Here is a 72089-nt window from a genome sequence, read left to right as displayed (position 1 = left end):
CCAAATTAAATATTGATGCTTTCATCCTGGCCATAGGCTTTGTTTTCTAGGGAGTATAGACTAAAACAGTTGGCACTGATATTCCCATTTTACAGATGGGGATCAGGTTAGTGAAACTCAGAGAAGTTGAGTCACATAAATAGCAAGAGCAGGCCAAGTCCAGCCTAAATCCTAGGTCTGTCTGGCTTTCCTCACCATCCCATACTATATCTGTACCCGAGACAAAAAAGTTATGTCTTTCTTAAGGTCATAAAGTAACAAAGACAAGATTAATATGGTAATGTGCTGAAGCCTTTCCATTATTTTAGAAAGCACAGTTACATATACAATGGACAAACTTTAAAATGGTAATGTCATTAATACATTCAAAAAGCACATAAAATCCACTAATATATTTCAGGAGGAAAAAAAAGGCTTTGATTAGGCAGAGATCCAAAACCAAACGCAAGAATCTATAATGTTCCCGAGGATTTTAATCTTGTCACATTCTCCTCCTCGGTCCCAATCTTCTATATGCCAAGTACTCCATTACCAAAATTAGATTAGCCATGCATAGAAGCATTTTCCATGAATATAGATACAAGTGGAATCCAGAAATATCATGTGGTATTGGTTATAAATTGCAGGCATCTACTTTATTACTTTTGTTAATTATAGTTATGTAATCATTTTAAAATAAGTAATTCACTTACATGGCCCAAAAAAATATTCAGTTTAAAATCTCCATCTTATCCTGATCTCAGCTCTCCTGCATCCCTAAAATGCTGCTGTGCATCCTTCTAGAAGGAAGCATTAAGTTGGCTACTTGAAATCCACTCACTTTTTTTTTTTCCTTCAGGGAACATGTCCCCAGGAGAAAGGCAGGGAATCTGGTCTAACTTCCCAGTCATCTGGACCTCAACATAAACAGATTTAACGAATATTTATGGGAGGAAGAGGCATTATTTCTGAAGGGGCATTAGAAGGCATTCCTGGCTTAGGATAGCCCATAGTAAATAGAACCCAGAATCTCTGAGGAGGGGGAGCTCCTAGGAGTTCAAGTAGCCTGGGCCTGGGCAGTATCCAGGTCTATAAAGGAAATGCTTCACAGTTCTGTAATTTCACCAAAAGAAAAGCTTTCTAGGTGACAGCACCTGTGGAGCCACCATGACTCCCCAGGCCTCTCTGCTGCATCTGAGCGTTTTGATTGTGTAGGCCGTTGCCATTCTGAAATAAAGCATGCTGTAGGGAAGTATGTCTCTGATTCGTGACAGTCTGTGTGTTACCTGGACTCCGAAAGGATGTCTACGCATATACATACATACATACATACTTCTATTCTTTTCCTAACCCTTTTTACACCAGTGGTGGTATAGTATAAATACTGTTCTATAATTTGATTTTTTCCTATTAATTTGAAAATCTTAAAAAAGCTAAAAAGAAAAGACAAAAGGAGAGTGAATCACTTATAATACTGCCAAAATATTATTTCTTGTGCTTTTTACATATTCTGCTTTAAGTTTCAGAGACAAATGAGGTGACTACAAACTTCATTAGCAAAGATGCATGGAAACAGGTACTTTCATACATTGCTTACAGGGGCATAAACTGAGATAAACTCCATGGAGCACCATTGCTATGGAGCACCTGGCTGTCAAAATTAAGATGCATATTTCCTTGAAGTCAGCAATTCTACTTCTAGAAAACTATTCTACAGATGTACTTACAAATATGCAATACAGTATATGTACAAGATTTTCCTTCCAACATTGTTTACAGGAGTAAAAGCTTAGAAACTACCTCAATGCTAGCAATGGAAAATTGATTCAATTAGTCATAAATACATAGAGGCCATTAAAAAATGAAGAAGCTCTTTGTGTCCTGATGTAGAAATGTCTACAAACTGAGCTGGGTGTGACGGCTTACTCCTGTAATCCCAGTATTTTGGGAGACTGAAGTGGGTGGATCATCTGAGGTCAGGAGTTTGAGACCAGCCTGGCCAACATGGTGAAACCATCTCTGCTAAAAATACAAAAAACTATCCTGGCATGGTGGCACATGCCTGTAGTCCCAGCTACTCAGGAAGCTGAGGCAGGAGAATCGTTTGACCTCAGGAGAGAGAGGTTGCAGTGAGCTGAGATCGTGCCACAGCACTCCAGCCTGGACTACAGAGATCCTATCTCAAAAAAAAAGAAAAAAAAAAAAACGAAATTACTACAAACTGTATTAGCTACAGCACACACTACAATGCTTTTTGTTAACCACAAGGAAACCTTTTACTTTCATTAACCACTAGCAAACTGTTGGTGTATACCCTTCAACTATTTTTTCTTTCTGATTAAACATATATTTTTCCAACATGATATCACACTAAATGTGCTATTTTATAACCTATTTATTTTAATTTCCTAAATGATCAACATTATATGTTAATAAACTTCAACAACACGAATTTCAAATACTTTAATTAAAGTAAAATACAAATATTGGAACATATACAAACCACAAGCATGTAGCTCGATAAATTATCAAAGAGTGAACAATCCACTTCAGAACATCCATGAAAACCCTACATTCTCTCTCTTAACTTGTTCATGAATTCACAGTGTTTGAAATAGAATCCCATATTAACAAGTGGAAATGTTTGATATATATTCTAAATCTTGTATTTTGTTTTTTTTTTTTTTTTTTTTTTTGAGACAGAGTCTCACGCTGTCGCCCAGGTTGGAGTGCAGTGGCGCGATCTCGGCTCACTGCAAGCTCTGCCTCCTGGGTTCACGCCATTCTCCTGCCTCAGCCTCCTGAGTAGCTGGGACTACAGGCGCCCGCCACCGCGCCCGGCTAATTTTTTGTATTTTTAGTAGAGACGGGGTTTCACTGTGGTCTCGATCTCCTGACCTTGTGATCCGCCCGCCTCGGCCTCCCAAAGTGCTGGGATTACAGGCGTGAGCCACCACGCCCGGCTTAAATCTTGTATTTTGGAGACTACAAAATAGTTTTCATTAGCAATAGAGGGTGAGCTATGACTTTAATTTCTGTCAATAAATTAACTGCAACTTATTTTACTATGCTCTTCTTACTAAAACTTCAGCTGATCATTTGCAAATATGAACTTATGAGATACCTATGACATATGTGAAGCTGAAGTTATTCATATAAACTCACATGACTAAAAGTCATAAAGGCCCGAGATGAATTAAAGCTACAAACAATATTCAAATATTTTTTATATGGTTGACACTGGGCTATATGCTGCACCTACAAACTTTATTTTTTAGTACATCTTCAACAAGGACATTTCTAAGTCACCTAAAAGATAGTGATTTGAAGGAAGTAATTTAAAAAGATGTCCAAATACTAAATGATGCTTTAAAAAACAGTACATATTGTGGAAAGCATGTTTCTTGGAAACCTACTAGTCCATAGAAAATTGATAGGTATATTATCAAAGACAAAATTAATCAAGAGGAAAAAATAATCCAGAAAATCTTCAGAAATACAAGCAAAATTTGCCAAACTGGTACTCACAATTGCTCTTGTTAGCGTGTCATAATTCACCTTTGTAAATGGTGTGGTCTATCCATACATAATAGGAAGCCCACGAGGCTCATGTTTATCAGTGTTTCCAGCCTTCAACTTGGCTGCCAAAGTGAAGTCTGTTTTGTCTTCTTCAGTCTCTTCTCTCCCATCCTTGAGTGAGTGTGTAACTTCAGGGGCTCTTGTTGAAGGAACAGAGGAACAAGAGGCCAAGGTCTAAGAAAAGTGTTATGTTTTTTAGGGGTGTGTGTGTGTATGTGTGCATGTATTAGAGAAAGACTTAAGAAGAGCTTTGTTGTAGAAGATATTGGGTAGGAAAAGAAACCGAATTTTATTTTTATTTTTATTTATTTATTTATTTTAAGAAGCACTATGTGGCTTAAGTGTCCCTTTCAAAGGACTTGAGAAATGCAATTATTTTGAGATTACTTTTGAGTGTGGCATTGTATTTTTCTTGCATCAGGATACTATATAAACATAGTTTATAATTCTTTATGCATCATGAATGCAAAATCTGAGCTTTAATACATAAGCAGCACTCATTAACAAACTGATGTATGCTGATTAAATATTTAAATTCAGCATGCATTTGTCATATTCAGGATTTCATGTTTATAAAATGCTAGACTAAACAAATTCTTTGTCTTGGATCTTTGAATGAAAGAAGAAAGTTTTAAATCAACAAAATACACTTTATTTTACAAACTAAAATTGAAGAAGCGTTTGATAGTGAAATATGTTCAGGAAACACTAATTTATAGTCTCATCCCATTTCGGCAGATATGTTTCTACAAAAGTGGTTAATTGATTAAACAACTTTAGCTTGCTATATTTGAGTGTTGCTGAGTGTTTCTAAGTGTTAGCATACTTAGCATATTTTTCTTTACAACTTGAAGAAACCATATTCAATTCTTCAGTAGTCCTCCATTTTCAGATATTTTACCACTCATTTCTATAACACATGTAAGGAAAAAAAATGCAATCTTACCCAAATCTTCCATAGAATTTATTGCATGAGGCTTGCATATTCTTGATATCAAAACACAAAGAAGCCAGAAAAATAAAGGAAAATTAAGACTCATTTCTAGTCGTTAACATAATGCAAAAATCTTAGACCAAATATTGGCAAACTGAATCCAAGAACTTATAAATGGGATACAGCATTATAACTAAACTGCTATTCTCATCTCCTTTTCTCTGGAATGAAAGGTTACTTTAACATTAGAATGTCTGCTAATATAATTCAATACAGTAACCATTTGAAGGAAAAAATATGGTATTTTTAAAAGGTGCAGAAACAGTGTTTCATAAAAGTCAACATTTATTCCTGACAATAATTCTAGGGATAGACAAGAATTGCTTAATCTGATTAAAGAGTATCTATGAAAAACCTACAGTAAATGTCATACTTAACATCAAAACATTGAAAATCTTCCCTTTGATATACAGAACTAAACAATGTCACTACCACCTTTTCTAGTCAACTTTGTACTAGAGGTCTTAAAGCAATAAAGGAAGAATCATAAGTAAATGGTATAAAGATAGAAAAGGAAGACTCTATTCATTTCTAATATATTTGTGTATGTAAAGAATCTAAAAGAGGTTTGTGTAACAAGTTACCACAAACCTAATGGCTTAAAAACCACACATTTATAATCTCATTGCTTATGGGCCCCAAGCCAAGGAGAATATAACAGGGTTCTCTGCTCATGACCTGAGTTGACCTGGGTGTTTTCAACTGGAGCTCAGGCACCTTTTCCAACCTCATTCATGTTGCTGGCAGAAATAATTTTCTTGTGGTTGTAGGACTGAGGTCCTCAGTTCTCTCCATAGCAGTTCCCAGGGTGGCTGCTTGCTTTTTCAAGGTTAGCAGAAGCTCTTTTTTCAGGAAGAGCCCATTCACTCCTTAAGAGCTCTCAACTGATTAGACCAGGCCTGTCCAGAATAAGCCCGTGTTGATTAGCTCAAAGGCAGCTGATTGGAGACCTTAATCACTTCTGCAAAATCCTTTTATCTTTGCCACACAGCTAAACCTATTCATGCAGTGATATCCCATATACTCACAGGCCCTGTCCACATGAAAAGGGAGTATCCACCAGAGGGCGGAAATCTTAGGGATCATCTTAGAACTCTTCTGGTCACAAAGTTTCAGACAATTTTTTAAAAGTCAGTAAGAGTTTAGCAAGTTTGGTGTTTACAAAATGTACATACATACATACATACACAAAAACATTTGTATTTCTATGTACCAGAAATAGAGTTTGAAAAAAAGATAAAAAAATACCCTTTAAAATATAATTAAAAATTGAATAGTAGTTAATGTGACAAATAATTGTATAAGTTATATAGAGAAAATATAAAACTTTAATGAAAGACATTAAATAAGGTGTATTAAAAGGAATACTCTACCTTAATTTATATAACCGATGTAACCCCAATAAAATTAATAAGCAATTTTTGTTTGTTTGATTTTAGGATTAGCTAAAATGAAATAATTCTAGGATATATATGAAAAAATAGAAAAACAAGAACACTCAAGGAACTAATAAAAAAAAGATAGACAAAGGGGCACAATTTTATCTATCAGATATCAAGATGTGCCATGAAATATACGAATTAAAACACTATGGTGTTAGTACAGGAAAGACAAATAGTTCAGTGAAACAGAAAAGACAACTCAGAAATTGAATTACATGTGTACCAATAGACTATGACAGAGTGGTAGATCACCAGAGAAAGTTAATACAGTTCTTTAAGTATTTCTGGGATAACTGGGGACCCATTTGAGAAAAGATGAAATTACACTCCTACTTCACAGTATTAAAAAATTAAAGAGTGTAAAGGCCTAAAAAAATAAAGGCACAAGTGGAAAACTTTTAAGGATAATATAGGAAAAGTAGCTTTGTAGCCTTACATTAAGAAAAAAAATTCTTAAATAGAACACAAAAGGTACTAACCAAAAGAAAAGAGTAGATAAACACATTAAAAACTTTAAGAAATTTATCAATCAAAATGACACCATAAAATTATTGAAAGGAAATCTACATGTAACTGGCAAAGAATTTCCAAGATATACAAAGAAATGCCATGAAACAATTAAAAAAGGGCAACCCAGTAGAAAAAAATGAGAATAACAATTACCTAGCCCTTTATTAAAGACAAGAAATTGGCCAATAAACATTTATAAAGATTATCAATCTTGTTAGTGATCAGACAACTAGATTAAAATCCCAATAAGATATAGACCCACTGGATTGGTAGATATAGTATCTGACAATAGCAAATATTGGCGATGTCATTTAACAGGGATTCTCATAGAATGCTCATAAGAGTATAAATCAGTACAATTTTGGAAAATAATTCAACACTATCTCGTAAAGCTGAAAATACACACACCTCAGAATTTAGTATTTCTATCCTATGTAAATAATGCAGAATAGCTGGTCCACGTCTGTCCCAAGGTTCATGTACAGCAATGGTCATAGTGGCATTGTCTTTGGTAGACTCAACCTAGAAACAACCTAAACATCTATCTGCATTAAATTGGACACATGTCATGTTTTGTTCATACAATGCAACAGTACACAGCAATTTAAAAGAAGAGACCACAGCTACATTCAATCAAATGCATAAGCCTCACAGACATAATGTTGAATGAGAGAAGCAGTATGTTAAAGAAGATCTGATGAAAGTATACCATTCATCTAAAAATTATATTCATATAAAATGAGAGACTGACAATACTCATCTCTGATATTTAGTGATACATGCAGAGACAGAAAAACTATAAACGTGGGTAGGAAAACAATTGCCACATAAGTTGGGACAGAGATCGCCTCCAGAGGGAATGGAGGGTGTTGTGACTGGGGAGGGCCATGTGAGGGGCTTCAGTGTGCTAGTGGTGCTCCGTTTCTTCACCTGTGTGATTTTACATGTGTGCAAATATTTGGGTACAGTACAAGGTTTCTATTGAAATTTTAGCTTTTTATTGTGGGATGCTGTCCTGTGCATTACAGGGTATTTCGCAGCATCTTTGGTCTCTACCCACTAGATGCCAGTAACATTTCATCCACCTCAAGTTCTGACAACCAAAATATCTGTAGACATTGTCAAATGTCCCCTGGGGAACAAGGTCACCTCCCACCCTTCCTTGAGAACCACTGGTTTTTTCTGATGAAAATCTCCACTAATATAATCCAAGAATGGCTGTTACTCATTCACAATAGCCAATATGATTTTTACTTGAACCAACCACATTTTAGCATAAGTGAGAAATGGTAGGACATTTCTGTACTTTGTCACAGGAGCTTTGGCTGCTGCTTATGCAAATCCTAGCTTTGAGACTGCTATCATTCCCCAGTTTCTTTATTCAGAGATAGTTTTACAGGCCACTAGTTAATGGGAGAAGAATTTTTAATCACCTTCAAAGATTTGATGAAAATTTTAGTTTAGTTTGGTCTACTGGGGCCTAGGGCATGAGCTCAGTCCAAAACAATGACCTCCCATAATTTTGTTTTAAAACAATTCCCTCTTTTTGGCCAGGTTGTCACTTAGGTGAGAGTGTGACCAAAACGTAGGGCCTTAGCGCCACTCTCAGTTACATCATTTTGGGTTTCCGGTCTCAGCATATCATTCATAGGTTACATACGGTGTCCTCTTTCAGCTTTTGTCATTCCAGTTGAAGAGAGACCATTTGATGTTCTAGAGATGGCTGCATGCAAACATTTAAAACCTTTGAAAGAATACAGCATACTAGGAAGACTATTATTAGGACTATCAGGAGGATAATACCAACAGTTTGGAGTATGCTCCTTATCCAGGGTCCCTATAAACGAAACCACCTAAAATTAAATAGATTAAATAACAGGCTAGATGAAGAGTCTACTCACATGATTACGTGGTCTTTTCATTAATCCCTAGAACTGAAGTCTTATAATCTACATTTGATGTGTTTCTCCATAGGCCACAAGTCCCAGCAGCTGTACAGGTACTTTTCTGTTTAGCTAATTCTATTACTTAACATAACTTCCACAAGAGAATGTAAACTCTATTGTGTAACCATAGCCTTTACAGTAGAATCTGCTGTAGAGCATATCATGAAGGATACATTTCGAATGATTGCCTCTTTTATTCCAAACCATCGAAAAAGGACCTAATAAATGATGGCCTGCTAGAAAAGTGAAGGCCTCCTGATGACAATGTTCTCTTTAACCCATGATGTGGGTTAACTGGAGTTTTGACTGATTATGGGGCAATATATGTACCAGTAAAGTTTCTCATCTACATTGAGTCTTCATTTATTAGCTACCAAAGTATAAGGTTATTGATGTATGAGGCTGGCTGCAAAATCCTTCACAAATAAAAGTATACCCTATAATTGCACATAATGGACACCCTTTTCACTTTTATTGTTCATAGAGGCATAAGCAAAAAAAAAAAAAAAAATTCAAAGTTAAGGGTTTCATGATAGTAGAGAAGTATTGATCCATGATTTCGGAAAAAGCTGTTCACATTAAGGATGCCATCTTCTTCTGGAGATAAAAATGTCCTGGTTAGCTTTATCTTAAGGGTTCCAATGGGTATACAGTTCCAAGAATGTGGAGGAACTCTTTCCAGTTGTGACATTCTAAACCCAAAGTTCAAGGTCCCGAAGTTTTGCTGTAGTGTGGCAAGGACAGTTTTTCTCTGATGTTTTCAGAAGATCGAGTCTTTGGGCTCTAGATTGCAAAGGGGTTGTCCTCAGTGAACCACAAAAAGCTTTCTTTACCTGGTAAAAATACATTATAGCATAATAATCTACCATTATAACATCAGCCCTCTTGCATGGGAAAGCTTTTGTACAACCAGAAAACATGCATTAAAAATGACAATTGAATGAAATCCCTTTATAAATGTTTAAATGGACCATCTGGTAGCCAAATGGTGAAACCCTGTCTCTACTAAAATACAAAAAAAAATAAAATTAGCTGGGCTTGGTGGCACATGCCTCCCAGCTACTCGGGAGGCTGAGGTATGAGAATCACTTGAGCTTGGCAGGTGGAGGTTGCAGTGGGCTGAGATTGTACCACTGCATTCCAGCTTGGGTTACAGAGTGAGACTCCATCTCAAATAATAATAATAATATATAATGAAATTTTTTAACCTTTTAAATATACTACCAAAAAAAAAAAAAAGGGAAAGACAAAAGACAGATTGTTTGGAAAGCTGTCTTCTCTCTATCAGTGAGTAAAGGTTTTCGCCTTTAAAAAATTTTTTGAGTCATGATTTTGGCTAAATGAATGATTTTTGGTGACCTGGAATTTTAGTTCATAATACCAAGTCTTTTAAACTTTTAGCATATTTAATAGGCTTCCCAAAATCAAATTTCAGCTTCAAAATAGTCTTTTCTGACCTCTATCTTTGGAATGCTACAGAGAGCTCCTGAAGCATCCAAAAGAGAGGTGAACAGAATTATTTAACATGTTAAGTGACATACGAAGCATTGTAAAAATAAAAATAATAGTTAATCTTTAGGTTATATTTTAGTAAATAATATTAATACGTTCCAAAATTGTATAAGATTTCTAAAATTTTAATATGTCTCAGTATATGATATCAATCATAATTAAAGTTAAGTTATTGTAGACCACAGAGATAACTAAATTTCCTTGCCAATTGTGTTTTTAACTATCGCTATTTAAAGTCATTTCCAGTTAACTGCTTAATGATGATGCAGTTTCTGAAAACTTCACTAGCACACAAAATCCTAGAATATGGTGTCTTTTTTTATTGTTTTTGTTTTTGTTTTTTTGAGCAGAGTCTCACACTGACCCAAAGACTGGAGTGCAGTGGTGCAATCTCAGCTCACTGCAACCTCTGCCTCCCGGGTTCAAGATGATTCTCCTGCGTCAGCCTCCCGAGTAGCTGGGATTACAGGCACATGCCACCATACCTGGCTGATACACCTGGCTGATTTTTTGTATTTTTAGTAGAAATGGGGTTTTACCATGTCGGCCAGGCTAGTCTCGAACTCCCGACCTCAAGTGATCTGGCCACTTTGGCCTCCCAAAGTGCTGGGATTACAGGTGTGAGCCACTATGCCCAGCCAATATGGTGTCTTTTAAGAGGCTCATGAAAGGATGGAAACTAAAAAGCACTCTTGAATACAGGTTTCTAATAACTTTAAAATCATATCTTGTGTAAGAATAAATACAGGTTTCTAAAAACTTTAAAATCATATCATGTGTAAGAATTTTCCATGAATTCCCCAAGAATTGGACTCAGTAAGAATTCCTGAAACTTTAATAAAGAGACAGATTGGTTTATAAAACTGCTAACCTAAGAACAAAAATTAATTAAACATCAAGAAAATACTTTGCGAGATTATCATGCTAAATCAGCTAATACAACATTTTTTTAGCGATACAATTTGAATGAACTCCTGGTCTAAGTCAAATTACCTAAGAAAACCCATTAATTATCAGTGCTATGCACCTAAATTGGAAAAACCAAACAACACCTCTTTAAATTTAGTCCACAACTTGTTTAAAACTTTAACCTTATTTAAAACAATCCTGTAACCCTCTAAACTAGGCAAAAATTTGCATTCCCATACCTTCTTATAATATCTTTACCAAAAACACATTTTATTCTCCTTACATACCTTGCATGTAAATCTATTTTTCCAGTAGTCTCAATTGTATGTTATAATGGTAATTTTTAGCAACTTTCACTCTTGTTGCATAAATTTTCTTTTACAAAGCCCTTCCCAACTTACACAGACCATCTAAGAGATGCTTGGATTTTCTTACTTGTCCTAAATAGCCCTCTTTTAAACAACCAATCGTTTTACTTTAGGAGAAGAACTTATCATACAAGATCCTTTCTTATATAAAATCTCTTTTCTTTACAAACTTGTTTGCATAGCTAGGGGCATGGCTAATTCCACATATCCCCAGACCTTATTTAGAATGTAATGTCTCTAAAATAAATTGAACAATTTTAAAATGTCAAAGCAGTTTATGACCTTAAAGCATTTAGCAAACCTCATATCTGACCTACATAATTTAGACCAAATGTTTTGATTTTGTCAATAATCTTTAAAGTTGTTTTTATTTCCCCCAAATTACTAAAGTTACGTGAACTCAAAGTCATTACAGCTTTTATTTTTCTTTCAAAATATTTGATTTAAGCATTTATTTTTGTTTAAGGTAATTAATTAGTGCTCTTTTATATAAACATTCACAAACAACACATATGCAACCTCACAGACAGACAAACAGAAGAAGATTACTACATTAGTTGTAAGATTTTTCATTTGCCAGTTTTTAAGTTTCTTAATTGGTTATTGGCTTTATTGGAAGAACAGGGCCAGGAAAGGGTCTCTGGTGCCTCCTGTTTTTCCCAAGCAGTTCAGACTGATAGAGTTTGAATAACCGCTTTTAATTAAGCTCACTTTTAGCCACAGCACTCTTGAATAAAGTCCTTTTTACAATTTCTTATTACCTGACTTTAGGCAGGCCAAACAGCCAATATTTCTGGCTTTTGAACTTTACCAAAGTAACCTCCGAGGTGCTAAGAGAAGGGAAAATTTAAGAGAGTCCGTGGAGAAGAAGAGAATCAATAAGGTCATGCAGATACCAAACCCAAAAGGACTAATTTTCTAACCAGGGAATCAAACCCAGACCACCATGGTGAAAGGGAAATACCTTAACTACTGAACTACTTAGCTACTGCATGGGGCAGTCTCCATTCCCTTTGCTAGAAGGAGTCTAGAGTAGTTAATTTTGAGTTTGTAAAGGCTTTTAACTACTCAAGATAATTTTTAGAGCTATGACATGAACCCTAAAATTCCTATTCCCTGGAAGGTGGAGACCAACAGAAAGTACCACCACTTGGTTACAAAGTCAAGCTCCTAAGGACATAAAACAAGATGGAGACCCCATCCAGATTTTGTTTGCTTCAGGAACCTGCAGCAAAGTTTGTTACTGACCAGCTTGCTGGGCCATCTTGAGCAGTGAGCTTATAGGGTCCCATACCCATGTTTTATCCAAAGGTATCCCTCAACACAGAAAAATTAATTCAAAGCACAAACTACACCAGATTCACTACAGCTTAAGACTAGCCTCAGAATTATTTTTCACATTAATCAAAACTTTGCAGGAGAAATAGTGAAATTTACCGTTCGTTCAACTGGTTTGCAGAGAGAGAGAGAAGTCAGAAATCTGACTGGTAAGAAATTTGTACCCTTTGGCTGGCATGCCAGGCTTCTGGGTTCCTTTTCCCTGAGCTGCCCTGGAGACACAGCTCACTGTCCGATAGCCCTGGGGTTTCCAAGCCACAACACAAAAGAAATCTTTTTTTTAGCCGGGCGCGGTGGCTCAAGCCTGTAATCCCAGCACTTTGGGAGGCCGAGACGGGCGGATCACGAGGTCAGGAGATCGAGACCATCCTGGCTAACACGGTGAAACCCCGTCTCTACTAAAAATACAAAAAACTAGCCGGGCGAGGTGGCGGGCGCCTGTAGTCCCAGCTACTCAGGAGGCTGAGGCAGGAGAATGGCGCAAACCTGGGAGGCGGAGCTTGCAGTGAGCTGAGATCCGGCCACTGCACTCCAGCCCGGGCTACAGAGCAAGACTCCGTCTCAAAAAAAAAAAAAAAAAAAAGAAATCTTTTTTTTAAAAAATGCACTCCAGTGTGGTGTTGTTCATTTGAAATGTTCCACTGTAAGTTATCTTTAGTAAGATTTTGCCATTTTTTTTTCTTTTTTTTTTTTCTTTTTTGAGACAGAGTTTTGCTCTGTCACCCAGGCTGGAGTGTAGTGGCCCGATCTCCACTCACTGCAAGCTCCGCCTCCCGGGTTCACGCCATTCTCCTGCCTCAGCCTCCTGAGTCACTGGGACTACAGGTGCCCGCCACCACACCGGGCTAATTTTTTTTTTTTTTTTCTATTTTTAGTAGAGACAGGGTTTCACTGTGTTAGCCAGGATGGTCTTGATCTCCTGACCTTGTGATCTGTCCACCTCGGCCTCCCAAAGTGCTGGGGTTACAGGTGTGAGCCACTGCGCCCAGCCAGATTTTGCCATTTCTGTAAGACTTTGCTGCCTCCTGGGCCTAATGTATAATCCGGAAGGAGCTCAGTTTTTCAGAAATTAAGGATACCATTTTTACTTAAAATGTTGGCTTTACTCTCAGGTTCTCTTGATTAACTTAGCCAATGATTTTTTTTTCCTACCTAAGTGGGCAAGAAAAATGAAACAAAGGGGAAGAACACAAAAATCCCCGTGAATTTTCAAAAGCCAAATTTTATAACCCCTGCATATTACTGCTTACTACCAGTTCAATTCTGACCAAGTCAGACGTAAGAGGCCTCTAACTAGATCCAAGCCAGTTAATTCCCATATCAAATACCATCCTGGACCCAGTCCAGTTTCTTTTTCGTTTTCCAAAGAAACTTGGAGAGCTCAAAACACAAATCTGTGGAGCTCTGAAATCCAAGAGAGAGCTTACCCACAATCCCCAGCTGCTCCAAGGGTTAAATGGACACCGGTGGGTCCTGCAGGTGCCTTGCATGTTCACTCAGTGCTCCTGGAGGTTGCTAGTAGCTCTACTTTGGATCCCACTTCTGACACTATCTGATAGAAGAAAAAACTTCAGCTGAATTAAATTTAAAGGAGTTTAATTGAGCAATGAACAATTCGCAAATCAGGAAGTCCCCAGAATCACAGCAGATACACAGACTCCAGCATAGCCATGTGGTGGAAGAAGACTTATAGCTAAAAAAAAAAAAGGGAAATTACATACAAAAATCAGCAGTGAGGTACAGAAACAGCTTGACTGGTTACAGGTTGGCGTTTGCCTTATTTCAACACAGTTTGCTTACCATCTATGAGTGGTTCAAGTATGGCCGCTGAGATTGGCCAAGACTCAGTTATTGTTATAGGCACATACTCCTAAGTTATTTTCAGGCCATATTTACTTTGGTTTAACACTACTTACATATCAGAGTAGTTCTAGAGTTTAATATCTTCGATAGAATATTTGCTTTTCTCTTCTGACATACTGTAAATCACTAGACACTTAGTATATGAAGAAATTCCTTTAGTAATTTCTCATATATCCTGCATAGCATCTCCTGTGTTACAATTTTCCCTACATTCTTTAACTTGCTTATTTAATGTTTTATTAGTTAATGCTTTGCCTCATTAAGATCCTAGATTCATGCCTTTCCTCATCTCACAGTAAAGCACAAGACCTGTGCACATGATGTGCTTGATGAAATTTGCTGAATGAAATGAAGACACCAGCTGATATGCTACAATATCCAGGGACTGGTGATTATTAGACAGCAGCAAATATTATTGTAGCAAATTTTTCTACACTGAAGTTGTTTTTCTTGTTTCCTTAATGTACAATTTGAGGCACATAATTGGTATAGAATATTATACCAATACTTTGTTTCCATTTAGTCTTACTTTAAAATTGACACACACATGCCAGGCTCCCAATATCATGTAATCAGAGAGTATAATAAAAAAAAAAATGAAGAGGGGAAATAGTTACAAAAGATAAGCTGTTGTGATTTGAGTCCACTGAAGATTTTACATCAGAGTGGCTAGTCCTAATCACAATTGGTTTTACCCCAAAAGGAATCATCCAACAAACTGTATTGGTATAAAATGTATATTTCTGATCAGCAATATGTATGAGCTGCTTTTCATATTCATATGTAATTTGTTTTTATTCTTCTATAATATTCTTCATTTTCCAGCTGGCTTGAATATCCTTTTCTTAATTATTTGTAGAACTCTTTGAATTCAATAATACTAAACCTTTGTGTGCAGTCTATAGTTCAGATCATTTCACCTGGTTTGACTTTGCTTGATGTTTTCTTAATTGTGTGACAAATTTCCTAAAGCCCTTTTATAGCTTCTGTGTTTCATATGTTACGTTGGAAGGCTTTGCCCACTAGAAGATTATATAATTATTTTCCAAACAGTTTTCCAAGAGCATTTTAAAGTTTGTGCTCTTTCATTAGTGGATGTAGAACTTTTTTTTTTTTTTTTTTTTTTAATTTTTTTTTGAGACGGAGTCTCGCTCTGTCACCCAGGCTGGAGTGCGGTGGCCGGATCTCAGCTCACTGCAAGCTCCGCCTCCTGGGTTCACGCCATTCTCCTGCCTCAGCCTCCCGAGTAGCTGGGACTATAGGCGCCCGCCACCTCGCCCGGCTAGTTTTTTGTATTTTTTAGTAGAGACGGGATTTCACCGTGTTAGCCAGGATGGTCTCGATCTCCTGACCTCGTGATCTGCCCGTCTCGGCCTCCCAAAGTGCTGGGATTACAGGCGTGAGCCACCGCGCCCGGCCGGATGTAGAACTTATTTTGGATATAGATTGAGGTAGAGATATACTTTTTTTCTTAATGAAGAGGAAATTGTTCTAATACTATTGTATATTAGACTAATTTCTCCCACTGGTTTGAAATATCATGTGTGAACATTATTATGTTCATCAATATTTAGTTCCCATGGTAGACCATCTTTTCTTTCTTTTAGGCAAGGTCTTTTTTTTTTTTTTTTTTTGAGACGGGGTCTCGCTCTGTCACCCAGGCTGGAGTGCAGTGGCCGGATCTCAGCTCACTGCAAGCTCCGCCTCCCGGGTTCACGCCATTCTCCTGTTAGGCAAGGTCTTATGATTAGTTCTGGCCAATGGCTTGCAAACTGGATTGGTAGGTGTTACTTGTGGACTAAGAAAGCAAAAAGCTTCTTGCAGCCTGTCATATTTCTGTGATCATGGAAAAGGTTTCATGTTGAGATAGCACAGATACAAGATTTAAGCAATGTGTATTGTGTAGACCCTCCCCAAGTTATAGCTTCCCTAGAGAGCCTCCTAGTCCCAAGGTCAATTTTGCACAAGAGAACTTGGCTTTTTGAGTTAAGCCTCTGAAATTTTAGGGGTTGTTTTTTAACTGCTGCCTAAGTCTGTCTTATCCTGACTAATATATGACCCTTAACATATATAAATACCCATAAGCATATGGTTTTGTTTTTTGAGTCTTCATTCTGAACCATTTATTTATTTGCTTCTTCTCATGCCAACACCTCCCTCTTTAATTGTAACTTTATAGCAGATTTTAATACCTAAGAGGGCCAAGACCTACATCATTATTCATTTTCAAAATCCTGTTGGTTAGTTTTAAGCATTATTTTTAAGGTAGATTTTAAAAATTCTATAGAAGGGAACTTGGTGAGATTTGCAATGGTATTGCATTAGATTTGTAGATTAATTTATGATAATTGTCATATAAGGTCCTGTAGTTTTTTTCTTATGTCTTTTATATTTCCATTAGTTTTTTGAAACATAAGGGTTTTTTTGCTATTGAATGAGATCTTTGTCTACATTACATTTTAAAACTAATTCTAAGCAGTGTACAGGAAAATAATTGATTTGTATGTTTCTCTTGCATGCAACTGCTGTTTTCCTCAGCTCATTCATTTGTTCTGATAATAATTAGATGATTTTCTTGCACCACGACATTGTCCTGGGGTTGTTTCTTAGAGGCTTATCAAGTCTTCTGGATTTGTCTCTAGGCACAAGCCTGGGTGCAATTCAGTGTATTTTCATCGTTCATGGTTTCTTCTACCATCTGTTCTAGTGAAGGGTGGCCTACCCCTCCACACCTGTGGGTGTTTCTCGTTAGGTGGAACGAGGGACTTGAGAAAAGAAATGAGACGCAGAGACAAAGTATAGAGAAAGAAAAGGTGGGCCCAGGGGACCGGCGCTCAGCATACAGAGGACCTGCGCCGGCACGTTCTCTGAGTTCCCTCAGTATTTATTGATCATTATCTTTACCATCTTAGAAAAGGGAAGTAGCAGGATAATAGGATCATAGTAGGGAGAAGGTCAGCAGTAAGACATATGAATAAAGATCTCTGTGACATGAATAAGTTTAAGGAAAAGTGCTGTGCATTGATATGCATATGTAAGCGTCTCCATAAACCTTTTCAGTGCATAAAGAGCAGCATTGCAGCTAGCACGTCCCACCTTCAGCCCTAAGGCAGTTTTCTCCTTTCTCAGTAAACAGAACACACAATCGGGTTTTACACCGAGATGTTCCATTGCCCAGGGACGGGCAGGAGACAGATGCTTTTCTCTACCTCAACTGCCAAGAGGCCTTCTTTCCTCTTATACTAGTCCTCCTCAGCACAGACCCTTCACGGGTGTCAGGCTGGGGGGCGATCAGGTCTTTCCCTTCCCACAAGGCCATATTTCAGTCTATCACATGGGGAGAAACCTTGGACAATACCTAGCTTTCCTAGGCAGAGCTCCCTGCGACCTTCCACAGTATATGTGTCCCTGGTTACTTGAGATTAAGAGAATGGTGATGACTTTTCACAAGCATACTGCCTTCAGGCACTTGTTTAACAAAGCACACCCTGCACGGCCACAAATCCATTAAACCTTGAGTCACCACAGCACATGTCTCTTGCAAGGACAGGGTTGGGGGTAGGGTCACAGATTAACAGCATCTCAAATACAGAACAAAATGGAGTCTCATATGTCTACTTCTTTCTATACAGACACAGTCTGATCTCTCTTCTTCCCACATTCTAGGAAATATTACTGTGTCCTATTTAAATTCTCCATTCTACCTCTTGTTCCTATAAGGCATTCAGCAAATCTGTTTGTGTAATTAAATTTTTGTACTATTATTACTTTGTGGACTAATTTTACATCACGGCTTAACTTATTTAATATTTCCATACTGGTTTTACCATCTTCATTAGGAAAACCATCGGGTAACTGTCATGTGCATCCGAGTGAAGAGACCACCAAACAGGCTTTGTGTGAGCAATAAAGCTTTTTTAATCACCTGGGTGCAGGTGGGCTGAGTCCGAAAAGAGAGTCAGCGAAGGGAGATAAGGGTGGGGCCATTTTATAGGATTTGGGTAAGTAAAGGAAAATTACAGTCAAAGGGGGTTTGTTCTCTGGCGGGCAGGAGTGGGAGTCACAAGGTGCTCAGTGGGGGAGATTTTTGAGCCAGAATGAGCCAGGAAAAGGAATTTCACAAGATAATATCATCGCTTAAGGCAAGGACCAGCCATTTTCACTTCTTTTGTGGTGGAATGTCATCGGTTAAGGCGAGGCAGGGCATTTGCACTTCCTTTGTGATTCTTCAGTTACTTCAGGCCATCTGGGTGTATACGTGCAAGTCACACGGGATGCGATGGCTTGGCTTGGGCTCAGAGGCCTGACAGTAACTATATCCTATAGAGTTTGTAATCTGAATACCATCTCCTTATCTTTCATTGATTATCCTCTTAATATCAAGTCCTGACCTACTTTTATCAAAGGCATTGTCTATAGCTATGTATTAAAAATTTCTACCATTAGAATATAAGTTTTATCCTTCTTTGTAAATCGTTTTTCTACTTCATTATTCAAGGATAAAATAGGTGTGTTTACACAAATCTCAGCATATGCTTTTGAATGTTTTTGGAATAATCTTAACAAAAATTCTATAACATTTAACGAACACTTAAATACCAAGGCATCAATCCATCTACCTGCCCACAGGCTTGAAAATCATTTTCTCCAATACCTTTTGCATAAGATGCATCTTACAGGACCTACTCACAGAAGGTAAAAAGGGAGAGGAAGTTCTTACTCTGCTCTCTGAAAATATCACCTCCCCTCCAAAATAAAGAACTCTCAGTTGCTCATAAATAAGTATTCAGAGGAACACAGCGAGTTAGTCAAAATAGGCTAGACTATTATTCAGTGATAATTCCAAATTTTCAGAGTGGCGTTTTGACGGATTAAGTATGGCTGCAATTTGTTTTGCTGCTTCTTATTAAAGGATAGTCTAATTCCTCTCCCCTTTAGTCTAGGGTGTCTTCAGTGCCTTGACTAATAGAATGAGGCTGAAATGACACTCTTAGACTCCTGAAGCAATGCAGTTTCCACCTTTTGGGAACTCTTGCTCTAGAGAAATTAAGTATGACAGCCCTCACACTGCCATGCTGAAGGAAGCCGAAGCTAGCCACATGGAGAGACTGCATGGATAACAGCAATGCCTGTGCAGTCCCCAGCTGGTCTAGCCAGCCTACACTAAGTGCCAGATGTGGGTGCAAGGGACTTCAACTAATTCTGACCTCGGTCTCCAGGGGTCTGTCACCATATAAAAGAGTATAAGCAAATATAGCCCAGCTGAACTCTTTAACCCCCCAAACCATGAGAGGTGAGTTTTGGGATGGTTGATCAGGCAGCAATAGTTAACCTGAATAGTCTCTCATATTGAAAATGTATTTCTTGCCTATGTGAGTCCTTTTAAGAAACCAGGGAACCACCTAGTGCTGCTATTCTCCATTAGGCAGCTCAGCAATTCAGGCTACTCTTGTCTTGTAGACTCTTAGATCATCATCTTTTCTCTAAAATTTCCCAGCAGGAGAACAGAACACTGGGACATTTTGTGCCGGTGATTAAACACTTCGGCCTGGAAATGATACACGCCCACCCCTTCCATTTGTAGCCCATTGCAGGAGCATCCTCCTCTGTGGGGTAGGGAAAGAGAGGGGGACTAGGTAGGATCTACCTCACTCTTCCCCTCTCTCCTGCTAATGATGTTACCTCATCAGAGTCCTGGGAATTCCTTTGCCTATTAGGAACCAAATATTTTTGTGTAACCATAGCTGCCCTGCAGTGCCACCATTACTCTGGGGAAAAAGCCCTTTCTCCTAGTACCAGGAACCAATCTTCTTAAAACTGTAAATCCATGTTTTAAGCATAAACATGGATCACATACTGACCGAGGATACCATTACAGCGTAACAAATTACCCCAAATCTTAGTAGCTTGATATTATATAACAACATTGATTACCTCACAGTTTCTGTGGGTGGAGGTCCCAGCTAAGCTAAGCTTTGCTGCCTGGTTCTGGGTCATTTATAAGGCTTACCCATCTCAAGAGCACTGCTGACAGATTTGCTTCTAGGTCACTCATGTGGTTGTTTGAAGATCCAGCTCTTTGAGGGCTGTTGGGCTGAGGTCTCAGTTGCTTAGGCTGGAGACCTCCCTTGGTTCCTTGTCACATGGAGCTCTCTACACAGAGTCGCAGAGTGAGTGTGTGAGAGGAAAAGAAGATTCCAGCAAAATGGAAGTCTTAGGTTTTTGTAACCTTATCACAGAAGTGATAACCCATCAGTTTTCCCATCTCCTGTTAGAAGTGAGTCACCAGGCCCAACCCCCACTCAGGAGGAAAGGATCACACAAGGGGCCTGAATACCAGGAGGGAGAGATCTCGGGAGCAGTGTCAGAAGCTGCCTATCCCAAGTACACCTATGGGATGGGTATTCTGCAATATAGGGGACACAAAGATATATAAGGTAAAGCCCTTGACCTTGAACAGTTTTTAGTAGTGGTTGGAGGAGAGAGGATAGAGGGTGATAACTACATACAATTGCATTATACTATAAAAGGTATGTGATGAAGTTATTGTATTAGTCCATTTTCACACTGCTGATAAAGACACACCCGAGACCGTGTAATTTATACAGGAAAAAGCGTTTATTGGACTCACAGTTCCACATGGCTGGGGAAGCCTCACAATCAGGGTGGAAGGCAAGGAGGAGCAAGTCATGTCTTACATGGATGGCAGCAGGCCAAGAGAGAGAGAGCTTGTGTAGGGAAATTCCCATTTTTAAAACCATCAGATCTCATGAGACTTATTCACTATCACGAGAACAGCATGGGAAAGACCCGCCCCCATGATTCAATTGTCTCCCATGGGGTCCCTCCCACAACACGTGGGAATTAGGGTAGCTACAAGATGAGATTTGGATGGGGACACAGAGCCAAACCATATCAGTTATACAGAAGAGCAATTGGATCTGAGAAGAGACAGCAGCTCATTCTGCATGAGCTATCATAGGTACAATGTGGGCTACATGACAGAGACTGAATGATTCACTGGACAACTGGAGAAAAGTGTTCTAAGCAGAATGAAGGAGCAAGGAGACACTGAAGTACACAATGTGCTTTGGGAATGGGGAGTAGCTTTGTGTTATTAGGACACAGGGAATTGTGGGAATAGTGGAATGTAAAGTGGGCAAAGCTGAAGCTGGGCTGTGAAAGGCATTGTGTATCACGCTAAGTGAAGTTGACTTTAGCATAGGAAAAATAGACATTACAGCATATCGTTGCCTCCAAATATTAATGTTAGTGTTGGCAATATTGCTGTGGCAAAAACCCCAATTATGTTTGCACCAACCTAATTTATAAGCTTTTTGAGTCAGACTATGTGCTAGGCATTATTCTTATCTCATATAATCTTCACAGCCACCTTTTGGAGCAGGTTCTATTACTACTTGCATTTTAACAGAACTTTGGTGTTAACTAGTTTTAGCCCCAAATCACATGGCTAGGAAGTGTCAGGGCTGAGATGCCAATCATGGTCTGACAGCAACAGCTCCCTTAACCTCGGTCCGTGACTCCTCACCGCAAGGTCAGTCCCACACTTTCTTGCTACTTTCTTCCTACCATCCTTCGTCTGAAGGCCAAAAAATGAAATCTTTGAACCCACAGTTTTTGTTAAAGATAGGAAGTGCTTCGGTAATGACTGTCTTTTATGCTGCAGATGCTCTCTCTTTCCTTTTAGCTTTTCATTTTGTAAATTTTCCAACAAATGCACGAGTAGGTAAAATAGCAAAATGAACTTAGTTAGCTTCAACACTGACTGATGTTGCACCACTTTGCTTTCACCTATCTTCTTTCCATTCCCTACATTTTATTTCTGGGGTATTGTAAAACAAATTCTAGACATCATGTTACTTCATCCATAAATATCTCATTATCTATAACCAATAAAGCCTTTTAAAAATATAGTTATCACATCTTTATCACCTTCAGCAAAATTAATAGTAATTCCTTAATATCAGATGCTATTTTTAAGAATGTTTTGAAACCAATTACATATTCTATACAAAAAAGTTGCACTGAAAATGATAGAATGATAGAATTCCTGTTTATGAGTCACTTCTTTTTGCAAGCACAGTAAAATGTTTTCCACCGAGTTTATGGGATTGATGTGTATGTACTTCATAACAGTGAGTCTTAGTAGCATTCACTGCAAAGACATTTTCTTAAATTCCAGTAGTTTGTAAACCCTTGAGTGTTTTATTTTAATGATAAGGGTTGGGTCCACATAGTTTTCAGCTAATACTAATTAATGCATAATCCAGGCCAGATCTTCTCTTCAGGCAAAATTAATTTCCCTCTCCTATAAGTACTGATTGAAATTTGCTCTCATGTGCCCTGAAGTACTTTTAGTCTTATTTTTAAAATTTATTTTAGTCTTTGTTTTAAGCCGAGGGCAGAAACCACATCCTTTTCATGATCTATTAACCACATTACCCAGGTTCGTAGTTTGCACAACTAGTAAACACATACAAAGCACCCTTTGAGAAAGAGTCCTCATCCTTTAATTGTAATCCAGTCTTACATACTAACGGTGTGGTGGTCCCAAGGTACAGATTCATCTAATGTGATCTGCAAAGAAATTTGGAAATCATTTAGGCTACCCTCATTTTAGATCTGACAAAACTGTAGTCAAGAGAAATGTCAGGTCCATTTTACTGCAGGTGGCAATAGTCTTAACTGACTCATTTTATCGGTTAGTACCCATGTTTTTAAGAGTTTCTATGAAATTAACATTTTTTTGTAAAAACAAAATGCAATTGCATAGCCTAGTTTCATCAATATCCTCAATTAGTGATGCTTCAATATACACATGCAGAGAGTACTTAAATTTTCCTCTCTCTTCAGCAAGAGATACCACGTCCCTCCATTTTTCATTAAACGTAAGTGTACTTTGCATCCCGTTGCTTTCATGTTTGCTATTATTGAAGAGGGGATGGATTTTAAAATTATTGGCCATGTTTCCCTTTAGAGAAGGACACACGCGCCAACCCTGCCCTTTCTGGAGCCTGGGCAGCAGCGGTGCGTGTTCTAACTTAGGCAACATTGGGTCATCTGTTTATTGTCAGCTTGGCGGTCAGGAAGAAAGGGCGGCGGTTGCTGAGGTAACCGACACCCCAGGCAACTGCAAGTGGAGGCGGGAGGGGGCGTGGCCTCGACGGGCAAGCGACGATAAGAGGTGGCGTCCGCCGCGGCGTTGCGAGCACCGCCTGTCTGCGCTGCCGGGCGTAGGCGGGGTGGCCCCTACGTCTCCCGCCTCCTTGAAAAACCCGGGCGGGCGGGCGAGCGAGGCTGTGGGCCCGGCCGCTGCCTTTCCCCACACTCCCGGCCGAAGAGCCTCGCTCGGCGCCCAACATGGCGGGTGGGCGCTGTGGCCCGCAGCTAACGGCGCTGCTGGCTGCCTGGGTCGCGGCTGTGGCGGCGACGGCAGGCCCCGAGCAGGCCGCGCTGCCGGCGGAGCAGAGCTGGGTCCAGCCCATGACCGCCTCCAACTGGACGCTGGTGATGGAGGGCGAGTGGATGCTGAAATTGTGAGTGAGCCCGCCCGCCCCGCACGCCGCAGTGTCCTCGCGGGCGTCACCCTCCCAAGCCCGCGCGGCCCGCTCGCGATCCCGCATTGCCGCCTGGGCTCAACCTAAAACCCCGGACCCGCCCTGCGAACAACCTGCAGCGCCGGTGCCGGGCCGCTCGCGATCCTGCACTGCCGCTGGGCTCGACCTGGGGTCCCCGGACCCGCCTTGCCTACGACCTGCGGCGCTGGGGCCGGGCCGCTCGCGCCGCGCATGCGCGTCCAGTCCTCGCGGTGACAGCCGAGGGTGCAGCGCATCCCCTCGCTTTGGGGGACAGTGTTTTCGGGGTGGACTGGGCGGCTTCCCAAAGGGAGGAGAAGGGAAGGGAGAAAATCTGCAAGCAAACCGTGTGCTTTTAGATATAGGTATGTATTGGAAGAGAAAGGACATTCAGTGACATCCATGAGCAATATGAATATTTAGCACAGGCTAAGCAAGTTACCTGTTGAAGGAATCGCAGCACGGTGAGGGCAGGCCATTTGTATCGTAGTCTTCCTTTTGAAGACCTTGAGATGTCATTGTGAAAATAAAACATAAATACAGATACCTTTTAAGTTTTACAATAAGATTTCAAATAAATGTTGATATTTATTATAACTTTTAAACGTCGGGCTTTCTGGGTAATATTAATAATTGTGCTAAGGCCGGGCGCGGTGGCTCAAGCCTGTAATCCCAGCACTTTGGGAGGCCGAGGCGGGCGGATCACAAGGTCAGGAGATCGAGACCACAGTGAAACCCCGTCTCTACTAAAAATACAAAAAATTAGCCGGGCGCGGTGGCGGGCGCCTGTAGTCCTAGCTACTCAGGAGGCTGAGGCAGGAGAATGGCGTGAACCCAGGAGGCGGAGCTTGCAGTGAGCCGAGATCGCGCCACTACACTCCAGCCTGGGCGACACAGCGAGACTCCGTCTCAAAAAAAAAAAAAAAAAAAAAAAAAAAAATAATTGTGCTTGTGTCATAAAAGAACATACACATTGCCCCTTTTAACAGTAGAAGGTAAATGGTGGATAGTGCCTTTTCTTTAAGGAGATGGGAAACTACAGTTTTGAGTTAGGAGAAAGAAAGGGATTTGTTGATTATAGTTTAAACTTAAAATAGGAAGTGGCCATTTGAAAGAGGCTTGCAGTGGACGGTGGGCAGATGTCTGAATGGGCTTGAGAGACCGTCATGGTGGGCTTGCAGGGAAAATGAAGAACGTCCAGGGAAATGATTGCTGAGACTCTCTCTCTCTCTCTATCTCTCATCTCTCTCCCCTCTCTCCCCTCCCCGCCCAACATAAAATCTTTCAGGAAATTGCCACATCTCTTTAGCCTGTAGTTTCTGGCAATCTGTATACTACTATTTAATATTTGTTTTACGTTGAGGACACAGACAGAAAATTGGATCTTTCCTTTATCCAAGACCAAGTTTTGATTCTTTCAATTTAGATTGCAAGCAGGTGCCTATGGAGTGAAAACCTCAGTGTGAGATCAGAGCCAAAAGTTATGTCACACAGCAGATTATATTACTCAAAGAACATAAGGTATATCACCCCTTCAAATGTGCATTTACCTCTTAGTCACAAAGAAGGGGATGTTTTAGACCTCAAAATGAAATACCCTTGGTATCATAATAAATCAATGAAATTATTATTATTATTATTTTTATTTTTTTATTTATTTATTTTTTTTGAGACGGAGTCTCGCTCTGTCGCCCAGGCTGGAGTGCAGTGGCGTGATCTCGGCTCACTGCAAGCTCCGCCTCCCGGGTTCACGCCATTCTCCTGCCTCAGCCTCCCGAGTAGCTGGGACTACAGGCGCCCACAACCGCGCCCGGCTAATTTTTTGTATTTTTAGTAGAGACGGGGTTTCACCGTGGTCTCGATCTCCTGACCTTGTGATCCGCCCGCCTCGGCCTCCCAAAGTGCTGGGATTACAGGCGTGAGCCACCGCGCCCGGCAAATCAATGAAATTATTAAAGGGAGCTGTAGACATGAATTATTAAAATATTCCACTTAACTATTTTTGGAAGGAGGGGAGGGGGTCATACTCTATTTGAGAAACTTTAAAAATAAGTGGAGCTGTATTAAGACTTCCATGTTTGTAATAATTTTAAGACTTTGAGATAAACTGCATTTTGTCAGCCAATACTACAGAAAGTTCTCTTTTCAGTAGGTGCTTACAAAATGTACTTTTTCCCAGATGTCATGTTTCAAGGTAATACTGAGTTTGCATATGTATGTAAGGAAAGTTAAAACAGAAAGGCCTCAATTTTAATGACATCAACTCCTTTATGGTTCCTTTTGGAATTGCTTTTTTTTTTTTTTGGTAATAGAATTAAAAACAATAAAGCCTCGATAAGTTTTTAAATGAGTGAGAGCCAACAACGTCTGTGCTTGGCCATGTTGATGGTTCAAATTTTACTTTTTTATGAATGTGTAAACCTAAACATAGTAATCAATTGCTCTGAGTTTGTCATGTGTCCAGTTGTGTGGAATATGCTTGGGCCGTGATGCAAGATGAGTCATGTAATCTGGAAGTAAGCTGTGTAGACACAAGGTCATTTTAGTAGACGTTCTCTTTTTATTGAGTGCACTTCAGAATAGGTGGCTAGGAAGCAAGGCTGTAAAGGAAAGTTGATCCAAACGATTCTATCCAACTTCTTTATACATGCTAAAACCCAAGTGCTCATCCTAAAGAAATATTTTGGTTCTTATCTATTTGTGATCTATTTTTTCTGTATTATTAGGTGATACTCTTCCTCCTTGCTGTGAAAAAAAATCCAATACTTAAAAAAATATGAAATTCATTATATCCTCAGTACCACTATAGGCCTGCTGTGAATTTCTAAGAATTCATTTAAATAGCCTATACGTTACCAGATTTTTTTTTCGATGTATATAACAGAGAAAAACAAAATGCGTTAAAATTAACTTCATCTTAATACTTAGTTCAGATGAACTGGTCATACATAAATGGAAATTGTTAGTAGTTCAAAGATGTTGTAGTTAACTTCTTTAAAGAAACAGATTGAGAAGCTTTTGTTGTAGTTAACTTCTTTAAAGAAACAGATTGAGAAACTTTCCGCTAGTATCAAAATGTATTCATTACTTTGAATGACAGTTCTTATTTGTTCATTTGCTTATATGCTCTCTTTCATCTGCGAATTTTTTCTTTTATACCCTGTGTCATACAGATCCCCTCTAATGCAGTTTCTGGTTATGTTGGTATAGATAATTTATTCTTAAGAATCTAGCAGTATTTGGCAGCCCTGAGACGTGAAAAGCTTCTATTATGAAATTTAATTTGGTTATTTTTTCTTAGTCTTTCGAACAATTTTTTGGATTCTTGCAATTGAATTTCCAGTGTTTTAAAAATATATCTGTTAAAAGTGTATTTGCAGTAATTCACCATTTCTATTCTGACGTTTTTAGAAATCTGAAAAGTTCTCCCATTGCTATATACATTTTCTTTAATGCTATGGGCTTATTGTTATTATTATCATTTTTTAGATGGAGTCTCACTTTGTCGCCCAGGCTGGAGTGCAGTGGTGCGATCTCAGCTTAGTGCACCCTCTGCCTCCCGGGCTCAAGTGATTCTCCTGCCTCAGCCTCCCAAGTAGCTGGGATTACAGGCACCCAGCTATGGGCTTACTGTATACTCGTTTGCCCTTTTTCTGAATTAGGAAAAATGATCTAATCTTTAAAAGACTTTCTGATGCATGCTTTTCTCTATTTCCATTGTTTTATACTACTCTTCATTCAGTTCCTTTGCAACCTTTTGCTACTTTCAACACTTGCTTGGCTCTCATTATGTCAGTCCTGGAGAAAATGACTTTTGTTCTTTTGAAACACAGAAGTATGTAACATGATACATTCTGGTGGCCTTTTCCCCCAGAAGAAATAGATAACCAAGTGGCTTAATTTTCATATTCAAGCTGATACTCAGAGGAAAAGTATGTCTTTGGGTTAATTTTCCTCTGTAAAGCATAGAAATCTTTACAAATTATTGCTTTTTCTTATTTTTGTTCTTGGGGTGATCACGTTTCAAAATTTAAATTAAACACCTGGTGATGGAGCAAAGCTTTGTTTATTTCCATAGGACATCTAGGTTTTAGTATTAGCTTTGCAGCCTTCCTTCATACCTGGAGAGAACGTGTTGAACATCACTACCTTAACTTGCCCATGTCAAAGAGTTAGAATTTCTTGCAGTTTAATAGATTGTCTGGATGTCTTGATGGAATGTTTGAGAGATAGTCATTAAATGCTTGCTTGTGTGTCAGGTTCAGTGTTGGGGAGCTGGGAAGGTGAAGAAGAATGAGCCTTCCAAGAGATTGGCCTACTGTGCTCTGAAGGAAATATGTAGTATGAGTTATGGTCATTGATTTAGTAAATGTTTACGGAATGCTTCCTCTGTGTTGGACATTCATCAGTGCTTCCCAACAGGGCACTATTGGCATTTTGGGTGGACAGTTCTTTGGTGTGCGGGAATGGCCCACATGTTGCAGAACCTTTGGCATCCTTGCCCATTATATTCTAGTAGTAGTCTCAGTCATGCGACATCAAAATATTATAACTCCCATCCCCTGTGCACACTTCCAAATGCTTCTAATTGAAAACCACTGCTCTAAGTACTGTTATGGGTATTTAAAAACATGCAAATGTTTGATTTTAGATAGTTTCCACAAAGGGTTTAAAGTCAGGAGAAAAGAGAGTGTAGAGAAGCACTGGTGAAATTAGAGTCAAAACAGAAGAAGAGTTGTTTATTATTGGTACATAAAAATATATTGTTATTAAAATTTCCTTTCTAGGAAATATATTTAAGTAAGTCCGTCTCTGAAATATTTAGCACACCTAATGAAATCTTACACCAAATTCAGTAAGTTCATGGAATAAAAGATTCAAGGTCCTTCAACCACGTTACATCAAGCAGAACCTCAGGTCACTTTGTACATGAATACTAACATGGACAACGAAAGCATGCTGTTGAATTTTGTTTCCCAGAAATGGTTAAAAACATTACACTGACATATAAGTTGGTGTAATTTACCAGAGCTTTTTGGCTATCTGGAATATATTTCAAATATCTTTATGAAGTTTACTAATTTTACATACCACTGTGACCTGCAAACAAGTCAACAAAAGTTCAGTAGAAAAGATAACAATGGACAGTTTATATGACTATAATGGAGCTAATTGCTCTTGGAGCCTCTTAAGGATTATGTGTAAGAGGCAAAGTTATGGCAGGTCGTATCTTTTATAGTTCTTAGGAGAAGATTGCCAATGCAAATTAGTATGAAATAAATATTAATGAAGATCATGTTCATTTCTTTCTGATATGTTTAATTTATGCATATATACTTAAATTATGTGTGTGTGTATATATATATGTATCTGTGTGTGCACAGAGCAAGAGACGAGCATGAAGGTCACATGACTGATCCTTGCATTCATTTTGTCCCTGGAAATATTTTACTTAGTTTCTAAATTCTTGTACAAATTACTGTTCTTTAGATACAAAAGAATATTAAAAACTTTAAAAACTGCAGCAACAATGGACTAGTTCCCATGCTAAGGACTCAGAGCTGGCTTATCTCTACCACTGAAAGAACATCTGGGTGCATTCCAACACAAATCAGCTGTGATTAAATCTTTGAAATAGTGGCATTAACAATGCCACAGACCAGTGGATAGCAGCTATATAGAAATGGCATATTTAAAATTACCTTAATGGCATATATGAGGACGTATTATAATTGTGTATCTGAAGGTCAGTTTCACCAAAAAATAACTTAGTAATAGCCTATCTAGAGATTAAGGCCTGTATTTTTTAAATTATGAAACATGCATGATTTAATAATTACTGATGTAGCAAATGTGCCTGTGACTTATATACAAAGAGAGTCCTTGGGAAATAAAGAGGATCTGAAGTTCATTATATTATATTTTACTTCAAGATAACTTCCTTATTCATGTTACTTTCTTATAACTTCTGTCTTTCTCTCTCAGCGTGTTGGTGTTGAGTTTTATATTCCTTGATGATTTTTATCAAAGAAATACTTCCATCTGGGTTCTTGCTCTGAGTGGTCTTAAGCACATCTCTATACCTGCTTTGTCTGTTTGGCAGTGAGGCTGTAAGGTCAGATGAGCTAATGCATCATAAAAGTGTCTTGAACCCCAAACAATATTACAGATGACATTGTATTACAGATGACATTTGCTCCTATTAAAGAAATATGTGCCTGCTATATTTCATCTAATCTCTCAGTAACCTTCTAAGGTAGCTACTGTTATCCCATTTTACAGTTGAGGAAACTGAGGCAGGGAGATATTATTAACCTGCCCAGAATATCATGGTTAATTCCTGGTTGATCTTTCTGATTGTTCTGGCAGAGCTCTTATCCAATATCACGGAATGCCTGTTGAAATGTACTTAATAATTCAGACTTCCTTTTTTTTCCTACAGTTTGCCAACTGCCTGAGTCTCATCTGTTACTTGGATATTTAGAAACTACGTAGAAAATAACTATTTTCTCAGATGAAGAATATGATTTACATTAAAGTTGATACACTTGTTTATTCAGCAAACATTTATTGAACACCTACTGTATATTAAGAATGTACTTTGCCCTGGAAATACAGAGACACGAATGTTTTAAAAAGTCTACATTCAAAGATGTCAGCAGATTATTTTGTTGTTCCTGTCTTCTGGATCTCAGGATTTGGACAGTGAGCTATAATGGGAAGATTAATGACGTTTTAGCATGATCTTGGAATTAGCTATATAGTAGTCTTTTCTAGAGATGGTAAACAACTGTGCTTGCTGAGTCTTGCTGCTTCTGGGGCTTGTCTGGAGAAAGTAGTGAATGCTTTGCCTTTGGGTAGCCCGTTCTTTTCTGGGTTCTGCCGAATTATCAGTACTTTTTGTGAAATAAACGCTTTCCTTCCCCTAGTCTTGGCTTTTTAACCCCTGACTCATCTTTTATAATGTGAAAGATCAAAATCCTGTACAATTTCAGTTTTTTGTTTTTGTTTTGTTATTCAGGAAAGTTGGTTTATATGTGTCATTGCATTGAGTTTTTTTGCATGGTACTTACCAGCATGCTTTTGCACAGTTTAAAATTTTTTTAAATTTATTATTTATTTATTTATTTATTATTATTATTATACTTTAAGTTCTAGGGTACATGTGCACAACGTGCAGGTTTGTTACATAGGTATACTTGTGCCATGTTGGTGTGCTGCACCCATCAGCTCGTCAGCACCCATCAACTCGTCATTTACATCCGGTATAACTGCCAATGCAATTCCTCCCCCCTCCTCCCTCCCCATGATAGGCCCCGGTGTGTGATGTTCCCCTTCCCGAGTCCAAGTGATCTCGTTGTTCAGTTCCCGCCTGTGAGTGAGAACATGCGGTGTTTGGTTTTCTGTTCTTGCGATAGTTTGCTGAGAATGATGGTTTCCAGCTGCATCCACGTCCCTACAAAGGACACAAACTCATCCTTTTTTATGGCTGCATAGTATTCCATGGTGTATATGTGCCACATTTTCTTAATCCAGTCTGTCACTGATGGACATTTAGGTTGATTCCAAGTCTTTGCTATTGTGAATAGTGCCACAATAAACATACGTGTGCATGTGTCTTTATAGCAGCATGATTTATAATCCTTTGGGTATATACCCAGTAATGGGATGGCTGGATCATATGGTACTTCTAGTTCTAGATCCTTGAGGAATTGCCATACTGTTTTCCATAATGGTTGAACTAGTTTACAGTCCCACCAACAGTGTAAAAGTGTTCCTATTTCTCCACATCCTCTCCAGCACCTGTTGTTTTCTGACTTTTTAATGATTGCCATTCTAACAGTTCAAAATTTTGAAGGGATTTGTAAATGATGACCTGACAGGCACCTATGAGCCTAAATATTGTTACAGGATTTGATCAGTTTTGTACTTTTCCCCTTGCTTTGTTTCCCTTCCTAAGGCATTATGAGTGTGTGAGTGTTATATTCTATTGGCAGGTATTCTTTTCTACTTCTCTTTCTTTCCCCTGGCCCCTTTCCTCCCTTAATACAGAAATAATAGGTGCCACATTTTGTAAAAACAATTCAGGAATGGAACAAATGATAATAAATTGGAGGGAACTGACATTTTAAAAATGCTCAGCCTGCTTACCCACAAGTTGGTGTATTTCTCTATTTATTCAAGACTTTATTATGAAAAATTTTAAGCAGACACAAAAATAAGAGTAGTATAGTTTTTGCCCCCATGCTTATCTCTGTTCATCTCTGGATTGTACCATCCACAAGGAGAGGAGGCACCAAATCTCCTTCACAATTGTACTCTCAGTTTCTACCATAGTGCTTTCTTAGTACTTATTGAATGAAAAATAACTGTAAAAAGTAGGGTTCTGACTTGAAAGCCAAGGTATTTTTAACTCCTGCTAAATTTAAGAAAGTGTTGGATAGAGCTGGTTTGGCCGATAGCTTCTACTTTCCTTTTCAGAATGTTTCAAAATTACCATAGATTTTGGAAACATTCTTGAGGATGCTCAAGCAACAGATCTGGTCTCTGCCTATCAGATCTGTAGCTCTGATGGATTTGAAACTGGTTTGGCTAGTTTAGGGGCACCCTGTGAAAATTGTTCTCCTTTAGTGGGACACTAAAAAGAGTGCTTACCCTCAAAGATCAAAAGCTGTCTGGAGAGAAAAAAAATTGTACGAATAGCATTGAAATAAAATGTTTATGGATAATAATTATTGGAAATATTCTCAAACTTTGGCCAAATTTTTTCCTATAGAATTGACATTCATACATTAAATCCTAGTGGGGACAGTGTACTTCTGTTTTTCTATGTCAAATGACTTTGGAAAAGCCTCCTTTTATAATTCCCCTTTTTAGAATTTATTTTTTAATTTAAATACTTGATTTCTCTATTTTGTTTTGCAGATTTCTTCTGTATGTTTATCGATATAATTCTTGTTCTTCTCTTATAGTTATGCCCCATGGTGTCCATCCTGCCAGCAGACTGATTCAGAATGGGAGACTTTTGCAAAGAATGGTGAAATGCTTCAGATCAGTGTGGGGAAGGTAGATGTCATTCAAGAACCAGGTAATGTAAATGTTGAACATAAAATGCAAAAGTTTAACGACTTTTTATTTTGAATTTTTTTGAAGCGTATAGAAAAGTTGAGAGTCTGGGATATTGATTATCCATGAACTGGCCACCTTTAATTAGCAGGTGGCCTACTTGGATCTGTCTCTGCATGTGTGTGTTTGCACATACATATTTGCATATATAATTCTATTTTTATTTTGCTGAATCATTTGAAAGTAAGTTATCGACATCATGATAATTTACCCTTCAATTTTTTAGCACGTTGAAGCCTTCTTAATTATTTCCCATGTGTCTTTTTTTTTGTATAGTTTTTTGACTGAGGACCCAATCATGGTTCATAAATTACATTTCGTTGTTATATCTTTTTAGCCTCTCGCAATCGACAATTATCCCCCATCTTTTAAAATGACATTGATATTTTGAAAAGAAAAGGCTAGGATTTTCCTTTTTCCTTATGGTGACATGTAACTTATAAGAATATTAACTTATACGAGTATGTTCTGCAAACTGAGAGTTTAGGTGCATGATTTAGGTTAGACATTTATGGCAAGAGTACTTCTAAGATGATGCTGTGACTTCATATTACATCTCGTTAGAAGGGATATGCTATCACCATTAGTAATGTTAAGTTTGAGCACTTAGATATGGTGGTGACACTAAGTATCTCAGTTATGAAGAAAGGATCTCACATTGTGATTAGCAGGTAACCTCTGGGATGATTCTTTGGGGTTTTAAGATCCACAATTGCCTGAATCAGATATTATATTTCACTGTGGTTCCAGAGAGTGAATTTCTCATTCTCTCATTCTGTCTGCACCGATTAGCTATGAATGATATAATTTTTCACAAGAATGAATCCTTTTTACCCGAAAGAGTGGAGCGATATAGAGACTTTTATTTATTTATTTTTTTTTTTGAGACGGAGTCTCGCTCTGCTGCCCAGGCTGGAGTGCAGTGGCCAGATCTCGGCTCACTGCAAGCTCCACATCCCGGGTTCACGCCATTCTCCTGCCTCAGCCTCCCGAGTATCTGGGACTACAGGCGCCCGCCACCTCGCCCGGCTAGTTTTTTGTATTTTTTAGTAGAGACGGGGTTTCACCGTGTCAGCCAGGATGGTCTCGATCTCCTGACCTCATGATCCGCCCGTCTCGGCCTCCCAAAGTGCTGGGATTACAGGCTTGAGCCACCGCGCCCGGCCAGAGACTTTTAAATTCTGAAAAGATATATACAATAAATTTGTGTTTGCAGTTTTAAAATAACTGTATATTATGTGTAAAATGAGAAGAAAAGTTGGCCTTTTATAATCTAAATCTCTAAAATATGGCTATTTTCAAATTTTAACAGTCATCTTTTTCAATGACATTCAATTTATACCTACTGTATCCTTTCATCCTTTTACAAGGGCAACAAGAAGATGGGCACAGAAGTGTAGACATTCATTTTCTATAATAAACTATGAGTTCAAAAAACACTAAGTAATGAAGTACCAGTTACTTTGACAACAGAATAGATGGTACATGTTAAAATTGATGTGTCAACAAACCCATGGAGCGCGATTTCTGTTAAAAGCCATGAATCCTCATGCCTCTATCTTTGTAAGCATTTGAAACAAATCCACCTGCCTGTCCTCTATCTAGAGATGGACAAGATTTTGGCTGTTATAATAAGTTAATTCTGTTTGGAGGCTAAATCATTGCAGATTACATTTTTGCCGGAAACTTGTTTTCATCCTTAGAGTTTAAGTAAAATAAAATCAGGTATAAGACTTGTTAATTACTGGACACCATCCACATTTTATGATGGGTTTCTTAAAAATGCAGCTGGTCAATTTGCATTTCAATAATTTGGCACACCTGCTCGGAATTTATAGCATAATTTGAATTAAAAGAATTAAACAGGCTTGTGATGGGTTCACAAATCTTATGTTTAATTATAGTCTTTCCTTCTAAAAATGTAGACTTGCAGCTATTTTTAACATTATGAATTGATTAGGTTTTCTTGATGATGAAATAAGAGATAGATTGATTTTAAGAAATATTTTTAATGCATTCAGTGTTGACTCAGTTTTATATATATCTGAGATATATATACTTGAAATACTCATTAAAGAAGAAGGAAAAAACTCTGGAATTCTGTAGGAATACTGAAAAAACGAAGTCTAATCAAAGATTATTATTTTGTATGTTTGAACAATTTTTTTATAGGCAGAGGCTCTAGAATTCTTTTAAATGATAAAAATTTAAAAAGTGCAACTCATAAATAAAAAATAGGAGATAAACTTCTACGTCATGATTATTTGAAAGACCTAGAATATATTTCATTTTATATTATATGGTTTTAAATTTATAATTTTACTTTGAATTACAAATTTAATGCTTTCAGTTAATCTTTTAATAGTGATTAGAAGTAATGTGTTTATTCAACAAGTATTTGAATTTCTACCATAAACAGGCCCTGTAATAGATACCAGTGATACAAAGGTGAATAAGGACAGAGGCCTTGCTCCTCATGGAGCTACATTCTAGTGGAGGAGATAAATAGTAATGAAAGAAAACTGGCAAATAATGTAGATGGTGGTAAGGGATATGAAGAAAAAGTAGGATAAAAATGTACAAAATGATTGGAGCTACCTCTTAAACTAGGATGGCCGGGGAAGGAGCAGAGATAAATAGGTTTCGATTTATCAAGACCTATTTAGCCAGAGGTCTTGATAAATTGAGGAAGTAAATTTCAAAAAGCTTTGTGAGAGGAGCATTCCAGGCAGAGCAAACACCATGTGCAGGTAGGAGTGTACCTGGCTTATCTGGAGAACAATAGGACCACCAGTGGAGTACTTGAGATAAATGGGGATGGAGAAGTAACTAGGGACCACACCCTGTGAGGTCTTGTTGCTGTAGCAAGGAGTTTAGATTTTCTACAAAGTATGATAGGGAGCTACTGGAAGATTGGAGCAGGAGAGATATATGATATGATGTATGTTTTAAAATAATTCCTTTGGTAGCTATGTGAAAAAATTGACTACAGGGGATCAGAAGGAAGCAGGGAGAATGGTTAGGAGGTCAATCAGTAGTCCAGAGTTGAGAAGATGGTGGCTTGGACTAGTAACAGCAGTGTTAAGTGGTGGGATTCTTGGAGATACTAGGATTTTCTGATGGACTGGTTCCCAGCTGGGGTAGAAAAGGAGAAAATGGAGAAGACTAAGGAGAAGTAGGTTTGGGACAGGGGCTAAGTTTGGGATGTTAAATAGACATCCAAATAGAGATGAAATAGAGATTAAGTTTGAGGACCATCAATATACTTGGCATTGGAGCTAGAAGAACAATTCAGATTATCTAGGATATGTGTGTGCCAGAGTAGTGAGAGCTGACCACTGCAACATTTAGAAAAAAAGAAGTTGCAGCCAGGTGCAGTGGCTCACGCCTGTGATCCCAGCACTTTGGGAGGCCGAGGCGAGCGGATCAACTGAGGTCAGGAGTTCAAGACCAGCCTGGCCAATATGGTGAAATAATAATTTTTGAATTTTTGAAATAATTTTCCCGGCCCCGGAAATAATAATTTTTGAAGTGTCATGCACACTCTTTAGTTATTCTTGTAACTCTTCCATCAATTTATCTATTAAGATATTCTTTTTGGCCGGGCGCAGTGGCTCAAGCCTGTAATCCCAGCACTTTGGGAGGCCGAGACGGGCGGATCACGAGGTCAGGAGATCGAGTCCATCCTGGCTAACACGGTGAAACCCCGTCTCTATTAAGAAATACAAAAAAAACTAGCCGGGCGAGGTGGCGGGCGCCTGTAGTCCCAGCTACTCGGGAGGCTGAGGCCGGAGAATGGCGTGAACCCGGGAGGCGGAGCTTGCAGTGAGCTGAGATCCGGCCACTGCACTCCAGCCTGGGTGACAGAGCGAGACTCCGTCTCAAAAAAAAAAAAAAAAAGATATTCTTTTAAGTATTTTAAAGTAACATTTAAGATTTATCAATGAAACGGGAAGAGTTCCCTTCTCCCCTCACAGAATGTGCGATGGGGATGTAACTTGGCTTCTTTTATGCCTGCTGCTCAAACCTCCAGGGGGAACATGCAGATGGGCAGGCTGTGGGGCTCCAATCCCACCGCAGCATATAGGGGTGAATGTTTACAGCTGAAGCCCCAGTGGGTGTGTGTTACTGTGTCTCTTTCAGTTTAGCCATCCATAGGTGGCTTCTGTGAGTCAGCTCAATTAGACCCCCCTGCCTTATCACAAGGACAGAGGGCTTCGTGCCTTGGTGTACCAGAAGAATCGGATCACAAGTGGGCTTGGATAATGAGTGCAAGGTTTTATTGAGTGGAAGTAGCTCTCAGCAAGAGGGGAATGGAGTGGGAAGGTGGTGGTTTTCCCCTGGAGTTGGGCCGCCCAGCGGCTGGTCTGTCCTCCAACCACCCTGGCCAAACTCTGCGTCTTTCTGCGGGTCGACTTGCCAGCGTCTGCTGATGTGTTCTGCTGGCGTGCTCCTCTCAGCGTCCTCTTGATGTCTAGCCGCTGTGTGTTCTTCTGCCGATGTCTTCCTCTTGAAGCCCAGCTGCTTGTCTGTGTGTCTGCTAGAGACTCTGGATTTATATATGCACAGGATGGGGGTGTGGCGGGCCAGAGTGGTCTTGGGAAATGCCAAATTTGGGCACAAAAACAGAAATGCCTGTCCTTGCCTAGGTCCATGGGCACAGCCCCGAGGGTGGAGCCCTCTCCAGGGGCCCCTCTTTCCCCTCCCAGCACTTCCCTGCCTCTCTCCCATATCATCAAGACTAGAGACTATAATCATGTTGCATTTTTATGGCTGAGATGCAGAAGCCGAGCAGAGGGCAGCCCTTAGATTAGGTTACATTACATTGCCTGTTAAATACTGCATAGATCAGGTGATGTTTCAGTTAAGTTGACTTTGATAAATTAAATTTAATGAGTATATACTTGAACCTTCTGTTCTATGCAGATGAGCTTAGTTGTCAAGGACAGGAAAACAGCAGCTGCTCATAGATCCCCCGTGGGTGATGGCTATTTCACTAGATTAGAGGTAAGCCAGACTCCTTCCACAGCCAAGAGTAAGCATTGTCTTTAAAACTACTGATTAATGCAGAAGCCAATTTAGTTTGCTGTACTTTTAGTGTTATATTTTTAATTTTATACTTGTAAATTTTATCTTGTATTCTATTATGCTGACAACCTTATTTCAATCTCAAAGGTAAGGTTAATTCTCCTTTTTTTTCATTGTGTTTTCCTTCTGCTGCCCTCTTTGGTGATAATAACAACATTTAGTGAGCATTTACTTCAGCCTGTAATTGTTCTGTACACTTACATGCATTTTAGCTTCATAACAACCCTATGAAGAACAAACTGTTTATCTCTGTTTTACTCAGAAAACTGAGGCTAGGATAGGTTTAGTAACATGACAAAGGTAACACGCTAATAAATAGTACAACAATGGCTAATAGATAGCTATCAGCTATCTCTGTTTTCTTAATACTGAACTTAAATAATTTCTGTTGCGTTTTGGCTTATCAAAATGTAATTCTCTTTCATAATTTTTTTCTTTCTCTAAGCTTTTAATTTTTCTTTCTTTTGCTGCATGTGTTTAAGATAAGTTTTCTGATGCAGTGTTAAAATCTATCCTGCATTCTCCATTTGTGCCCACTTTATGTTGTATCATAGTCTTCATTTTAAAGTGTAAGCAACCCTTAAAGTAAAAAAGGCGTGTAGAAATTTTGGAAGGCTTTGTGGCCTTTTTTACTGAAAAGCTTGGGAGTACACTTGTTTCTTCCAAGCTTACTGAAGTTATTGCAGTGAACTGTTACCCTGAAACAAGCTGCTATTATGATGTTCAAATTCTTTGTCAAGATCCACATTTAACTTACTGTTGTTAAACCCTGAAGGTACAACCTCAGATGGTGTTTCTGTGTTCCAACTGGTCACGTTTTAATTTTCAGGTAATGAAAATTTCTCTTGACACTTCATAGAATCAGTGTTAAAGATTAGAAGACATTTTTGGATCACTGAGATGAGACCCGAGTTTTCAGGTGTCCTTTAGCCTCCCAGAAGTGACTTTTTTTTTTTTTTTTTTTGAGATGAATTTCTTATGGTGTTGGATCTACAAGGATTTAGTAGTGTGTCATCATCCAAGGAGGACTTTGGCTGTTCTGGATCTTGTTGTTGTTGATATTACTGAATATATCTTTACATGACAGAATATTATTCCAGGCAGCAAACTGAACTCGTGTCTGAGGTGGATGCTGCAACCTTATTATTAATATTCCACATAGGTTGTCATTTGAAGAAATACTGACAAAACATAAATGAAAGTAATCTTGAGGTGATATAATTTATTGGTCTTTATTTTGATAAACCTTGATGGCCTTGTAAATTGTTACAGTAGTCACTGAAACAACATAGCAATTCATATCAAGAGACATAGAGTTATTATACCCTTTAATGTAGCAATTTTGGGAACAACTCTCCTGTTACTCCTTTTAGCCAGAACCAGAAAGATGCAGAAAAACCTCAGAGACCATCTGTCACTTTGACACTTTTTCTTGGTACTCACTGATTTTCACGTGTACATTTATTTGTAAAGATAATTTATGTTTTCTGAAATAAGGTGCAATTTCTAAAAGACTTAAGACTAAAGGCTCCTGAATCTGGAAATGTTTTATATATTGTATAATTAAATGTGTTTTATGAAATATTTTTCTACTTATTTATTTACTTCCTTATTTATTGTCATAGCCAGTGATGACTAAGAACGTACAGAAGATTTTAAAGAGCAAGTTAAAAAAATCACTTTAAATGATACCTAACATTTAATAGAAATCTTGTCTCTTTATTCAGATAAAAATAAAATCTGAGTAAAAAATTTTAAGATGTGATGAGAAACTATTTAATTTCTTCATTCCATTTTAAAAAACCATACAAATAAAATATACATCCCTAATACCATAACTGTCCTTAGATTTTTGGCTGGTCATAAGAATCTATAGCTAGGTAAGAAGTAATGTATGAAACTGTTCCTAATAATTATCTTAAACCAAAGGCATATACTAGTTTTTTTAAATATTTAGTATTATTTTAAGTATTTATTTTAGTATTTATTTTATTATTTATTTTAAGTATTTTTTCCCCTGGCAATTTAAAATTGGAAGGATGCTGTAGGATACCCTTGTTCTTCTCCAGGATGAAATCCCAAGCAATGTGAGAGATGAAAATGCGCTTAGAAGTGCTTGTTACAATCCTTAGTTGACCTATTTTTGGGATACTTGTGTTTATGTTACTGGCGACACACCTTTTTTTCCAATGTACAATGACAAATTTTTGTAGTAAATGTTTCTTTTTGTGATATTGACTTTTACTACTCCAGAGTACTGTGTTTCCTTTTAAATACGATTGAATGTTTTGGAATCCACTTGATCTGAAATGAAATAAAATACAGAATTCTTTGAGAAGACTCATCTTTTGTTACTAAATTATGTTGAATTTGTATTTAATTTATAAAATGGGTGAAAGTAAATTTCCCATGTTATTAAAAGTAAAGCTGCAGTGTTTTGAATTGCGAGTGACCACAGAGATGTATGATTTGAGCAACTTAATTTGAATAGATATTTGATTTTGTTCACATTGTTCTACAGTGGGAAAGGCAGCTGTAATGGAAAATGTTAAAATGATGCCTCTGTCATTTTTCCATGTTGGCCAGGAGGATCCTTAAGCTTTCATTCTCTTTACTCATTCTTGGTGCCCATGCAAATACTATTTATATGTAACATTTAAAGGGCAAAGATCTGTTCTTTACTCCCTAGTCTCATTCAGCATTTTTTTGCACACTTTTTTTTTTGATATTATTATTCTCCGTTTGTGGTTGTGATTGTGATTATTTGAATAAGTTATTTCCTTCTGCTACTAGACTATAAGCTCTGTGAGAATAAAGGTTGTACATGTTTTTATTCATCCATGTGTCTTGAGCGGTAACAACAGTCTGTGGAACAAATAAGGTGCTTGGTAGATACTTGTTGAGGTACTAAGGGTTTTATTTATCTTTGTCTTTACATGCACATAGCATAGCATTTGATATGTACTTAGTGTTCAGTAAAGGTTTGCTAAAACAAATTGGAAAAAATATTTTTCACGTACATAATATTCCCTTTACAGTACTTACAGATTTTATAAATGTACAAACATTATACATGATCTTAAGCATTTCATATTACTTACTCTTTTTAAACTGATGACTGATGTAATCATACCTATAGTTTGTTGAGTCCTTCACTATGTACCCAGCACCACGCTAAGCCTAATAATACTTGCCCTAATCTAACTTTAGAACAATTAAGTTAGGCTTTTATATACCCATTTTACAGAAAAAAGGTGACTGAGACTAAGAGAGGTTAAATAATCTAAAGTTATAAAGTTAGTAAATGGGGAAGTCGGTATTTAACTTTGCAAAACCCCAGTTTGCAAGGCTCTAAATTCTATCCTTTCAGCCTCCTTACAATCCAAGTGATACAAGTTGTATGTCAGTTACTGGAAAGTGTTAGGTAAATAAAAATGGGTAGAAATGAAATTTCTTTAAGTCAAAAAAAGTAGTAAATGTGAATCAATAATTGCAATGATTTTAATAATGTGATTATGAAAGTAAGCTCAAGAATGCTTTTTTTGGAGGACTTAAGTGTAACTTTTGTTCTGTTTATGCTTCTTGTAGGTTTGAGTGGCCGCTTCTTTGTCACCACTCTCCCAGCATTTTTTCAGTAAGTTTAAATAATCTTCTAATCTTGCAAAGATTAGAAATCAATAGACGTGCACCAGGAATTCTAAGTTGTCTTCCATGACCACCACTTATTCAGCTTAACATGTGAGGGAAACAAGGCTGGTGTGCTCTGAGTGAAAGCTGTGACAAGAGAAGCTTTCCTGGAGTGCTGTAGAGATGGAGATCCTAATGTCAGGGGTAGGTGGGCAGGAGAAGTCAGAGATTTCTCTGATGATATCAGAGGTGGGGTAATTCTTAATATCTAACTAGGAGTGCATTAAACCAACAATGTAGAGAAAGTCTTTCCAGTTAAAGGAGATAGCATAAAAAAGCCCAAGAGAGAATGAAGTACCTTTTGAGAACTTTGAACTAGTTCTTTATGGCTGGACCACAAGTATAGCTGGATCATGCTGAGTGATGAGGCCAGAGAGACTCAGGTACAGGCAGGGGAAAGACAAAGAAAGTAGTGGATTCCAGAGATACATAGGCAATAGGAGCAGTGGGTCTTGGTGAGTGATTAGCCATGGGAAGGAAGAGTCTATGATGACTGCTAACAGGCCATGTGTAACTAACTAGTAAAAGTTACTGCCTGCCTTCAAGATTAGGAGCCATTAAAATTAGAAGAGGTTTGGAAGATAGAGACAAAAATCCAAAAGATAGTGTGACTTGCCCTTCCTAGTTCCAAATGGAGAAGTCTAGGTACAGTTTGATGTCAGGATCCAGAATTCAGAAGAAAGACCTAGACTGGAGATACATATTGAGAATTCCTCAGCATTGAGGTAAATAACAGTTGAAGTATATCTAGAGAGAACATGTATGGTGGGAAGGGAAGCAGGTCAAGGATGGAACCTGGGATTGGCCAACATTAGGACTTCGCAAAGGAAGACAGTGAGTAAAGGAAATGAAGAAGGGATGCTCAGAGCAGTAGGAAGAACTCCAGGGAGCTCCTGTCGTAAAAGCCAAGCAAAAGGAAGAAGGAAGTGGTATTCAGCAGTGAATGCACAATGCCAGTGACAGGTGAAGGAAACAAATAGATACAGCACTTAGGGGTCATTGGAGACCCGCAATATGAGTGGTTTCAAGGGAGTCCTGGAAGCAGATCCCCTAGTTGCACCAAGCAGTGAATGAGACATAAAGAGGAGAAAACAGCAAGCCTAGACTCTTCTCTGGGAGCCCTGATTGCGGCAAGTAGGTGAGAGGGCAGGTTGAAGGGCATATGAGGTTTTTTGGTGATGTTTGAGGAGAGGACCTTGAATGACATAAATTTGAAAATGTGGATACAATGTTTTAAACTTGATAACTGGCTGTTTTTCTATTGTAAGAGAAAAATTAAAGTAATTGGTAGCAAAAATAATAAAAAGTAACTTGGCATATTAAGCACTGACAAGAACTCTGTGTTTAGTCACACATTGTACAGTGATAACATAGAATGTTAATGCTTTTAGATTGGAATTTCTCACTTGTAATAAAGCTTATTAATGCTTTCTGATTTATGTCTAACTATATATTTTTCAATTGAGTCAATTTAAAATTCAAGTGGCGTTCAGATGTATTGCCAATAGCTATTTTAACTTTTATTATCGGTAACATCTGTTATTTTAATGCATTTGCTTTCTACTTGTTTTCATAATTTATAGTGCAAAGGATGGGATATTCCGCCGTTATCGTGGCCCAGGAATCTTCGAAGACCTGCAGAATTATATCTTAGAGAAGAAATGGCAATCAGTTGAGCCTCTGACCGGCTGGAAATCCCCAGCTTCTCTAACGTAACTTAATTTTTTAATGACAAGATGTTACTAATAAAACAGGAGGTTTTAAGTTAATAGCCTGTGGGTCTCAAAAAAGCCTCTGTTTTTCTTCACATTTACTTCCGATTACCCAGATTACTCATGGCCATGCTTAGCCCATGCAGTATTTCTTGTTTTGTAACCCACATATGTTTCAGCTGGTTTTTAGTACACTGGGAATTAAGTAGCCAGATTTGAGTGGGTTGCAGAATGCCTCTTTTCCAGCTTTTGCACTAAGCCACGATGACTGTTTTTCTCCTTACAAAATATGGTATTCAACATCATCTGATGAGACAGAGAATAACTCTTTATTGAATTGTAGTTTATGAAGGAATTGCTATTATATATTATGTGGAAAACAAAACCTGTGGAGTCGTTGGCTGCCTAGCAGAATACCACAAGGGATAGCTTTGGCCTTGACGGCAAACTGTATAATACTTGGTGAGCTAGATTAGGCCAAACCATAACAACTTTTTCCATAGTTGGTTTTAATTTTGAATGGATTGTCATATATATAGATAATTTTATATTAGTAAATACAAGTGTAAGAAATTTCCCTACTGAAAAAGGAGCAAATCAAGCAATATTTCAGGAGTAAATCATCTAGTGGCATCTATATTAATATTAAGGAAACACATAGCTTACTCTAAAAACAACTCCTCTCTCGCATTTCATTCTATAACCATTTGAGTACTGATTTAGCCAGATACTTTTCTAGGTGCTGGGTATTCAACACTGAACAAACAGACATTCACCACAGGTACAGAGAATCATAGTCTGGATAAGGGTGGATAAAAAACACAGCAACATACTTTACAAAGACAGGGGATAGCTATGGGGTTATGGACTTGCTCTTCTAGATGGAGGGAGCAGGAGGCATTTCTCTGAAGGGAGGCCTCTAGGTGAGATCTGAAGGAGAGAAAGAACTAGCTTAGGCAAAGAGCAGAGGGAAGATTATTCCCAGGAATGAGTATGGCATATGCCTAAGCCCCAGTTTGGAAAGGAGCTTGGTGTACCTAAGGAACAGAATGGTGACCAGTGTCAAGCATAGTGAAAGGGAGTGTAGGATGAGCTGAATAAGAGGGGCAGGCTGAAGCCAGATCATGCAGGGCCTGTGGCCACAGGAAAGAAGTTGGAAGTTACCAGCACACACAAGGAGAAGGTGACCCTTAGGAGAGGAGATTGGAAAGGGCAAGAATGGATGAAGCAAGTCAAGCCTTAGAGTGGTAGCTTGTGTCAGGTGGCGGCAGTCGGAATGTGGGGATGGAGAGGCTGAGTGGATTTAAAATATGTTTTGAAGGTAGGCTTGGCCAAGGTGAAGGAGAAGAAGGATTCATAATAAAAACTTACAAGTTTCTGGTTTGAGTACATGATGGATCTTGGTACTTGTTATTGCCTTGGGCAAGAGAAAATTAAGGATTCTATATAAAACTTGTTGGGTTTGAGATGCAGACTTTGTAGAACTGTCACGTTGGATGCTGTATTAGTCCATTCTTGCATTGCTATAAAGGAATACTTGAGACTGGGTAATTTATAAAGAAAAGATGTTTAATTGACTCATGGTTCTACAGGCTGTACCGGAAGGATGATGCTGGCATCTGCTTGGTTTCTGGGGAGGCTTCAGGAAAGTTACAATCATGGTGGAAGGTGAAGGGGAAGCACATAACATCGCATGGCCAGAGTAGGAGCAAGAGAGAAGGATGGGGAGGCACCACACACTGGTAAACAACCAGATCTCCTGAGAGCTCCCTCACTATCAAGAGAGCAGCACCAAGAGGATGGTGCTAAACGATTGATGAGAATCTGCCCCCATGATCCAATCTCTTTCCACAAGACCCCACCTCCAGCATTAGGGATTACAGTTTGTTAGGAATAACGCTTACAATTTTAAGGAAATTGAACACTTGAACAAAGGATATTTAGCAAAGCAATTTTATTTTTGCACAAAGGGGTGCCTTTTTGGCCAGTTGCCATGAAAGCACACTTGAACAAAGGGGCATGAGAGCCTTTATTTTTGATGCAAGTCTTGCCCCTGTACCCTTTTTTTATTCTGGGTCAGGTGTGTAATCTAATTTTCGTTGGCTAAACATTTGACTTTTTTTAGATAAGGTGGGCACATAAAAGAGAGAGGAAAGGGGAAGGGGTGTCTGTAGTTAGTTAGAAAGTTTTTGTTTGTTTGTTTTTGTTTTTTAAATAAGGAAAGGAATGTGAGCTGGTACTGATAATGCCTGGTACTGTGGCAAGCCTGGTCATTTAACAAAGGCAGAAAGGGAAAAGGAAAAAAAGAGGCGAGGTGGGGGGTGGATAACTATGAATTAAAAGATTAATTAGGCTATTTGAAGAGAAACTCTATCATATCTCACAAATTGAACCTAAGATTTGGGTGGGGATACAGATTCGAAGCATATCAGATGCATGGTAATGGGCCCCCATGAAGAATTCAGGAGCACAAAAACCTACAGACAGTGTTGAGGTGAGGGGAACACCTAGAAAGAAGGGAAGAGAGAAGAGTACTTGGGGATGAGTCATGGGCCACCCCCAAATTAAGAACCTGTGTTGAGAAATCAGCCAAAGGAAACTGAAAATGAGTACCCGAGAGGCAACATGAAAACTAGGGCTGCCATTTTCCAGAAGCCAAATGAGAGCGTTCAAGAAGAGTGTAGTCTCTTGTGTCCCATGTTACTGAGAGGCAAAGGGAGATCAAGTCTGAGACATGGACATTGAATGAAGCATGGTGAGGTCATCATCGCCTTGACAATCAGTGTTCCTGTAGTGGCGAGGGTGGAAGCCAGATTTGAATGGATTAAAGATACAGTAAAGAAGAAACAGTATGTGTAGAGTGCTCTGGAAAAGTTTTTGAAGCTGGAGGGCCATGTGAGGTCCAGGGATACTCTTTTTAAAAGGTAGAAGAGAGTAGAGCATGTTTATATGCCAGTGAGACTGTTGTAGGAGAGAGAGAGAGAAGTTGCCATGCAGGAAGTGAGGATGAGAGAAAGAACCAAGTCCTAATAAGACCAAATGGATAGGATCCAAGGCACAAGTAGAGGAATTGGACTGTGATAGGACAGTTAGACTTTGCCTGTCATAACAAGAGAAGGTGGATGCAGGTGGGCCCCAGGCTCAGATTTGGTAGTGGGAAGATGAGATCACGTGGTGGCTTCTGATTTCAGTGACATGTGAGGAGTGCTTGTTAGCTGAGAGTACATGGGGATGGGAGGATGTGTCAAGTTTTGAAGAGAAGGAAAAGGAAATGAGCTAGTATCTTAGTTAGAGCTTTTAAAGTACTGGACATTATTAACTGTCCACTTAGGCTTGGGACTATGAAGCAGAAAGAATTGTCATCTGGTTATGTGATATTTTTTCCCTGGAGACATTCAGCTGCTCAGGGTTGAGATTTTTGCCAGGTAGGTACAATGAAGGGAGAAAGGGCCAAGGAATTGGAATAGATTTGCAGCAGAGTGATTCAAATGATAGCCACTGAATCTAAGTTCTGCAAGAACAGATATGAATCTGGGAGAGGGGACAATATTTAGCAAGAAGTGGAGGGAAAAGGACCAGTTCTCCTGACCTGATTTTCATTTTTTTTAAATATATATATATAATATATGATCACTGTTTCCTCTATTTTTTTTAAGGATGTCTGGAATGGCTGGTCTTTTTAGCATCTCTGGCAAGATATGGGTAAGTAATCTTAAATAAAACATTTATATTTGCCGAGAGGTTGTTAAGAATAAAAATAAAGCTTTTAAGCAATAGGAAAAGAAACATTTCTAAGTACGTTTATAATTTCACCACACAACTACTCTCATGTGGGGTTTCCACTGGTAATGTCTTCATGTAGAAAGGCATAATCTGAACAGGAACCTGTAACTACTGTGTCAAAGTCTTATTTTCTTAGATCAGTGATGGAGTCTTTCATCCAAGCAAAGAGCTTGTGTGATTTTACTTTATCTTATGTTCACATCGGCATATCTCCCTACATAGGAAAGATTGTCTGAGCCTGAAAGTAGTTCTGTATGTCAGGGGTTAGCAAACTCTAGCCTGTGGATGGGCTACCTGTTTTTGTCAATAAAGTTTTATTGGAACACAGCTACATTTATTCATTACCTATTGTCTATGACTGCTTCCATGCTACAATGGTAGAGTTGAATAGTTGTGGCAGAGAGACAGAGAATTGTGGCTCACAAGCTTGTAATATTTACAATCTGGCCTTTAAGTAATAGATCCTTGCTGTATGTGATTGTATAATTTCTCTGAGTCATTTCAGTGGGTTAGAACTGTTATTCAGGTTTAATATTTGAACCATTATATAATGTTGAATATGTCCCATAACCTTTTATTCCCCTTCTCTGCAGGGGAGGACTAAATCCAACCAGATTGAGCAAAATTGCTCTGGAATTAAATATAGCTCAAAATGTTTCAAAAAGTCTTAGAAGTGAGTCTCCCTATGTATGTCTTTTCTATGCTAGGATTGTAGCTTATGGTGTCATGTTTGGAACATAATATTCAAAGAGTTTGGGAAGATTCTTTTTCTGTTGCTCATACACATTCACATATGTTGAAAGACATTTAAGAAAAACCTTTTGTATTCTACTTTCTCAGTTACATTTATATTCTGCCTTGTGAGATAGAACACCTACTACAAGGTTTTTTGGTTATTTTTCACAACAGAGGCTAATTGAAGACTTGGTTTCAGTCTTTCAGGTTAAAATTTAACTTTTTTTGGCATTTGTCTATCACAATAAATAATAACTAATATTTCCCCCTCTCCAGATAGTTTGAGTTTCATGTGGTTTCCTTCTGCTGCTTTCTTAACATTGGTGAGAACTTTAATCAAGGGCTGAGAATTTTGAATTGCAAACTGGGAATTGAAAAGAGATTCTGCCTTTTGCAGTATGTCAATATTAAAGATTGACAAAATCATGTAGCCTGCTAGCTGTTTGAGCCATAGAGCATTATACTGTCTAATTCAACAGAAAAATTTTAATAGATGGTTGTCAGGCAGCATTGACTGTGAAATTTTAGCACCAAATCTGTAAGTGCAGTAGAATTTGTTCTGCAGGTTAAGAAGAGCTTAGATGAAAGCTGATTATGGCCTTCATTGACTGTAAAAGAGAAGTTTTACTTTCAAAGAGGGTAGCAGGGAAAATACATAATGGCTCTGACCTCATATAGCTTGTCATTTGGAGCTTAGATAAATAAGTTTAAATAAGGAGTTACAGTTTTTCATTATGTCATGCAGATGATTACAATGTGTAACATTTAGAGTGTGTCAAGGCCAGGAGTGGGTGTTTTATCTTTGTACACACAGTGCCCAGCTATGGGCAACACAGATGTATTCTGTGTGGATGCATTAAACTGGAGAGAAAGAGCCATTTGGAGAATAGAATGTGATCCATGTCTGAATAACTAATGAATATGTTCTTCTTAATGATTGAGAAGTAGAATATATGTGTTATATAAATGTATATTTATAATTTCTTTCCAGATATTTCCGAAAGGAACCAAAAATGATCATTTTATAAGATAAACTAAAATTTGGCATGCAAATAATTACATTTTATAATTGTAAAATATAGAATGTAAAATGTACAATTATACAAATGTGTAATTGTAAAATAGTTTTATCTAGTATTAATACCATATTATTTTATAAGCGTTTGCATGGAGTAATTTTTCTATTTTCAACCTTTTTATTATGTTTTAAGTAAATTATAAAAAGTATATAGCAAGAAATAATTAACTGATGAATTTAATCCATTTATATTTATTGGGATCACTAAAACATTCGTCCTGATTGTAGGGTGTGTGTATGTAGGGGAGTGGAAGAGAGTTGCACATAAAATAATGCAAATGATACAGTGTTAGATTATTTTGATTTCCGTCTGTGTATGTATATTACACATACATTTAATAATTTGTGAAATCTGATACTACCCTCTGTATCAGCATGTAGCCTCCCCAAGCCTCTTGCCCACTTTTGTGATTTATTCTTAGAAATAAGTCCCCATCCTTTCATCAAATCTCTAGGAAGGTCTCTTGCCACTTGTATTTCTAGAATTTGGCTCTTGTCCTCTTATTTACAAGGTATATAATCTCTGACCTAAAGAGACGCAGTCCTTGGCTATCCATCAGGTCTCTGGTTCCCACTTCCACCTTTAGTTATGGTCTTGCCTTCCTGTCTTTATAGAGTCACTTAATCAGCCAATCCTTCCAGCTGACTGCCCTGCCTGCTCAGTTAGCTCATTCAGCTGACTCTTCCTTTAGTTAGAGTTCCTCACATCATTGTTGAATGTATAATTGTGGCAAGCTTAATTGTTTTTTAAATCATGTCTAGATCATATGAAACTGCAATGCAAATATATTAATAATGAACAGAAGAAACAACTGTACATGGTGAGACAGAGATAGACTAGGGATGGGAGGTGGAACGAAAAAAGTGTAAAGTCTCAGAGAAAGAAGATTAAAAAGATGGAAGAAGGAAAGATGTAGAATGGCTAATGCCAGTGAGACAAGATTGTTTATGCCTATCCATAGTCTCTTTATCCTACTGAAATATCCGGATACACATACAGATAGAAATGAGTCTTTCCTCAGCAACCGTCTTCCCTGGATGGGTAGCTGGTTAGATGTAAGTATTTCTACAGGGAATATAACAAAACAGTATAATGGATGTTTATATGGAGTTTTTGTGTGTATATAGGAAAATACTTAGAAAGAGATCAACAGTAGTTTTCTCTGATATTGGAGTTATGGATGATTTTTAAAAACCTTTTTTTCTATAACTTCTATTTTTTTCTGTAATGAAAAAATGAAAATAATGTATTTAGAAGATCAGAGCCTGTTGAACTAGTGATTTTCTAGAAGATATCTAGAAGATCAGAGCCTACTGAACTAGTGATTCCTTAAGGGGCTTGAGTTTCTTTCTGCTTTAGAAGTGAAGCTAACTTGCTAGGTCGCACATTCTGGAGATAAAAGCTGGTCCTCAAGGTTCTAGGATCCCCTGGTGATGAGACACTCACGTGGCCGAAATCCTATCAACTCAGGAGTTGGTTTAGTTTGCCTTTGGCCTTCTTAACTTTATACCAACTTCCCCTATGTTCTTGCTTGAGTAAATCCTTGAGGTGAGAAAGTCCCTTATGAGGCAGTTCCTGTGAGCTTCCTGCTGTTACCCTGAATCCCAGGGATCCTTGATATGTCATTCATAACACAGTGTGGACAAGAATAGATGATCTCCAGTGTTCTTTCCATCACTAAATTTAAATTGTCTTTCCAATTCAGTCATGATGGCATTCACCTGTATATTTTAATTTTTATATAAACTCACTGAAGTAATTACCCCATTAGCTGTTAATATCTGTCCTCACAGATAGTCTCAACATTTTACCCATCTCACAGTTGGAGTCACTGAGGCCTAGGAGATGGGATAGTTAGAGGAGTTTCTCAGAGAGTTGACGTCTTCAAAGGACAAAATCCATTTTGATTTTATATTATAGTAGCAACATAAAATTTCTTTAAAATTGTATACAACTTAAAGTGACTAAATGAAAAATGTTAATACTCTAATGGATGGTACAAGGTGAGGTAAATATCATGAAAGCAGTGTGCAGAAGATTGAACGTCAGGAAGCATCACTACCAAATCTGGTGGCAGAGTTAGGATTAGAAGTCCTTGGGTTTTGTGTGTGGCACAGTGTGGAGAGAGACCGTCCAGTCTTCTGTCTTTCCTTTTTTCACAGTTGGCTACAGTGCTACAGAGTGGCACTATCCTTCTCTTTCAGAAACACGTTGTTTCACACCTGGTGTCTAGGCCCCTGAATCCTTTTATTTTTATTTTTTTCCTGGCATAGACTTGTTCCTAGAACCCTTTGAGCACTTAGTGCAGAATCTGGTACCTAGTTATGTGCTTGATAATTGCTTTTTGTTAGTTATATTTATTAATCATTGTTGTCTTTATTATTTTACTTTTCCCTTCTTTTTATAGGCAACATGGAATACTTTTACTTTTGTTAATTTTTTAGCCAGTGCTGATAGCAGGCTTAAAATAGGGTGCCGTGGCAGTTGCTCAGCATATAGGTTGAGCATCCCCAAATCCAAAAATCCAAAATCCACAATGCTCCATCATCTGAAACTGTTTGAGAACCAACATGACACTTAAAGGAAATGCTCACTGGAGAATTTTGGATTTCCGATTTTTGGATTTGTGATGCTCACCTGGTAAGTGTAATGCAGAAATCTGAAAAAATCAGAAATCTGAAGCATGTCTGGTCCCAAGCATTTGGGATAAGGGATACTCAACCTGTATATGCTTTTGCTAACTAGGTTTAGCATTTAAATGTATTTAAAGCATTTTTTATTGAATTTGGTGAATCTCTGCTGTTCACTGATAATATAGGATGTAACTTCCCTCTCCTAAATGTTACTGTTGTTTTGAGAGGATGTAGGCATATGGCACATTTTAGCTAAAATAAGATGTGCTACATCCTTGGGAGGACAATCTGTGTGAGGGGTGCTACCTTCCTTTTTATTAGAATGATGTGACAGAAGACTTAAGGCTTTATTTAAAATATCTGATGATAAGAATTAAAAGCTATGAACATTTAGACTACAGAAAAACAAAGTGTATTTTAACTTGAAAACATTCCTCTGTGATTTACATAGCACGTCTCTTCTCAATGTTTTTTTCATATAAAAATGTTTAGGATGTTTTGTAGAATGTTATAGTGACAGTGGTGCACATCTGTAAGGTACCTCTCATAGATCCTACAAGAGGCTGCGAGGTTATGTTTTGTTACAAGTGCTGAGAGCTAAAGCATGAAAGAAGTGAAACGTTGGCCATCATTGAAGAGTCTTTTCTAGCTGTTTCCTTGCAAGGAAGATACTTTGGGGATTCTGATCTGTGTCTGAAAGAGATAAAGGGCTTGTTCCAGAACTCCTCAGAGAGTATATCCTATGACACGGGTGAACTCTAAATCCAAAGGCTCTCTGTCCTTCAGGGCCAGCCTAGGTTTGAATGAGACTCTGCAACACTGGGCTGGACGAGTGAGTGGGTGTGACTAAGCAGTATTTAATCCAACCTGCAGCAGTTTAGACTTCCAGCGGGACTGCTTGCCTTTCTGGGGAGGGAAGGCTCTACCTCAGATACATGGAGGCCTTGGCTTGGCTGTCTTCCTTAAGTCTATCTGACCACTGATTAGAATGCTCTTCTCATTTATTCTGTTGTAAAGATGTTTTAATTTCATCTTCTCACTCAAATATGCATGTGGCCAAAATTAACTCTAACTTAATCGTGTACTATGATAGTAAAAGATATCATGCCCATCAGATGACATTTTAGTGCACTTTCAGTGAACAGAGTAAGATACTTTTTTTTTTTTTTTTTTCAGACAGAGTCTTGCTCTGTCACCCAGGCTGGAGTGCAGTAGGGCAATCTCAACTCACTGCAACCTCCACCTCCTGGGTTCAAGCAATTCTCCTGCCCCAGTCTCCCAAATAGGTGGGACTACAGGCACACACCACCATGCCCGGCTAATTTTTTGTATTTTTGTTAGAGATGGAGTTTCACCATATTGGCCAGGCTGGTCTTGAACTCCTGACCTCGTGATTCACCCGCCTCGGCCTCCCAAAGTGCTCAGATTACAGGTGTGAGCCACCGCGCCCGGCCCGAGTAAGATACTTTCTTATTCATCTAGTACAATAGTATAAGGTATCATGCCCATCAGGTTACATTTTTGTGCATTTTCCGTGAACAGCATGGGATATTTCCTTGTGGTAAACACGTATAATATTGAACAAGGATCAGTATTTTCCACAAGTGAAAACTGTCCCTTTGCCTAGTAATTAAAGAAACAGAAACATAGTGATCTAAAACTGAATTGGATTTTATTTAATAAGCTATTCCTTTGGAAACATATATAAAGCAAAACTTCAAGGACATGTTACCATTAATCCTAACACTTATAAGGGGCTTTAAAGCCGTTGTAGACTCAAAGTAAACAGGTAAATATTTATATCTGTACTTGTGAAAGTACAACCTGATTAATGAATCATTACTAATAATGACCTAAAAGACCAGAAGATGGCAGAGTTTCTCCAAGAAACTCAAATCCCTTTAAAAAGGAAGTTGATACAAGAAAACTGAAGTGCAGCTTATTAAAATAAGAGGATGTTTTGAAAGTACTAAGTGTTTGAGTCAGAATGCAATGCTTCAAAAGCAAATGATTTAATGAAATTAAAAAGTAATGTAGAAAGTTTCTTGAGAGTTGTATTAATCATTTATTTTGCAGAAAGGGCATGAGATACTGTATAGAAGGACTTAAAACTGCACATTATTTTTCCTAACCATATGAGTAAGATAAATCAGCAGATACTTATAAAGCAAGTTCTAGAATACATTCATGGGTTGGCACAGAGGCAGATTGACTTTGACCATCTTCTAATTCTTTGGCACATTTTAGGGTTCAATCTTGATAATACTGAGTCCCCCGAGAAAAGCATAAGTTTAATATGTAGTATTTTCTAAAGTAGGAAGTTATACAGTAAATTTTAAAACTTCCATTGAAAAGAGTTTGAATGAAACGATGTTTTGATATCTGAAATATGCCTTTTTCTTGCTGAGTTGTAAAATGCTAAGTTACCTTTTTTTTTTTTCGAGACGAAGTCTTGCTCTGTCGCCCAGGCTGGAGTGCAGTGGCATAGTCTCAGCCCACTGCAACCTCCACCTCCTGGGTTCAAGCGATTCTCCTGCCTCAGTCCCCTGAATAGCTAGGATTACAGGCACATGCCACTATGCCCAGCTAATTTTTGTATTTTTAGTAGAGACAGGGTTTCACCATATTGGTCAGGCTGGTCTCGAACTCCTGACCTCGTGATCCACCCACCTCAGCCTCCCAAAGTGCTGGGATTACAGGCGTGAGTCACCCACCGCGTCCAGCCAAGTTACTCTTAATAAGCAGTTGTCCTGGTTAAACACACACTGATGACCAGTGCCATCGACAGAGGACAGATGCCAGCGTTACAGTTTGAGAGTGTGTTTGCCTTTCCTATGAATAAACAGCTCAGGCATTTGATGCATCTTTTCCTTATTCAACAAATACTGATTGAACACTTTGATTCCATGTGTCAGTGTTTAAAATTCTTGCTGAGTCTTTAGCTCTATCTCTTCTGCTGAATAAGAAATTGTAGAGAGATATTTCAGATTATGCTAAATCAGTTTACAAGCTTTTTTTCTTTATTTATCATTCCAAATTAAGCCAGAATAAAATATGTTAATTAATTACATTGATGTAAGCTAAGAAACCAATGGGAATGATTTAGATTTTGAGAAATAGGAAATTAAAATAGAAACTTGGACTCATTTTCATCAGTCTTACTGGTTCTAGGCAAGTCATTGTCATTACCTTGCTTGCTGATGGTATTTGGAGCCATATCATCCTGTGCTTGAATTTTAGTTAATGGCCATTTTTGAAGCTGTCAGAGTCTTAAACCAATGACTGAGTCATTGTGAGGAAGCATGGCTCCTGCAACTCTACATCTAAGTAGACTTTGATGTTTTGACTTTGAAATAGCAAGTTCATATCTGTTAATTTCTGTATGATTTAGCATGTAAATAATTTCTAGCTATGATTATGTCCCTTATTTTTAGAGTGTTTGTCGTCAAATAGAGTCTTAGGGAACAGTAAGCATGAAGGGATGTACACTCTATTCAAAGACTGCTGGAATCTCATTTACTCGTAATAAATTAACCGGAAAAACTGATTCTTCTGTCTACTGTTACATTTTATGTTTTCTGGTAATTTACTAAACTTTGAAAGGATGAATAGGTGTAGAGCAATGAGAGTCTGATTAGAAAAAAGAGGTATGGAGACATTTTAAATGGTTGACGTTCTGTAAGTCATAATTTAGTTTTACTAAAAAGTCAGAGGCCCAAACAGTTTAATTTTTTAATGAATGCCCTATTATAAGTAAACATTGAGATGTATATAATTATTAGGGGAGGAGGGCCAAAAGCATCCATCATGGTGGAAGAAAGGACTATCAAAATGATTCTACCAGAATTCTATCCAGATTATGACCTCTAAGCAAGTATAACTGTTTTTTTTTTCAGTAATGACTTTGATTACTACTCTGTTTCCCAATATTATAAAATTGACTTGTTCTTTAAGAATCATTTAGATATATAAACCTATGTATGTAAAAAGAACAGCTAGAGAGGGAGATTGAAATATTTTTGGTTCTCTTAAAAATTAATATTTTTTTTTCTTCTCATTCCAGCATCTTCACAACTATTTCACAGTGACCCTTGGAATTCCTGCTTGGTGTTCTTATGTCTTTTTCGTCATAGCCACCTTGGTTTTTGGCCTTTTTATGGGTCTGGTAAGAGATAATACCAAACCTTTTTCTATCTTTAAGGCAAAATGGATTTCATGTACAACTAAAAGGCAACCAAGAAAGAAAAAGCACATAAAAATAGTATTTTGTGTAATCTAAGTAGTTAAATAGCATTTGCTTGTTTGAGACTGCTTTCAACGGTAATGTGAGATATAATAGAAAATTTATTAAACTCTTCTAATCTTATCCTTTAAGTATTTTGAAGATGTGTACTGCCTAGACTATAGACAGTGATTAAAAAAAAAAGAGAGAGACCGTACTTGAATTGATAGTTTCTATGACAACTGAGTCAGCTGTGATTTCACACGTTGCCTACTTAATTAGAACACTGTAGTGATAAGGCCAGTGTTTTGAATTTGTTCCTTGGGTAGATGCAAGATTTTTGTTGTTGTTGTTCTTATCCTCCAGTTAAACTAATCCTGACTAGCTGCTTATGCATACACTCTGGTTTTCCTGAGATAGATAATGTAGTTAAAACAACACAGTTATTCTTTGGGCATGAAAATCAGTATGCAGGATATATCTGTGTATTTTCTCCCCAGGTATTTCAGGCAAGAGTTGAATAATAAATTTATTTATCTAACTATATAGGCAACTATAAATGTTTAGCATGTTGTACTTTTTATTATTTTTTTCTTTCTCTTAACCTAATCTTGATTAGTTTGACTGCATTTTAAACCCTAACTAAACCAAAAAATTTTAAAAATCCTTTATACTGTATACTAATCACATAGTTCCTAAACACTATAATGGGAATAATTGACCATTACTAAAAATTTATGTCAAAGAACAGACTTTAAGGTAAGATTATCTTAAAGTCTATCCTTATATTTTATAATGAATTTTGACTCTTCAGCAAGTTCTTTTTAAAAATAAGCTTAAAATGTTAACAATTGACTTATAGTAAGTCATAACTCCAAGAGGCCAAAGAGGCTCGATTTGACTTTTCCAAGAACATGCTTAATACATATCATGGCTTATCTTTGAAACTTGGCTCCTGATGTTTAACTTCAGGGATAGGAATGGGACTTACTTAGATATCTGTATATGTCCTTCATTAGGTCCTGGGTATGTTCTGTTCTGTTGCATTAATCTTTTTGCTAATTAACATGTCCCCATTGCTCTCGTCTAAAGGGATTCGACACTGGATATAAATAGAATGTGATTGTCTGTGCTTCTCCCATCTGTTGTCTGATGCTAGATTTTTCTAGCAGTGTGTTTTGGGGCTACCGTAGTGTGAGGTTCTTGTAGGGGGAACGGTATGAGGTCCCAGGCGAATCAATGATGGAGTTATAGGGAATGTAGGTTGTTTGTGAACTTGTTGGAAGACTACTTAGAGTTTTAGAATATTATTTTCGATGTTGACTTCGAGTCCATGAAATTGAGTCAGGCCTGCTTGCCTACACCTTGGATTCCTTTGGAAACCTAGATTCAGATAATCAGTGCAGAAAGGTTATTGGAGGCTTGGCCTGAAGTAAGGAGAGAGTGATTCTAGCCTGTTCGAGTGATTAAGTGATTAATAGACTACCCTTCCTTAATAAGAAAATAACTTTAACAAAATATTATTAACTTTTTTAACAAAATAATAATTTCAAAGCATACGAATCATAAATTTAAAAAGATTCATATATTAATTGTTAATAAGTTTCCAAAAAATAACAAACACATATCTGTATTCAAAGTGCCTGTTTTAGGCTGGGCACAGTGGCTGAGGCCTGTAATCCTGACACTCTGGGAGGCCGAGGCAGGTGGATCATTTGAGCCCAGGAGTTTGAGACCAGCCTGGGCAACATGGTAAAACCCTGTCTCTACAAAAAATACAAAAATTAGCCTTGCATGGTGGCACACACCTGTAGGCCCAGCTACTTGGGAGGCTGAGTTGGGAGGATCAGTTGAGCTCAGGAGTTCGAGGCTTGCCACTATACTCCAGCCTGGGTGACAGAACTAGACCCTGTCTCCAAAAAAAAAAAAAAAAAAAAAAAAAAACCCCTCTCTCTCTTTATATATACACACACACATACAATGCCTTTTCTATAACTGTTAAGTATATTAAAGTAAACACACAACTGCTAGAATTTTTGCCTTTAGTAACGTTTAATTTCTTATGTACTTTCAACTTCTGTTTTGTGAGAGTTATACAATTTGAAACAGCTGCATTCTTATCCCATTTTAAATCATCTATTCCAGAATGACATTTTTGTTAACTTGTAGGATGATACAGAAGTGTTTCTCAATTGTTTTCATATCTTAGCCACATAGGGAATATTTATGTAGCATGCCAGGGTAAAGGTATACTGAGGGTCAAAGCTGCCTGAGGCTGGCTCTGAATGGCCCAGACTCCTTGAAGGATGACATGTCTGTTGGGAAGCTAGGATCTAAATTTTTTTTTTTTTTTGTAACCTCACCAACTGAGTCCAAATTAAATGACTAAGTTAGATAGACTAAACCTGAGATAAAATTGTTGAATGTACAATTTTCCAGAATAGAAGAGTAGGATAAATTAAGGTGCTGGATATGGTAATTAACCTGATTTGATCATTATACTGTATATACATGCATTGAAACATCACATTGTACCCCATCCGTATATATAGTTACTGTGTGTCAATTATAAATAAAAAAGAAAAGTCAGAAAAAAAATGTATCCTGGAATAGCCAGTAAACATATAACTATCACATTAAAAGGTAAGGTTTTCAAACCGGAATCATTTCAGAATGAATGTTTTTTTCTCGTTGTTGTTCAAATTGATTTAATGGCTTAGAGCTTATTGTTCTCCAACCCACCAAGCCTTCCTGCAACTCATTGCCCCACCTCCTGGGTCTCCTCAGTTTGGCATTCAGGGCTTTCTCTGGATCCAAGATCCCCCCATGGAAATCCAACTTGGTTTAGCTTAGAGCAGCCAGGCAGTGCTGCTGTTCTCTCCTGACTGCCCAGGGCATTAAACGCCCCCTCCTTCAAAGTCATCCTCAGTCCTTCCCCACCCACAGCTGGCTGTAATATTTGTGAAATGTTCTTCCACTCAGTCACGGGTTACCCATTGGTGAGGGGCAGCCTATATAAAGAGTGGTTTGGTTGTCCAGAATAGTGTATTTAAAAAGACTTGATTCATAGTGTCTGTCTTCTTACACCTGCTTGGTTCATCTATTTATAGTGGGTCCTCTGTAGACTTTTGGCTTTGTGACCACTTTCTAAATTAATATTTTCCTGTATTATGTCACATTTGAAAAGTAGGAAATTCTTAATTATATCCTTGTCTCTTGTGCAGACTTTTGACTAGCTGCTAATTATTAGTCTAAGAATATCTGATTATAGAAGCAAGGCCTAATTTTGAGGCCCTTTGGTAATAAATGTCCTATCTATTCACTGTAAAATCACTTTTTTCCCTCCAGGTCTTGGTGGTAATATCAGAATGTTTCTATGTGCCACTTCCAAGGCATTTATCTGAGCGTTCTGGTAAGTACCATAAGCTCCTGTGATCTAGAGTGTTTTTGGAATTCTGTTATATGCCTTTTTGTGCTCATATAGATAGTGGGTTTTCTCTGTGATTTACTAGGTGACCACATCATCACTACCAGATTTCTTAAAATATGTTTTCTAGGTAGATTTGAACAAAAATTATTTTTCTCCCTTTCTTAAATTAGGAAATATTTCATTTTGGCAATTGCTTTTTCTTTTTAAGTGTGTGCACTTCATTAATCAGTATCATATTTTCCTTTATTCTAACTAGAACTAGAAGGGAAGAAGGGAAACTCAATATATATTGAGTCTGCTGTGTGCTAGTAACTCTCCTAAGTCCTTTAAAAGCAGTTTTCCCAAATCATTGCACTGCTGCACACTTCTTCTGGGGCCAGGTGCCCCTGGATTTGCATGTCTTTATTCCAGACTATTTCTGAGACCGCATAAAGATGTTCATGAGACTTTGTAATTGTTGAATTTTATGTGGGAGTTTAAATAAGCTCATGTTTCTTTTTAGTTCTTGAAGTTTTTGAGGCTTTGAGACTTCCATAGATAATTTGAAAATATGATTCTTAGAATTCTTAAAAGTAATAGAAACCCAATATCAAACATTATAGGAAAACAAATGAAAATTTATTAGCTCACATAACTGAAAAGCCCAGGGACATTCTAGCTTTAAGCATGGCCCGAGTGATGTTAGGTTTCTCTTTCTGTGTGGCTTATTCATAAGAGCTGTTGACAGTCCTTGCACACTTTCTCTGTTTAAAAATCCCTGAAGAAAAAGAGGCTTTTTCTCCTGACTCTGACCCAGAACTCCTGGGGAGTACTTTGAGTGGCTTAGCTTGTCACGTCTCTGAACCAATCACCATGACCGATAGAGTCACTGAGCTTTCTACAAGACACAATATACAGAGCATAAAGGAAATTTTGCCCTTGCTGCCCACATGCCCTGCTGAAGTCATTATGGTCCATGAAATCTCCAGAGACAGATGGAGAAGCCCTAAATGGGGCCAGGATGCCAACCAGAGAATCTGTCCTCTGTGACCATAGCTTCAAGATAGAAAAAAACTGTCACTTACCCTCTATTTTTATTTCACAGCTAAACACACTCAATTGATTACTGAATTACCATTGTTTATTCAGAGGATATTCCTCTTTCTTCCCTCCACAGAGCAGAATGGGAGGTCAGAGGAGGCTCATAGGGCTGAACAGTTGCAGGATGCAGAGGAGGAAAAAGATGATTCAAATGAAGAAGAAAACAAAGACAGCCTTGTAGATGATGAAGAAGAGAAAGAAGATCTTGGCGACGAGGATGAAGCAGAGGAAGAAGAGGAGGAGGACAACCTGGCTGCTGGTGTGGATGAGGAGAGAAGTGAGGCCAATGACCAGGGGCCCCCAGGAGAGGACAGTGTGACCCGGGAGGAAGTAGAGCCTGAGGAGGCTGAAGAAGGCGTCTCTGAGAAGCCCTGCCCAGCTGACACAGAGGTGGTGGAAGACTCCTTGAGGCAGCGTAAAAGTCAGCATGCCGACAAGGGACTGTAGATTTAATGACACGTTTTCAAGAATACACACCAAAACAATATGTCAGCTTTCCTCTGGCCTGCAGTTTGTACCAAATCCTTAATTTTTCCTGAATGAGCAAGCTTCTCTCTTAAAAGATGCTCTCTAGTCATTTGGTCTCATGGCAGTAAGCCTCGTGTATACTAAGGAGAGTCTTTCAGGTGTGACAATCAGGATATAGAAAAACAAACGTAATGTTGGGATCTGTTTGGGGACTGGGATGGTAACAAGTTCATTTACTTGGGGGTCAGAGAGTCTTGACCAGAGGAGGCCACTTCCAGCCCTAATTAGCACCTTCTAGAGACAAGGCTGCAGGCCCTGTGAAATGAAAGCCAAGCAGGAGCCTTGGCTCCTGAGCATCCTCAAAAGTGTAGCGTAGAAGCCTTGCTTCCTTTTCTTGTGTAAAGTATTTATTTTTCTCAAATTGCAAGAAACATCTGGCACCACAGTGCATGAAAAATCTTTTACAGCTAGAAATTGAAAGGGTCTTAGGTATAGAGAGCAGCTCAGAAGTCATCCCAGCTGTCTGAATCTCTTGTGTTTTATTTCTTACCTATAATTTTTCCGTCTTTTCCACCATGGGCATTCAGGCTCTCCACACTCTTCACAATTATCTCTTGGTCAGAGGACTCCAGTGGCAGCCAGGTTTACATGAACTGTGTTTGTTTATTCTGACCTAAGGGTTTAGATAATCAGTATCCATAACCCATGAAGCTGTGACTGCCAAACATCTCAAATGAAATGTAGCCATCAGAGACTCAAAAGGAAGTAAGGATTTTACAAGACAGATTTAAAAAAAATTGTTTTGTCCAAAATATAGTAGTAGTTGTTGTTGTTGTTTTTAAGTTTTCTTAGCAATATTTTTCAAGCCAGAAGTCCTCTAAGTCTTGCCAGTACAAAGTAGTCTTGTGAAGAAAAGTTGAATATTGTTTTGTTTTCTTTTCATCTCAAGGTGTTCCCTGGGTCTTGAACTACTGTAATAATAACTAAAAAACCACTTCTGATTTTCCTTCGGTGATGTGCTTTTGGTGAAAGAATTAATGAATTCCAGTATCTGAAAGTGAAAGATTTGATTTTGTTTCCATCTTCTGTAATCTTCCAAAGATTATATCTTTGTAAATCTCTCAATACTCAGTCTACTTTAAGTACCCAGGGAGGCTAATTTCTTTTGAAAAAAATCTATCCATCTACTTCTCTCTTACCTGATTTATGTGTTAGAATAAATTCATGAAATTAGATTCCAAGCATATGAAAGATGCCTAAAGTTGATTCTATGCCCTTTGGATCCAGGCAGAATAATGAGTACAGGTTTAAGAAATTCTAAAAGTTTCTGTCATCTTTAGAAAGGAACATGCAGTATATTTCTATCTGGCTGTTTAGATAACCCTTTCCTTGTATTAACTGTGAGCACGGAGCTCACTGTGGGGGAGGTTCTGAAACTCTGCCCTCCAGTGGTTGAATGAGGATGTTGCAAGACTTGCACAAAGGAGGTTGTTCTTCTGACAGCATCAATTTTTAGAGATGGCTCTTTTTCATCTTTCCAATTCAGTTACTTGACAGTCTTCTTCCCCAGTATGGTGAAGTTTGTTAAGAGTCACCAGTAACTGTGCTTTTCAGACAGTAGTGCAGCTTCAAGTTCAAGGCCATCACTGGGCTGATGGGCTGGGAGAACCTTACCATGTGCCTGCCTATTTCCTGCCGCCTTAGTCACTGCCCATTTCCTGCCCCCTTGGTCGCTGACACACCTTCACCCAAAGTGCCATGGTTCTGATGGTGGCAGTTCCATCTCCCTGACATCAGGAAGCTTTTCTGGATCAGAGCAGAGCAGGGCCTGGCTGCCCTCGTGTCACTGGATTTCTTTCTCTTATAATTAGCTGAAACAGAGTGTTCAAAGAACAGTAAACTCAGGTTCAGAGGTATTATGGAATAAGAATGATTTTATAGTTTGGCTTTTCTATATAATGCCTCCCCCTCAAACTGAAATATTCATTTTTTAAGTGGAGTATTTGACTAGAGGGGAGGAAGGGCAGAAATACAGTCTACACTGGCTTTTAAAAATGTAAAGCCAGTTTCCAACTGAACCCCAAATAGTACAGGTTGAACATGCCTGATCCAACAATCCAAAACCCCAAATGCTCCAAAATCTTAAACTTTTTGAGTTTCAACATTTTGTCAGAAGTAGAAAACTTTACACCTGACCTCATTTGACAGGTGGCAGTTACAGTGCAATCAAAACTTTGTTCCATGCACAAGATTCTTAAAAATATTGGTTAAAATTACCTTCAAGCTGTGTTATATAAGGTGTATATAAAAAATGAATGAATTTTGTGTTTAGACTTGGGTGTACTCCCAAGATACCTCCTTATATATATACAAAAATCCCCAAATCCAAAAATATTTGAAACACTTCTGGTCCCACACATTTTGGATAAGGGATATTTGACCAATATCTAATTATATAATAAGAAAAATATATTTTCTTTTTTTTTTTTTTTTTTTGAGATGGAGTTTCACTCTTGTTGCCTAGGCTGCAATGGCACAATCTTGGCTTACTGCAACCTCCGCCTCCCTAGTTCAAGGGATTCTCCTGCCCCAGCCTCCCAGGTAGCTGGGATTACAGGCATGCGCCACTGTGCCTGGCTAATCTTGCATTTTTAATAGAGATGGGGTTTCGCCATGTTGGTCAGACTGGTCTTGAACTCCTGACCTCAGGTGATCCACCTGCCTCAGCCTCCCAAAATGCTGGGATTACAGGCGTGAGCCACCATGCCTGGCAGAAAATGTATTTTCTTGCTCAGCAGTACTTTAAAAAAAAAAAAATTGAAGGGTGAGGAAAAAACATCTTGGAGAAGAGGACCCATTAAAACTTTAAATATCTATGGGAACCATTTTTCCTGATTTTCCCTTTTTTAACATCATGGCAAAGATGGGTTTTTTCCCAAGTGACGTGATAAGTATAACTAATTTAATGTCTTTCCACTTGAATATTTTAGGTTTGTTTTCAATACTTAATGAATGTAAAACTAAAGGAGAAGAGTCAACCTAAAATAATTTAAGCTTAAAATTATATGAACATTTCTATAAGAGTTTATGAGTTTTTTCTGTAGATAATATATTTGATTCAGAACTCAAGTGCATGGAAACATGATTTTTATTTTTAAAATCTAAAAAAAAAAATTAAAATCATGCTTCCCTCTATTGCAATACCAGTTATTTAGTCACAGAATGGTATTTTATGTAAATTAAAATTAGGTGAATGGGCCGGGCGCGGTGGCTCAAGCCTGTAATCCCAGCACTTTGGGAGGCCGAGGCGGGTGGATCACGAGGTCAGGAGATCGAGACTATCCTGGCTAACATGGTGAAACCCCGTCTCTACTAAAAATACAAAAAACTAGCCGGGCGTGATGGCGGGCGCCTGTAGTCTCAGCTACTTGGCAGGCTGAGGCGGGAGAATGGCGTGAACCCGGGAGGCGGAGCTTGCAGTGAGCCGAGATCACGCCACTGCACTCCAGCCTGGGAGACACAGCGAGACTCCGTCTCAAAAAAAAAAAAATAAATAAAATAAAATAAAATAAAATAAAATTAGGTGAATGCAATGCAGGTAACTGGTTTTGGAATGGGAATATGCAGTGCTTTATATTTGGGGAGTTGGAGCAGGGTGCCTCTTCCTCAAAAGGAAAGTTTGAAACTTCTGATTACCTTTATGTTGGTTTCTCTTATTATTTATCTCTCGCTAGATCTGCTAAACCAACCCAGCTTGCTCAGAGATCTCATACTGAAGCACCATACAGGCAATCCACATCTTTCTTTCCCTTTGAAGTATAGTCATTGGATGGGATGAGGTTTGCGGGCCTGTTGGGTTCAACAGTGCACAGGGCACTGTTGCACTGCATGGGCACATACTTACAAGCTCATCTTGTGCATAGAATCCCTGTCTGTTAGCCACAGGCCTCTTTAACTGTATACATTCAAAATAACTACTATAGTAGAAAATAGATAAGCTTCAGCTGAGTTGGCTTTTGATCGTGGAAAAAGCCAAAATTTGACTTTTTATGGCCAAAATTCCTTGTTGACAGCTGTGATACCCTGATATGATTTGGGAATATGTCAGTCTACAGAACCTGCATCCTGTAAAAACACCTATGGGGTAGATGATAAAAGTCATTTTTAAGGCAAGTACTTACCATGTGACTTTTTATTACCAAATGTATCAGTAGTGGAGCTGGTATGTTCTTTTATAGGATGGAAACATTAAAAGTCCAGAGAAAAATAAATTTTAAGAAAAGGTGGAAAAGCTAGGGTAAACCTGAGATTGCAGCATAAAATCTTTAGTATGAAGTGAGAGAAAGAAGAGGGAGATTGGTTGTCTTGCTCGTGTCAATAGGCTATCTGTCTTTCATCTTGGTGTTGCAGTGTTACTTCTGTCAGTTAAATTATGAATATGTGGTTGACCCATCCTGTCAGATGTACCAGCATTTTTGGAAGAATTCATTCAAATCTCTTATGCCAACAGAAAAGTTCCTTCTTGTGTAATATCTCTTTACCTCAGTCCTACACTTTGATTCTCTGGAGGAGATTTTAGCTTGTCTTAAAAAGCCAAATTTGGAGTCATCAAGCCTGCTGAACCTGATGGGGCAGCTTTTTGAACAGCTTTCCGGAAGCAAGAGCTTCAGTTGAAAAGCCCTTTGATCGCTTCAGCCCAGGACATGGCCTTCACATGGCTTATTCTCAGTAAAGCTTTATGTAGACTGTGACGCTATATATGTGTGACTCATACAACTTTGACGTGTTTCTGAAGTAGTTTAATCATATTTGTTATTAGCCTCTTTGTGGAAATGCAATTTTTATACTAAAAACATTGCTTATTTGCAATGCAGTATGTTATAAATGTGTTGTTTATATTATTTGTATTAGTCTTAGCCTAATGAACCTAATTATTTTTCTTTCTGTATTTTTTGCTTCCTTAAATAGCATCTGCAGCAATTGGAATGAGAAATCCAGATACGTGTTTCAAGTAGTACATTGCCTGAATCACAAATCACTTGATCACAGTATTGTATATAATCCCCGATCCTATTTGTTTCATTTTATTGTAAATTCCCATTTGCATCAAAACCTAATGATAGTGATTAATAAGTAAAAACAAATGGTGTATTGCTTTTCATACAAGTGTTTTCACAAAAACCTTTGCCTAGGCAGCAAAAAATATTAATTTGTTAAAAAAAATTTTCCTTCGTGTCCATCCTCCATCTAGTCTGTTCATTCATTCTCTCTCTTTCTCCCTTCCTGACTCGGTGAAACTCAGACCACGTGCCTTTTAGTTGCTCTGGAAAGTGCACAAAACCAAGACTGGGTCCAAAGATCCAAGGCCCTTCCAGCCACTGTGTTGCCTTCAGAAACCTCTGGGGTCTCCCTCTATCCTGAGGTCTTGGGGTAGCCAGATGGCAAAGGATGCTGCTAATCCCCCAAGACACTGTGGATTGGCCTTGTCCTTGGGGCTTTCAGAAAACTCCCTTCTACACCTAACGCTCACCACCACTATAGTGGAAAAACATCAAGGAGGTAAGGTGAGTCCTTGAAACACCCTCAGAGACCGAAACAATGGAGATTTGATTTTTGTCTTCTGGAAGGTGGTGGGGATGTGTGTAGTGAGAAGACAGTTATTAAACCTGCATACCACCAAGGCCCTCCCTCAGAGATACTGGCTCAGAATGCTTATTTGCCTGTACAGAGAAAAATGTCTGTCATGCTGTCTGCCTAGATGACTTTGGTTATTCATGGTTGCCTATAGCAAAACTTGCAGCTTTCAAGCCAGCAACACTGAATTACAAATTTAACCTCCTGCTTTGCTCTAGTCTTGAATGCTCTTTGGAACATATTTCACAATAATAGAAATTCTTTCTTAGAACATGTGAGCTTCTTGATATTGATAACTGTGTTACAGTAGCCCAGGCTGTACTAACAGATCCCCCAAATCTCGGGGGCTTTAAGAACAAGAATCGTATTACTGATTCACAGAGGCCAGGCCAGGCATCCCAGGCAGGCTCTGTCCTATGGAGGTTTTTCTGGGCCTCAAGGTCAAGGGAGGCTTTGCCGTTTAACATGTGGCTGCTGGGCTGGGCATGGTGGCTCACACCTGTAATCCCAACACTTTGGGAGGCCAAGGCAGGTGGATCACCTGAGGTCAGGAGTTCGAGACCAGCCTTAGTAACGTGGTGAAACCCTATCTCTACTAAAAATACAAAAATTAGCCAGCCGTAGTGGCAGGTACCTATAATCCCAGCTACTCAGGAGGCTGAGGCAGGAGAATTGCTTGAACTCGGGAGGCGGAGATTGCAGTGAACCAAGATCATGCCATTGCACTCCAGCCTCTGCGACAGTGCGAGACTCCGTGTTAAAACAAACAACAACAAAAAAACGTGACTGCTAAGGTGGCTGTGATCATTTCCATCCCAGTCAGTCAGAAGGAGTAAGAGATGGAGGAACATTGCTGAGAGATTTTAAAGCGAGGCTGCCGCGCATGTGTCATTTATGTTCACATTTCCTGTGAGAGAACTTAGTCACAGGGTCATGCCTAACTGAAAGGAAGACTAAGATGTGTAATCTTGCTGTGTGCTTAAGAACAAAGGGAACTTGAGAGCTAGCAATCTCGTGCCACAATGACTTTTTCTTGCCCCACTTTGTAAGCCTAGGACCTTCTATAGAGTAAGCTCCTGGGACATAGTATAAATGCACATATGGCAGGAGAGGACAGAGTATCTATGGCCTCAGGGCTGGCGATCTTCCTGCTGGACTTGACCACTGTGGCTCTTCAAGGTACCAGAGTTTTCAGACTGAAAATTGTCATTTCATGGAGTTTGTATTTTACTTGGGAAGGTGAATATTAGCAGGAAACAAGTTACAAGTGGAAAAGTTAACAAATGCTGTATGAGTTTATAAAAAGGAACCTGACCTGGGCTGAGGGTATAGATGGTATGTGTGACCAGGAGGGCTACATTTGGGGCTGCGGAGGCTGAGGTGGGTGTGGGACCCCTTGGGCACACACAAGCAACCTTTAAGCAACGTGTGTGGAAACAGAGGTTAGCACTGATCTCAAGGAGAATGTCTTTACTAAGCCATCATGGTAGATTCTTGCCCTCATTTTCTTATGCGGGAGTGATGGAGGCACAGTTTCTTACTAATCTTTCCATGAGCTTTTTCTCATTTCAATATATTGATATCCCAATCAGTAGGCTGGGCACAGTGGCTCACGCCTGTGATCCCAGCACTTTGGAAGGCCGAGGTGGGTGGATCGTTTGAGCTCAGGAGTGCGAGACCAGCCTGGGCAACATGACGAAACTCCGTCTCTACAAGGGATACAAAAATTAGCCGGGCATGGTGGTGCCTGCCTGAAGTCCCAGCTACTTGAGAAGCTGAGGAGGGAGGATTGCCTGAGCCTGGGGAGGTTGAGGCTGCAGTGAGCAGTGATTATGCCTCTCCACACCAGTCTGGATGACAGAGCAAGACCCTATGTTTAAAAAAAAAAAAAAGATAGTGACTTCAAAAAGCAGCCCGTGATTATTCTTAGCGGCGGAGGGGGACAACTGCCTCATTCATAATATGTAAGTGAAGTGGTGATTTATGGCCAAACCCAAGTCAGGGAGGCCTTTGTGTATAATATACCAAAAAGGGTTTTATGATTGAGTAATATTTAAATTGGTGACCTTTAATAGGCTGATCATGTGAATCTCCAAGGATAAGTTTAGTTTCTAGCATTTTCAAACTTACTTGAAAAGTGATATTGTGAAATAGATTATTTGAAAACCATCGCACTACAAAAACTAGAAATGCTGACTAAAATACAACCAGTATCGTTTTAAAGATAGAATTGAGCTCAAAAGAGAGTGAGAAAAATTCACAAAGCCAAAAATCAAGATGTCAATAAATATGACCTGATATCGGAACTGCCACCAGTGGTGGTGGAGAGAGCAGCAGCTCCCTTAGGTAGCCAGAGAGAGTACATTTTATTGTCCATGTAGGTATAGGATGCAAAGCCTTGACTATAGCCAAGTTAGAAAGCTGGAACTGATACTACATAAAATTCCCAGCTACATCCTTGGTGAAATAAAAAATCTCACTAGAACATAGACACTTCGAGAAACCTTTTCTGTCTTAGCCTAGTCTATGTGTTGAAAAATAATAGACTTCCCTAAGAAATCACAATCAATGGTCTGACCTCACACAACTTGGAGTTTGAATTTACAGTAGCTTCATAGTCTCAAAAGGATCTAAACCAAAACAATTCTCATAAAAGGGCTAATGGGGTTGGCGGGATGTGCACATGGTGGGGCGGGGGAGGGGGCAATGGATATGCAGAGCTGCTCTTGAAAACACCCTCAGTCTGGCTTAAAGATTCCGATAGATAAAGTCTCACTTAAAATAAACTCATAATTCAAAATTACATATCACACAAGGAAACTATCAGATAGCAAGGTGAGACTTGCTTAAACCCTTGGGATAAAATTATTAAATAGAAACTTTAGATTAAAAGAAAAATAAGCACATAACACATAACACAAAAGAATTAGGCACTTTTTTTCCCTCAAAATAATGTATTTTAGGTTCATCCATCTTGCATGTATCCGTAGTTCAATTCTTTTTATTGGTGTGTAGTATTTAATTGCATAAATATTCAACGTGTTGCTTATTCCTTCCACTATTCACAGACTTATAGAGAGTTTCTAGTTCTTAGCTGGTCCTTTGAATATTTTGATTGTGAGACATCCCCTGGACTATTTTACTAATAATCTTTGGGAGAAATGCCAAAATGTTAGAAATATATTCCTCAGGATTTTCCAAGATTTGTTCTTGTAGAAAGCAACATATATTACCCTAGCAAGGAGCAGATGTTTGAGAACACAAACACTGGAACATGTCTTCCTGGGGTTGGATCCCAGGAAGACTCTGGGATCTGCCACTTGCCAGCGGTGGTGTGAATTTGAGTAAGTTACCCAACTTCTCTGTGCGTCATATTTACAATGGGGATAATAAAAGACTTCCACATCCACTAATGAAGGTCTAGACAATTTTAACCACCCCTCCCAATGAAGATAACCAGGAAAGCTGATTTTAAAATATATGTATAGCTACACACTTGAAGGCATCAAAGTTTACAAGATGATGAAGAATATCAGGCCAAGATCTAGGAGAAATTGTAAGGTCAGGAATGTGATCCTGTTGTTTGGGGCTGTGTTTCTCCTGAGGGCATTTACTGTTCATGGAGTAGGGGTAAGGGGTGTGTTGAGAGGCTGAGTAATGGTTATGAGAACTTTGTCTTCTGAGGAGACAGGGAATGGCTAAGGATGGGAGGGCCTGTGAAGGACTCACATTAGGAATAAGGATGAACCGTAAGTCAGCAGACCCCACAGACACTGAAACTCAGCCTTGGCCTATCCAACTTCTGAAATCAGGATGATGCAATCCTGGAAGTCAGTGTAAATGCTGGGGGAAGTTAACTGGTGGAGGTTGAGTTCCTAGGTTGGATGGCGAGTTTTCTACCTTTTTTGGCTATAAGATAGCAAGCCATAGTTTCAATAAATCCCGAGGTTCATAAAGCTTTATCATTGTGGACTATTGCATTCAAAGGTCTATAATCTAGCTATCAAAAGTGAAAATCGACTCCTTATTTTTCTTTCTTTGCCTCTTTTAGTCCCCAAAGCTATCCCTGTGCTCCACTTCCCCTCTTTTTGTCTTTATGCCTGAAAATTCTCTAGGGTGTTTCCAAAGTGCAAACACTAATTGTTCTCTTTTCCTAACCACTCTCCTCTTACCTACTACTTCTCCGTCTTTACTCCTGAGAGAAAGCTCCTTTCTCCACAGTTCCCTTCTAACACTCTTATCCCATCTCTGCTTATAAGATTCTTCTCACTGCATAATAAAGCCATGGAGCTCCAGGAAAGCAGTAAATACCAAAATGGCATTGCCAGAATTTTCCTTGACTGGGGAGGAGGTGGGTGGGAGGCCATGAATATCCATGTGTCAAAAGGAGCTGTGCCTATGTGTCTATTACACTTTACATCAGCTGCCCCCCAACTTCTCTAGTGTATACTGGGTAGATCAAAATTCCTTTCAGGCACTTCACAAAGAAGTTCAAGCTTAGCTTCCTCCACCAAAATTCATCATTGTCCTCTCTGCAAACACTGGAGGCAGAGAATGGGAGAAATCCCTGATGGCCAACATATTACATTTAGGATTTAATGACACTCTCCCTCCCTCCTTCCCCATTTGGAGACTCTCTAGTCCTCTCCTCCAGTCCCCATTCCTCAGGTAAGGAAAGATGATTCAGTATTAAATACCCTCAGGGTGGAAACTACCACTAGATCTCCTCTTCTCCATGGTAGAAATAAACACCGATCATGTCCAGTCCTCCAAGTTTGGCTAGGCAGACTGGGGTGATCTTCATATAGACTCATCCATGTTGAGTTCTTAAAATCTCTCATTGCAGGAAACCTGCTTGCCCTGGAGGCAAATTGGTGCCCAGTCTCCAAGAAGAGCTCTCTGTGGGCCCATGCTTGGCATTTGGATCCTGCTTATGTTCACTCTTATTAAAAGACTAACAAAGATGGAGTGTTTTTTACTATGACTTCTAGCTCCCTAAATCTGTTCAAGGCCTCCAGTGTGAGCCCCATTATATGGTCTTGGAGGCTGTTACATTTCATTCATTTTCCTCCTCAGGTTAGGTCATCTTCACCAATAATGAGAGGTCATATGACTCTTGCTTTAGGATTAAAACCCAGAAAATCATGGCTTGCTCAACCATCTGCTCCAACCAGGACATTTGCCAAGCCTCATTCCATCACTTCTGGCGGACATTCCACCTTAGGAATTGTTTAAGCCACTTGCTGCTTATGGGTACATCCTCTCAAAAACATCTATAACATGAATAGCAGCTTTTCTAGCTATCACTTTATAAATCGGCCCTGGTGTAGGATAGTAGGTGCTGTATTTCTTATTTTTGTGTCCACACATCTTATA

At 38.6% G+C, this 72089-nt stretch overlaps 1 protein-coding gene across 2 annotated transcripts; it reads left to right on the top strand.

Moving 5' to 3' along the window:
* Positions 1-23599: 23599 nt before the first annotated feature.
* Positions 23600-62325, top strand: TMX4 (thioredoxin related transmembrane protein 4). 2 transcript variants are annotated; one of them, XM_050745063.1, is made up of 8 exons: positions 23600-23997; positions 33009-33124; positions 41839-41884; positions 43521-43649; positions 47306-47351; positions 55943-56044; positions 59450-59513; positions 60688-62325. In XM_050745063.1, the coding sequence occupies exons 1-8, from the start codon at positions 23822-23824 to the stop codon at positions 61056-61058; spliced, it is 1050 nt and encodes a 349-aa protein (XP_050601020.1). In that variant the 5' UTR covers positions 23600-23821; the 3' UTR covers positions 61059-62325. The 2 variants fall into 2 exon arrangements, with proteins under 2 accessions (XP_050601020.1, XP_050601021.1); XM_050745064.1 differs by lacking the exon at positions 23600-23997 and adding an exon at positions 29996-30741.
* Positions 62326-72089: the final 9764 nt, after the last annotated feature.

This window comes from Macaca thibetana, chromosome 10 (genome assembly GCF_024542745.1).
Source record: "Macaca thibetana thibetana isolate TM-01 chromosome 10, ASM2454274v1, whole genome shotgun sequence".
Lineage (NCBI taxonomy): Eukaryota > Metazoa > Chordata > Mammalia > Primates > Cercopithecidae > Macaca > Macaca thibetana.
The sequence above is the reverse complement of the archived record's forward strand: the minus strand, read 5'-3'. Positions and strand labels throughout refer to the sequence as shown.

What these genes read in the sequence shown, in the direction of transcription:
- TMX4 (XM_050745063.1), top strand. Translation starts at nt 23,822, where the DNA reads ATGGCGGGTGGGCGCTGTGGCCCGCAGCTAACGGCGCTGCTGGCTGCC. An exon ending in AGATGTCATTCAAGAACCAG is followed by an intron (nt 33,125 to 41,838) that starts GTAATGTAAATG and finishes TGCTTCTTGTAG; the next exon opens with GTTTGAGTGGCCGCTTCTTT. An exon ending in GCATCTCTGGCAAGATATGG is followed by an intron (nt 47,352 to 55,942) that starts GTAAGTAATCTT and finishes TTCTCATTCCAG; the next exon opens with CATCTTCACAACTATTTCAC.